Below are 72,089 nucleotides of genomic sequence, written 5' to 3'. Positions count from 1 at the left end.
AGAGTCCCACCACTCTAGGCTGGTACCATGGTCAGAGTCATGTATCTCCCAGTGGACCAAGAAGGTTTCAGGTGAAGAACTTAGATCTGTTGTGACTTCATCTTGGTTCTGCTTAAACCTGTACAATTCACAAATGACTTAAAGGGGGAAAAGAGGAGTGGATTTTATCCACAGTATATAAAAATCCCACTCCAGTTCTGTTGACAATATGCAGTTACAATATGCCTGCTACTTACACATCATGCTTTCTCACAAGAGCCTTCTAACATCCTTACTACCAACTAGACCAAGAGATAAAGCCAGACATTATTTGTATATATAAACATAGAATATCTACATATAAAATGCAGTGTCTTACTATCCCCTTTGTACCAACGTTGCCAATTCAATCCCCAAGTTAAAACTTGTGCTTTATCTATCAAATTCATACCCCAGAGCCTGGTGTGCAAGTCAAAAACCAAACATAGGAAGCATTGGACTCTTCAGAGCAAAATCACCCTGAAACAGGGAATGCCATCGATGAGGAGATTCTATTATATTATAGAGTGACTGACTTTTAGAAGTGAATAGTTTTCCCTTTAAAATGCTGGCCCTGTAGACACAATCTAGAGAATAAACTGAGTTAGCTTCTCTGTGTAACATACAATAGGTGTTTATCTATAGAGCTCTACTGTGGCCATGGCTTTAGACACACACCCCACATTTAGATTTCTGTGGCACAGTCATGGCTGAGTCACTATTTTCTGACAACAGAGCTTCACTAGCCCACGAAGGGCCCCGAGGCGAGCAGAAATGCAGTATGCTCAAATGATTCAAAGATGCTTACAAGTGAGTCAGCAATTAATAGCAACTTTCCCTCCCTAAGTCACAGCCTTCGTGTAAGCAATGCTAATTATGCTGTTTAGTTCTGTTTTTCTAAGGCAAGTGACAAGAAAAATGTATAACCAAGGGACTGTTTGACAGAAGTGAATAAATATGAGACAACTAAAACAGAGAATGAAAAATAATGAGAAAAATGATTAAAAGAACTAAATTCTGTGCCTTCCTCTACTGGCAATGAGCCTGAACTAAAGGAAAAAGTCACATGTGCTTACAGGACCTGCAAAAGAGAGGGGCGTGTAGTTGCCTCCGAATCTCTGCCTGGCTTTTGTTTCAGACCAGGGTAGGTGTGAGATGTGAAGCACTGTGTAGACACCATATTGGGGCCACCACAGGAGTGGTTCCACAGTATGATGCTCCATAGACAATCTTGCCATTTTGTTTTCTGCCATTGGATTGTACTCTGTGGGACTTGCCTAGAGCTTCACTCATTCATGCTCAATCCATCTTTCTACATCCATATATACATCCACTGCCCTGGCTCCTCCTCCAGACCTATTCAGCAAGAATGATATTTATCTGTCATATTTATTAATACTATTTTCTATTGGTTTTCTGGGCTGTGTAATGAATGATACTATGTGGAACATCTTCAAAGCAGCACAGATAATGTCACTCTTCTGAGCCCAGATATCTGAAGGGAAGATGTCAACTGAACATTTTGTTTTTTATAGCTCCAGCCTCTGGTAGCTCTGGCTTCTTTGGCTTGTGCCAATAGAACTCCAGTCTCTGCCCCCCATCTTCTTGTAGCTTCCTGCTCCCTTCCTGGCTCTTACAAAGACACTGGTCACTGGATTTAAGACTCACCAACATAGTGAGGGATGATCTCATCCTGAGACCATTAGTTTGATTACAGCCAAAGAGACCACTTTTTAAAACAAAGACACACTCACAAGTTCCAGTGGATGTGTGTTTAGAAGGATCTCAGCACCTACACGGTGGCTCAAAAGCAACTGTAGCTCCAGTTCTGATGCTCTCTTCTGTCCTAGGTGGACACCAGGCATGCGTGTGACACACATACATACAGGCAGGCAAAAAACTCATAAATATGCAAATAAATCAAAAAACAACTTTAAAATTATCTGAGAATAAATATCACCTGAGGTATGAATGTTTGCTTTTATCTTATGACTTGATTTGGGAAATGCCATCTACATAAGCAAGCAAAGAAAACATCCCCTAGAGTTAGTGACAATTAGAGGAGTATTTGAGTCTACTCCCTAAAATATCTAAATCCCAGGGACTCTGCTCAGTGGACAATAACCTGCTTTCCCCTCTTGTCTCTCCTCACACACTAAATATAGACCGGGATAAGAAAGTGGGCATGTTGCTCCTTGGTTTATGGGAACAGGATTATACTGACTTTCTTGCCTCCTGTATTGTCTAGGCCATCACCAAGGAGAGCCTGAAATCAGACCATCACTTTGTGAAGCAGCATGGCAGTTTGTTAAGAAGTTAAATATACCCACCTCCACGGGGATCCAGCAATTTCATTCAAAGGTATTTATCCAAGAGAAATAAAATTATATGTCCATAATGACAGTTCTATAGGAATATTCATAGCAAGACTCTTCATGCTAGCTCCAAATTAGATATACCCCAACCCTGTAATAGGCACCAAGAAGCATTTATTTCAGAACAGGCTGTGGCTCAGACCCTGTACCTAATACTTTGCAGACAGATGGCCTACCACTGAGCAGTGCCCTCCCATCATTAATTAAAAGCAAACATAGGTTCAGTCAAGCAGTCAATGGCTGGATTCTGTGACTGCTACCTTGAGACTTGTACCTGTTTCTCAATGTCTGGTCATTCTTGTGTGCACGTGCACATTTATCACTTGCTAATCAGACTCTTCTAGCATCTTCTGCTTCTCCTTCCTCAAACCCATTCTCCACAAGACAACCATTTGTACAGTGCTTCCATAACTGCCTTTCTCTAAAAGTCTAAAAAGCTCGGTGTGTACAGATCTCCTCTGAATCTGCTCTTCCCTGACTCTCCTGCTGCAGTGGTGGCCTGGTTCAGATCTCTGCTCCATCTCTGGGTTTCAGAGGGTGATCTATTTTACCACCCTTCCCACTGTAGAAGGTCACCTCCTTTCTCTGGCTCCTGACCCTTTTCTCTGTCTTCAATGTCAACCACAGATCAATTCTCTCCTCCAATGTCAGCTTCCTTGTCACTTCATCTCTGACTCTGAGTCGCTTGTCTCCCTCATATAAAAGGCCACTTGCGATTATACTGGGCGCACTGGATACTCCGATACTGGATACTCCGAGATATCTCAGTCTCAAGCTTTTTAATTAACACATCTGTGGAGCCAGATCACAGATTCACGTGCTCTGAGACCAGAATGTTGGTGTATGTTACCACACTGCCCTAACGTACCTTTCTTTGGCCAATTTTTCAACTCTGTGAAGGGTATGACATGTCTGTAATGACCACTGGTAGCTGAATACCTGAGAGACACTTTGTACATAAGTAATAATTAATTTGCTAGATAAAGTACTGGAATCGAGGCATGTATGTATAGATGACTTTGATTTTATAACATTTATTTTTTTTTTCATTTTCATTCCCAAATTGTAGGTTGGATCTCATTTTGCAACTGTCAACCATTAAGGATGCAGCACCCTCAAGACCCTGATTCTCCATTCCCAGGTCAGAATTACTCTAAGAAGCTACCTGACAAAGGATGGAGTTATTCATGAATTCTGTCTGCTGGGTTTTCCTGAGTTGAACTCTTTGTCTAATCCTCACACACCCAGCAGGAAACTCTCAGGAATGCTGTTCCCCTTCAAAGAGCTCTCACCTGGTTGACAGTTTATGTAATCAGTTCGCAGCCTCCAGGGAGGGAGGGTTTCCCCAGTGCTCCAGCAAGCCGGATTTCTTCAGATTCTTGGCCAACCTCAACACCACTGCTTCATTGGTAGCTCTATAATGCAGAACCTGATACTTACTTTATGATAGATAAATGATAGCATGACAAACAATGAAACAAAAACAATGCCACTCTGCTATACAAGAAACCTTTAGCCTTGGTTACTTTGAGAATGTTCCAGACTAGGAGATGGGAAGAAGTCATGAAAGGGGCATGTGCACACACATGTGTTTTTGAGAAACGCACAACCAAAACCCACCTCATACTTAATATATATTAAAGTGAAAACTTTCTTAAATATATGAATGGATTCTTACAATTAACTGAAGCACAAATATAGAAAAAGAAGCTCTACTCTTTACTATCATTTGTTCACAAAGAAAAAATGAATATCTGATTTTTAGAAGAAATTGGATTTGTGCTCCTATGCAGACACAGGTTCAGTGAGTATGTTTTCTCCATCTTGTAAATAAGATAAAATTAAGCAAACTAATTTAGGATACCTTAAACCTAATTCTGCTGCTCAACATCGTGCCTCATCTAGTCTGTCTGAAAATCTTGTCTTGGCTTGTTTCATAAGAGCTTTAGGAAGGCAAAGAAGAAAGTGGGTAAGAGATGAGAAAATGGGAAAATAAAACAGAAATTAAAAAATGAAGCCTACTGTCTCCGCTGTGCCTGGCCTGAACTCACAGCTCCTTGCTGAGAAGGGGAAGGCTGTGTGGAGCATCATTTGGAGAAGCCAAGTGAGTTGTAATTGCCCCAATGATATGCTCTTCTCTCTAGCTAGGAGCAAAGCTCTCCTCTACCACAATGCATATGCAAATCAGTTCCTTGCTTCTCTGTACTCAAAGAGACAACCATATCCCCCCCCCCCCCCTTCTACCAGGAGGATGTTCAGTTCTTTGCATTTTATCTCCGTGGCTGCTGATCCCCTAAGGAGGATCTCGGTGTACTTGAGCGTTTGTACAAACAGTTTGTCCGTGTTATTAAGAACCTTTCACCAATAAAGAATGGCTATGACTTAACTTCAATATTATGGTTTGGATCATTGATGCCCGGAAGAGATTCAAGTACTGAAAGCTCGGTCCCTAGGTGGTGGTGCTATTGAGACTTGACTGCATAATGACTCATGATCTGTGGATCAGCCCATGAATGAGTTCATAGCTAAATGGGCTCTTAGTGAGGCAGCTCCTTGGAGGAAGCAGGTCTGCAAGGACGCACAGTTGAAAGAGACTCACGCTTTCTTTTCCTTCCTTTATCTCTTTCCTCCACTCTTCTCTCTCCCTCATTCTTTTTATCCTTTCTTCTCTCTCCTTCCTTTCCTCCTTCCCTTCATGTAGTGTGTTGGCCCAATGCTGCTTGCCCTCTACTGCTAATTTGGGTCCCCCAAAACTGTTTGCCCCAAAGACAAGAGACTCCACACCTAAGACACTGAGGGACCCTGTCACCAGTTACTTGTGATTGGTGAAGAAAGATGCCAACAGCCAATAGCTGGACAGCAGAAAAATCGGTGGAGTTGAGTTTTTACGAGCCTAGAAGAGAAGACAGAGGGGAGGAAAGAAGAAGCTGCCATGGACTGAGAGAGAGCCACCATGGTATAGGAGTAAAGAAAATGTGGCCCTGAGGGCTGGCCAATTGGAATTAAGAGCAGGCCAGATGACGCATAGTAAGTAATAACTTGGAGTTATAGATAGGAAAGTAGATTCTAACAGTATGGAAAGTAGGCAGCTGCCCAGCTATTGTGCTGCCTAAGGCAGATTAAAAATGTATGCTTTTTATCCAGGACTCAATGATCTAAGGTGGGGAAGAAGCTCCAGGCTTGGGGTTTTTAATATTTTCTACTTCAGCCTTACCTCAAGCTCAAAGCAAAAAGGCCAAAGAACCACAAATGGAAACCTTTGGAGGAATCTGTCTTGCTTTGCGTTCCTGTCCTCAGGTGTTTTGTCACAGTAATGAAAAGCTAACTCACAGGGAGAAACAAAGGCATCCAGGAATCCAGATATAAAGTCGATAATTGAATTATAAATAATATAATAAATACTATTTAGTTGTTTTAAATGATGGAAAGCAACTAGAAATAAACTGAGGCCAAGAATATGAAATATAAGGAATCCCTCATTTTGAATATTAACACTTTTTGCGGTAGTCAAAATGAGAACTGTCTGTCCCTCAACTGGTTCAGATATCAGAACACTCGATCCCCAGTTAATGCTGTTTTCTGGGGACATTATGGAACTTTCAGGACATGAAGCCTAGCTGGAGGAAGTACACTGACTGGAAAGTTTATAGTCTCACCTTGTTCCAGTTCACTCTCTGCTTCCTATGTGTGGTTGAGATGTGACCTCTCAAATCCTGCTCCAGGGGCTGCCTAATCTTCTCCTAATTAGTGAGTCTCACCCTCTGGGACTGTAGGCCCAAATAAACTTTTCTGTTAGTCAACTTGGATTCTGATGTTTTAACACAGCAACAGAAAAGTAACCAACAAACCCATGTTTCTAAATACAAGTGTTTGATGAAGAGATGAATTTTCTTAAGGAAGGTTTTAATGCTGAACACAGTTAATGATATCTAACCTTAGGTCTGTAGATCCATTTCATCCTTTTAGCCTCTGCTAATCTGCATCTCTCTAGAGGCAGGTGAGGGCTGAAGATATCACAGGCACCAGTGATGCTATAAGCACCTGGCTAAGAGCTGCCCTTCCTTGCAGTCAATTTAGTACATCAAGAGAGGCTAACAGAAAGTGGAACACATTTGAAGTTTAGTCCTTCATACAGTAAATGACATCCAATAGTGTGCAAGGAAGCCTGCAGATGGAAACATTACAACCTGGCCGTCTTCTTGCTGACACAGGAGCTAAGGGAAGCACTTCTAACCACTAGCTGTGCTAGTGTATAGTCACTGCTATAATAGAATGTCACTAAGGAATCTCAAAAACATAACCTTAATCCTAATGCTATTCTGCTATTCTTGCAGACAGGAGCCTAGCATAATCATCCTCAGAGACGAGTCAACTAGCATGTGATAGGAGCAGATACAGAGACCCAAAGCCAAACATTAGGGAATCCTGCAGAAGATGGGGAGGAAGGATTATAGGAACCAGAGGCGTCAAGGGCACCACAAGAAAACCCACAGAATCAACAAATCAGGACTCATAGGATCTCATAGAGAACTGAGTCGATAATCAGAGTACCTGTGTTAGATCTGACCCAGGTCCTCTGTACATATGCTATGGTTGTGTGGCTTGATATTTTGTGGGACTCCTAACAGTGGGAGCAGTGGCTGGCTCTGACTCTTTTGCCTACTTTGGGAACCTTTTTCATTCTACTAGGTTGTCTCATCCAGCCTTAATATGAATGTTTGTACCTAGTCTTATTGCAACTTGATACGTCATATTTGGTTGATATCCCTGGGAGGCCTGCCATTTTCTGAAAGGAAACAGAGGAGAAGTGGATCTGGGGCAGGGGTTGGGGGTGGGTTGGTGGTGGGAGGGAAAGACTTCGAGGAAAAGTGGGAGGAGAAACTGCTGACAGGATATAGTATGTAAGAGAATAATAATTTAAAAAAAAACATAACCTTATCTTCTCACACAGTTCTGAAGTTCTAATGTCTAAATTGAGTCTTGGCTGGGCTTACTTTAAGATTTTAACAGAGGTATTTTCCTTCTCTAGGGGAACATATTTTTGTTTATTGGTTTGTATTTTTCAGCCTCTTGGTGTTGCCTTTGGTTCTTGGTTTCTGGGTCCACACCAGCCTATGAGTCCACCTTCACTGTCATGTGCTTTCCAAAGAACACTTAGTCTTGTAACAAAATGGCAATTCACACGGTCAATCCTCTGTCTTCTATGTACACGTCTCTGACATTCCTGCCTCCTCCTTTCTCTTAATAAGGAACATGGTGATTCTGCTGGATCCTCCCACTAGTCTACAATCACTTCAATATTTGGGTCAATCTGCAAAACTGCCTTTGCCCTAGAAGGTAAAGCATTCCCAGTTTTGTGGGCATCGTTCACAGGCATAGTCTTTTGTCTAGAATAATAACGTTTTCTGATTTCAAACTAAAAGCTTTTGGCAAGTCCTATACTTAAGCCTTCTTTTTCTGTTTCTTTCGACCTGATACCCAAATCTTCATTTACCCAAAGATTATTTGCAAGCTTCCCGTTTCTTTATGAATTAATAGCTCCTTAGAAAAACTAATACTGTGTTATTTCTGAAATAAGCAAATTTTGACACCAGATCCGATGCAACCATTGTGAGTATTTTGAGCACCATGCAGTGAAAAACAGTGAGTCTGGTGTACAGGAGATGGGTAATGGGCCCCGTGATATGCCATTGCCTAGATAGACTCTGCCTATGGTGCAGAAGGGAGTGATTGCAAGCAGAATGCAGTGGCCTCTGAGAGTGGGAAAAAGAAGGATATTTGCAGAGTTAGAGGTGATGAAAGAAGGAACAGAGATAGATGAACTGAGAGTTGCTTCCCCAGTCCTTCATAGTTTACTCTTCACTGCAGATGACTTTGGTACATGTTTGAATATGTATTATATAAGCCCAAACTCTCTGAAAAGACTAGAAAACTCATATCAAATGTTCCCAGCGAGCCAGGAATTCCTTTTTTCACTAACCAGTGGGAATCTCACCATTCATTGGACACTAGGGAGAACTTGTAGAAGGATTTGACCGAAGTGTTGAGAGTAAGTATCCTCTAGAAGAAAGCCTTCTTTGGTTCCTTGCAATGGTGATCAGAAGCAAGTTTAGACTGTAGCTCAAATACATTCTATTGTTATGCTCAAGACTATTTACAAGTATTCAACATTTACTCTCAAATATAAAATTCCTGGTGTCAAACATTATTCTGAACTTAACAGAATTAGCATTTGAAGCAAGAAAGTGTGACTTATAATGAGGGGAAAAATCAATCAACTGAAACTGAGGATACAGACAATAAAGTTCATAAACAAAGCTTTGAAAGCTTATTATAACAGCATCCATAAATTCAGAAACAAGAAGAAAGATAGCTCATGATGTTTGGAGGTAAGGACAACATTTAAAGACCCAATGGCCCTTCTAGCAGTGCAAACTACTGTCTTAGAGGGAGAGAGTATATTACATAATGGAAAAGAAAGATCTGTAATCTTGAATAGATCATAATAGAAGCTGCATAAAATGAAACCCAGAGAGAACTGCTTTTCAAAACTTGAGCAATCAAATGAGAAAAGCACTGGAGCTGAGGGACAACTTCAGACCTCAGACACACAAGTAATGCAAATAATGGGGAGGGGGTCCCCCCAAAGGAGGAGAGAGGGTTTCCAGTTATGGGCAATCTTGAATAAAACTACAATGAATAATCATATGTTTGCGTTGTCACGTGCTTTCAATTCCCTTGATATGCACTCAGAAGAGAAGTTGCTGGGTCCTAGGGATCATATATGCTTAAGTCTTCTTTCTTTTCTTTCTTTTTTTTTTTTTGGTTCATTTTTTCGGAGCTGGGGACCGAACCCAGGGTCTTGCGCTTCCTAGGTAAGCGCTCTACCACTGAGCTAAATCCCCAGCCCCCTTTCTTTTCTTTTCTCTCTCTCTCTCTCTCTCTCTCTCTCTCTCTCTCTCTCTCTCTCTCTCTTTTTGAGACAGGCTTTCTCTGTGTAGCCCTGGTTGTCCTGTGACTCACTCTGTAGACCAAGCTTAACTCAAACACAGAGATTTGCCTTCCTCTGCCTACCAATTGCTGGAATTGAAGGTATATATCACCACTGCACAGCTGTCCAAGATTTTATGCTATCATTATTATTTTTAAGTTCAGCAACTCTCTGTATGTCTATTAGTTTCAATTTATAATGTGATTTTTAGTTTATTTTTTTTTCTTTGTGGTAGGTACTTTTGAATGGCCTTATTGTGCATTTTATAGGTATATAATGGCTATATCTATAGATATCTATATATACAAACATGTGAATATTTAATTGTTATGGGGGTTTTCTCTCCTTATTAATAAGTTACAAATGATCTTTGTATAATTTAGAGATGAGTCAACTATACTTTATGCAAATATTTTCTGTTCTTCCGTCACTGTCATCGTTTTGTAATGACAGTGCTGATGAGCTACGTACCAGGTGGGTCTGTCTTCCCTTCCTAAACTTTAACAACTCTTCCTAAACTCTGACAACATTATCCTTCTTGGAAAAACAAGCTTTGCACTATAATAAAGTGAGAGAGTAGAGAGAGAGACTGTGTCTTAGAAACTGAATAGGACACTTGCTAGGGGAAGTCTATCTTATGAAAGTTTTCTTGTTCTATACTATTTCTCAGTCATGGGGAACTCTGGACACAGCAGTCAAGGACTCTGAACATTGTAAGGGGAGGACTTTAATAGCTTTTTTGAGATATAATCAACTTATAATGAACTGTGTACATTAATCTTCAAAATATAATTAGTCTTAAAATATGTGCACATTCATGAAACACTCAGTTCAAGCTGGCATCTCGATCACCACCCACAGTTTGCTGGTGCCCTCTGAATTCCTCCTCTTCTCCCACCTCATCCCCACACTCTGATAATCTGCGTTGTATCGCTATAAAATTACCTTGCATTTTCTGCCCTGTCATAGGAATGACATTATACAGGTTGTCCTCTTTCTGCTGGGCTTCTTCCGCCAGTGGAGTGACTTTCAGATGCATACACATCACCCATTTAACACTTCTTCCATTTCCAAGACTGAGCAGTTGGACACACATATAGCACAATGTATGTATTTACTCATCTGTGGATGAACATTTGGGTGGGCTCCAGGTCTGGTCATTCAAAACACAGCATCTATGAGCATGTGTGTATATAAAATCTTTGTATACACAGATGATTTCATTTCTGGCCAGGTTTTCAGCCTTCACCACAGAATGGAGAAAGTGAGGAGCAAAGTCAATGTAGGATAAAGGAGAATCTGGCAGATGGGCTGAGAACAATGAGGGAATGAAACAGCAGAAAACACACAGTATGTGATCTGAGTCTATGAGTACTACATCCTCAGAGTTAACCAACCTGGAATCAGAAATATAAAAATAAAAAAAATTGAGCCACACATGGTATTGTGTACCTAGCTTATACAAAACAGCCAACCAAGAAGAATTACATTTACATTGTACTAGATGTTATCAGTTATATCTGATATATTGTATGAAGGAGGATAAGCCCAGGTTATGTACAAATGCTATGACATTTTTATATAGGAACTTGAGAAACTTTGGATTTTGTTATTTATAGAAGTCCTGGAACTTTGCAGATACCATCTGTAAGGATTTAAGTGTAGATATATAGGTAAACATAGAGTAAAATTAAGACTTTTTTCTTCCAAAAGATAGTACTAGTTTCGTATAGTGGTACACACTTTTAATCCTGACATTCAAGAGCCCAAGGAAGGCAGACTTCCATGAGTTTGAGGACACCTTGGTCTACAGAGTGAGATCTAGGACAGCCAGGACCACATTGTGAGACCCTCTCTCCAAAAAGACGGTAAGCCGATGTAATTAAAGACTCAGCTCTGGAGAAGCCATTTGTAAATCATATATTGATAAAGCATATTTCCTTAGTATATAAAGAACTCAAAATCAACAACAAGAAAGAACAACAAAATAAGCAATAGCTTTGAACACGAAGAGCAGGTAGCACGATATGAAAACAACACTCAATTAATAAATGATTAATAATAATGAAAAATTACAAATATGTTTATATAAACATGAAAATAATGATAAATAATATGTGGTTATACATAAAATGATAACTAATAAATAGTTATAAGGGAAATTGAAGTTAAAACCTCAGCAGGCAGGACAACATATGTATAATTAATAAACATAAAATAAAAGGACTGAACACATCAAGTGTGGGTGAGGATTGGAGGAAGTAAGCTACTCACAAGCTGCTGTGTGGTATAAAATGCTACTACTTCTCTAGAAAATAGTCTGGCAGTTTCTCCAGAATCTAAGCTGACCAAATAAGTCAGTATCCCAGTCCTAAATGTTTACCAAAACACAAATTTTAACCTCCAACTTTGATTAACCCAACTATTGCATAGACTTCGTTTGTGACTTAAGTTCCCTCACAAGGAAATGTGGTCCAAGTGTTACTCAGAATCCCAACAATTGAGGGGTAGAAGCTCGAAGATCAGACGTTTAAGGCTAGCCTCAGCTACATAAAGAGTTTTGAGCAATCCTCAAACTGATATAAAAGCTATATCAGACTTTGTTTTAGAAAAAATTAGAGCAAAAACAAATATAAATTAGAAAATGTTATCTATATCAACTGTACATATTCTGGTTGGAGAACCATGTACAGACTGTAGGTTGGAATACCATTTCATATCTTCAAAAATCAAATCATTTAAAAAGCACCTTGCATTCATTCATCTTCTTAAAAACACCAATAATTATTAATAGTTCTTCTTCCATGTTTGCTTACATAAATACATAAATACGTACTTGCTTAAATAAACATTGCAACTAAATTTTTACTGATTAAAGCACTTCCAGACTCCCTTTAATATTATCATTATTCTCTCTGCTTGCAAAATGACTACTGGCAATATCAAAAAATCTTTCAACAACTTGACCCACCTCCACCCCCAACTTGGCTCAGTTTTTCTCAGATGATCTCTTATCTATATTTTTCCATACAGAAACCTTCAGCCCAAGAATTTCGGTTATCAGAACCTGACTGACTCTTCCCTAAGCTGTTCGTGAATTTCGAGCCGGTTCTTTGTGTGGTCCTCTGCACATGCGCAGCAGCTGGAGTTCCCAGACGATCAGGTGTGATATAAAAACCGGTATCACTGCATCGTGGAAAATCAGTTTGCTTCCCAATATAAACGGCAGCATGCTTTCAAATCTAGCAAGCACTGGTGTTTCCCCACGGTCTGTGAAACAGCTCAGACTCCTGACACTGTGACAGCCTTTGTCTCTGTTTATAGAACAGACAAGAGGACTGATGACTGGTTCCACGGAACAGGGACATCTACATGACCGTACAGTAAGAAAGGAGCTGATCCTTGTGAAACTCTCTGTTTTCCCTCTCTGGGTATTACAGCCATTTTTATCTGTAAATAATATTTTTAAAAGTTGTGATGAATTCTCAAAAATGTGCTGCATAATACAACTCCATACATTTCAGAAGCTGACAGCTGCCCTCTGAGGTATAGCCTGACAGCCTAAAATCCAGGAATCAATCATCGAGATTTAGTGATGCTATGCCGTGGCTCCCAGGATGTATTGCGGCACCCAGGAACCACTTATTTGAGATATGCCATCGTAACTCTGATAGATTAAAGCACCATAGCCAGGAAACAACTGTGTGTGTGTGGGTGGGTGGGTGTGTGGGGGTTTGGGGGTGGATGGGTGGGTGTGTGGGGGTTTGGGGGTGGGTGGGTGGGTGTGGGGGGTTGGGGGAGTGGGGGGTGGGTGTGGGGGGGTTGGGGGGTGGGTGTGGGGGGGTTGGGGGGTGGGTGTGGGGGGTTGGGGGAGTGGGTGTGGGGGGGTTGGGGGGTGGGTGTGGGGGGGTTGGGGTGGATGGGTGGGTGTGTGGGGGGTTGGGGGTGGGATGCTATCAGATCTGCCATGTTACAGCCCAGGACCCAGAAGACAACCCCAGCAAGTCTGTGCTGCATGGGAGCTCCCAGAAACCTGAGAAACAGCAGGATGACAATTCTGTTCTTCAACAGCCCATTATGAACTAATTAGCATACATGAATTGCAGATTTGAAGCATTAAAGTGATGTACAAATCATTAATTTTTTGTCAAATCTATGTCATCCTTGTGTATGCTCCTATTTTAATGTTGCATGACAGAGAAAGAGGTACAATCTTCTGTATATAAAGAGGAGAGATTTCGTGTAGCTGATATAATGAGATCTATTTAAGCACTATGCATTCTGCCGCTTTGAATCTAGAGGCTGGGGAAAAGGCTGCACTGGTCCCATTAGGGTTAATTGTGAAAGGATGTTAATATATTCAAAACCCTAGGGGTAGCTTCTACATGTTGTCTGAATGAAACCTGGGATGTTAGGGCAACTTCAGGCGTTTGAGCTTTCTCTTTTAAAAGTCCTCCTTTTGATTAATATAAAGCGTCATGAACTTCTTCTCTCTGACTGTGGGAGGTGGAACGGCTTACAACGCGAGCTGAGACCATAGGTGTGCAAGGCTCCAGTCAGCACACATAGGCTTCCTAACCCAGTGCCACACTTAACTTATAAAGATGTAGATTCTTGTTGCCACGGAAAAAGGAAAACAACATCAAAGCCAACTTTCAAACTGGAAAAGGCTCCTAAATATTGTCTTGTGGTTTTCTGTATTGTCTCAATGTATTTAATTACTAAAGCTTTTGGTGCTTAAACAACTGCTTGGTGTTTCATTTGAATTTTTTGTTTCTTACTACAGTGAAGTCACAACGCTTAATTTGTTAGTACTGTAATCGTTACTATAGCAACAACCCTAATGTTATATATAAATATGTATGCAGTGTGTATTATATGTATATACATAATAAATGTGCAGTAGAGATGATTATGACTGTATTCTAAGAGCACGCCTTGCAAAGACTCAGCTTTCAATGGAAATCCTAATTAAAAATGCAGACCTACTCTGTGAGGCTAAAGAGATGGCTGTGGACTGAGTGGGAGCTGTGAGAACAGTCGGCTCTCTCCTTGTTAGTTCATTTCTTCCTGGAGCAGAGTCACTCATGACAACTCCTCCCAGGAAGCTTTTGCAATCACATAAATTGTGAGTAAGACAAAATTTAGACCAAATTTAGGGAAAAGAGGTGTTGTTCAAAAGACCGTATACAAGAATCCTGGGGTTACACCCAAAATGAAGTTGGAAAGGGTGAGGTTATTTGCTCCGATTTCCTAAAGGAAATGTTTATACACACATCACAGGCCTTTCTATTTAAAGTCTACATTATAACTGCATGAAAGCTAAGGTTCGGAGTAGGGAGCAAACACCCAGCCTGGAAGGTAAGATTTGCTATGTCACCTAACAGTATAGAAGCCCTTAGGCTGAGATACCAGAGCCATTATCTCCAAGCCAAATATCAGCTAGGACCTATGTACAGTGGATGCTGGGGCATGACAACGGTGCGCCCTGTGCTGAACATGACTCCTCTAAAATTAACCTAATTGTAGGGGACATGGCCATCTATCACTGGGCATTTTCAGCTGCATGCAACAGTGATATGGTAACCATAGCGACTTACCTAAATAGGGCTTATTTTTCATGACTCATTGTAAGTACCAAGATAAAGCAGCTGAGGCCAGTGTGAGGGCTGCAGGATTCTAACAGTGACTCACTTTGACTGCCTTTCTACTGTTCCATGCCAAACGTGATGCCGTAACCTTCATTCTCATAGGACACTTGCTACCTACCCACCTACATATTACTTCCCCTTCCAGGCTGAGCTGGGAGAATGAAAGAGGCAAATGCTTGAGCTTTTTGACATCTTCCCGCCCCCGTCTTCCGTAGTGAAAACATCGTTTCCATCTTGGCTGCCACACGCTGCATTTGGATATAGCATTTTGTATTTGGGATTAATCAGCAAAGTGCTGAACAGCCTCCAGGAACTGCACAGAATATGGAGCACTGCATAAATTTATGTTCTTCCATGGGCGCCATACCAAATCTCTTCTAGATCATTCTAATTTTAGTACTCATGCTTCTTTTGAGCAACTAACTATCGCTTTGCAGGTAGCTCTGTGTTCGCTTACACACCCTTGGTCAGCTCTCTGGTTCATGGTCATGCTACACATCCAAGAGCTTGTGAAAGTGAGTTGTTACTGAGTCTAATGTTGTCATTAGCTAAATAAGGGTCCTATTAGTAAAGACAATGGGAGCATGGTCAGTCGATAGGCAGTAATCATTCTTCCTCTTCTCCAATAGGTACTTCTAGTGATTAAACCAGGACTATGAAGTGCTCTAAGGCACCGCTGCATCTGAGACACCACCGGAACCTGAAGGGACCGACTGGATAAACAGATTCTGTGTGTGTGTGTGGGGGGGACCTTGAACCTGAAACTCTCAGCCTCCAAAATGGAGAAAAATAAGTTTCTATTATTTGCAAATTACTCAGTCTGATACTTTTGTTATAATGGATGGAGACAGCTGCCATGTGGGTATTTGGCCATTGGCTTGCTCATTGTTGACGAGAATGCACACAGTTTGAGCAGGTGTTTTTTTTTTTTTTTTTTTACAAAAGCTGTGGATTAGAATAGTCAGGAGCTAAGGAGTCACATAGAATTAGGCTCATGCTTGAGGTTCATTTCTATAATTCATTTGATTTTAATGAGTTTCTTTGTTTACCCAAACTTCGGTTTTCTTGCCTGATAAGTGAAGACTATAAAAAAGGCCTTCCTCAGAAAGTTTCTGAACAGAACGAATCAATGAACATAAAGCACCTAGAAGAATGCCTAGCCCAAGGTGAGCATTTGGCCACTGCTGATCATGTTTATTATTATTAATCATTACTATTATATATTTTATCATTATTTTTATTAATGCTGTTAGTCAAACTTACTTGAATTCAAATCATGGATGTCATGAATGTCATTTTCTCTCTCCTTTTCTCTCTTCCTCTATCTCTTTCTCTCTCCCTTCTTCCCCTACTTTCTGTACCTTCCCTGCTCCCTCCTCTCTCTCACATATTTTCAGTATGTGTAGCAGAATGACCTAAATATATAATCTTCTTGCTTCAATCATTGAAGTTTCATTTGAGTATTAGAATTACAGGCATTCACCATGTACCACAATGTCTGACTGCTTTTTCTTAAACAAGTTATTAAAAGGCTTTAGTACTCAGTTTTATTATGTATATAGTTGTTACTGTACAAAGGCAGAGATCTTAGGCATGTAAGTTATCTGATAAAGAGATTATCATATACAGAGGTGGCAAATAATAATTATTGCTTGTCAATATCCATTTGCTTCTTGCTTAATGTCAGGACTCCATTTTGCTCGAGATGGTAAAACATCTGACTAAAACTACTCCTTCCTCATTACCTTCAAAGTAGATGCCAAAGTTCTGTCCAAAATAGGTGGATTTGTTTTTTAAATAGCATTCTTTCTTGAGTAAAAGGGTAAAACCTTACTTTACAACAGCTCTTTTCTCACTCTCCTTCCTCACCTGGAGCTACTGTAGCCATCTTGAAAGAATGAGGGATGAGATCCACTGAGAGATGGCAAAGAACAATTCAATAGTTCTTGACGATCTGATAGAATCATTGCGCTTTGGAATGCCTAGTTCTAGTTTATTAGATGAGGAAAAAGCCCTTATTGGCTTATGCCAATGTTCCTTTACTATTATTGGATATGATGTTCTGTTCAACCAAATAGAACCCAAGGTTTTTCCATGTGGAAATTTTATTCATCATCATCATTATCATAATCATTGATAATATACCCCAGCTGACTATATCTGTGTTTTATTCTTATGGGTCATTACAAATGGGTTGATTCTGACTCATGGAAAAAATTACAGGATGTACTTAAAAAATTATAGGATCTTCAGTTCCCCTGTAGGGACTGAAGAAGTTCTAACAGCCTCTGAACCCAGAAAAGAAAACTTATGCAATAGTCAGATCAAGGTATAAGGTTCTAATGTGACTGCTAGTGTAGGTAAGACATGTGAATGTTTTGAATCATACAAATTCACTCAGATCCTGTTATCTAGAAATCTATGCCTAGTGTCAGCTAACAATTAACAACAGGATCCATTAACAATATTTGGGATAGAATGAGGCTGAAAGGTAGCTCATCCATTAAGAACACTCTCTGCTCTTCCAGGAGACCTGAGTTCAATTATTGGCATTCAGAGTCTTACAATCATTTATCACTCTGGTTCTAGAAGATTTGTTGACATCTTCTGGCTTTTGTGGGCACCAGATATGCATGCACACAGTGCATATACATATATGCAGGCAAACATACCCATATACATTTTTAAGAAAAGAGTATGTGGAATGGGCAAGAGAGAGAGAGCCCATGGCCCTAGGCTTCTCCCCAAGCTGTTTAAGGATCTCATTCCTCCTATAGGCTGTTTGAATAGTCCCAATTCAGCTGTGAAGCAGTTCTGAAAGTTGAATCTTCACCCTCCTGTAAGGAGGAAGAGATCCTCAAGAGGGAAGTAAGATAGTAACCAGGATAATCATGGGACCAACAACATGGGTCTCCTGTCTTTAATAGAGGATAATGCCTGCCCTTTCTCTCCTTCCCTCAATCATTTATGGACTGTGCCTACCTCTTATCATTACAAGGAAAAACTCAAGAGGTACAAGATAATGTCAGAATACGCCCAAAGGCAAACTGGCCATTAATCTGTATTTTACATGGTAAAGTCACCTTAAACCCAGAGGAAGAGATTTTTCTATATTGCTCCAAGAAATCAATAAAATGCCTGCTCTTTTCCCTGTCATTGGGCAGCCTGAGTTTTCCAAAACAAGTTCTGTTTCTTTTTCCCTAGCCTGTCCCTTTCCAATTAAAATTTTCCTGTGAGAGTTCATAATATATATCTATGAATATATTTATTTATATGGGGTAAGGCTACATAGAGATTAAATACTGAATGAAGAGTAGTAATGAACTTTTTTCAAATAACAGTAATCACCAATAATTAGAGACGGGCAATGAGTGTCAACTCTCCCTATAACCTCTTTTGTTAGTTTATATTAAAATTAAATCCCCAAGCAAATCTGGCATCAGATAGAGGCAAATATTGAAAATTTAATAGGAACCAAGCACAATGCAGTGCATACAATCTATTCCACAAGTTTGATGATAGTCTAGCTCTGGGTATTTAGATATTCTAACAACTGGTACCTGCACTGACTTGAGGACCATGCAACCAAATCCTAGAGGCTGTGTTCAATTAACCTTAGAGGAGCCATCATGTCCCTACGGGACTGATGACTCAACCAATGACCAAACACAGCTCGGTCTAGAAAGCAGCCTCCAGACAACTTGCTGGAAGGTTCAAGGTAAAGGATGTTCTTCTACATGACTCTGTGAGAGCAGAGGAGGAGTCTGGACTGCGCGGCCAGCGCATTTTCACCTGGTAAGTTCCACGTGTAGCATCACTAATGCAACTTGGCAAGTCATTAATTTACCATTGAAAATCTATTTTAACATGAATTATGCTAATTCATAACCCTCTGATGTTCTTGGGAGATTGAGCTAGTCTAAGCACCTCTGGAGGGAGGAGTTTATAATTGGAAAGCCGACTGACGACACCTAGACTATGAATTTTTGGTCAAATGACTAGCCTTACGGTAGCTTAAGTAAACTAACATTTATGTAATTTTATACTCCCTATAAACTGAAGGGGAGGTTTAAATGGCAGACATCCTATTAAGTAGGCTATGAATAAATAAAATACAAAATGAGAAGTAGGCCTTTTATCTTATGACTTGCAAATTTGAAATTCTTACTATTATAGCATCCAATCTTGGCATTAATCCCCAAAACTGTCCTAGCTGTTGCTTAAAGAGGTGAGCACTTCTCAGCCTATTAATATCATCCAGTGTTCTCACTTGAGTAAAAACAGCAAATTTAGTTACTGATGTCTGTCTTGAACAGTATGTTAATCAAAAAAGGCAGGATTAAAAACAACATCAAATGGTGAAAGTTGGGATCCAGAGGAAGTAGAAGTAAAATAATAATTTTATTAGAAAACTAAGGTGGGAGGGCATAGCACTCCTGAGATGACCCCAGAGAGGCACAGGCTCTGGGCACCACTGAGATGATCAAGTAAGTGTTAGAGAGTTGGAAGAGAGAGAGAAGAATGGTGTGGGAACAGTGAAGAGAGATAGAACTGGAGACTTGAAGGTAGGGAGGAGCAGCCGGATGTGAGTAGCCTATGAAGCCGTCCGAGGCCATGGTGAGACCCTGGCCATGCTGCTGCTGAGTGCCATGTCTGGGTCAATGACCCTACAGCAGTGAGGGGGTGAGGGTGTCTTTTACTGCCAAACACCATATAGATGTCCCTGCTCTGGACTGCTGCTTGGGCTATGTTGATGTCTGAGAGTTCTACAGAGCTAGCCCCATCTCTCATCTGCTGTAGCACTCTGGAGTACTAACCCTCACCTTGCCCTATTAGCATACTAGATCTGGGGAGAACTGTCCCTGCCTCCTTACCTGGGCAGTGTGGGCAAGCTGGCCCCTAAGAATGAGTGAGTTGGCCCCATCCCTTGCCTAGGCAGTGCTAGACATCTGGGCCAAGTGATGTGTGCTAGAGAGCTGGTCCCAGTGGCATGAACATGAAGAGTGTTGGGCAGACCAATTCATCTATCACCCAGGCCTAGAGCCAGGGCTTTGGGTTGGCCCATCCTAACATCTACCCGCATATATGATCTGCTAGAACATGTAAAGGGGCTGCTCCTCCAGCACCAAAGCTGCTGGATCTCCATGACACAGGGCAACAACCGGATATCTGAGAAGGGTCCCAGTGAAGATCCAGTACTGATAGTGTAGCAGAAGCCAGAGTCCAGACCAGTCATCATTTGCAGGAAAAGCTGTTTGGACAAAGGGGTATATTGTGTTACACACCTTGACACACCATTGTGTGTCAATGAGATGACCCCAAAGACCCAGGGGATATCTTATTGACATTCCATGGTGAAATCCATTTGTTTTCCTGTTTGCTTTCTTTTGGGGGGAGGTTTCGAGGATGGAGGGTGGAGGATGGAGGAACAAAGAGCTGAGTGCAAATGGAGTGCACGATGTGAAATTTACAAAGTCAATAAAATGTTTAAAAAAAGAAAAATAAGAGGGAAACATAATAAATATGGGCTAAAAAGTTCACAGCAAGCCAAATCTTATCATCCCTCCTCTATTTTGAACCCACACTGACTATTTTGCAGTGATTTTGTAATTGGCTATGATTTCATAACCACTTATATGCTTCTCTTTGATAATTTTTTTTTATTAATCAGCATTCACTCCATGGCTTCTAATTTACAAAGGAAACAATGAGAAGGCAAAGAATTATCAAATGTGATAACTGGGTGGTAGTAACAATATTTACATTTTCATAGAAACTAAGGTCCTGACTAGCAGATTCAGTAGTCAGTATCTGAAGAATACTTTGCATGCATAGTCCCCACGCCTCTGTTTTAGCACTCTGAATTGGTTATTTTTTCTACATTATCTATGAGAACTTGGTGGAGGACAATTTTGAGGTTTTTTGTTTGTTTGTTTTGTTTTGCTGTTGTTGCTGTTGTTTGTTTGTTTTTAAGTTCATAATTTCACCAGGCTTTATCCATGGTCTCTTCCCCCATACAGAGTTCCCCATTCATGTCCTCTTGGGGCAAGCAGGTCATGGAGACTGAAATATATGGTAGACAAGAGATGTTCATGTCATGGCCAACCAAAAACCAGAGAGCCAGATAGGAAGGGGAAATGGATACTGTGTCACCAAGATCCACATTCAGTGGCCTGCCTACTTCCTCTAGCCCAATATCACTTCATAAAGTTTCCACAGACTCTCAAATTAAATACGCCCTGTTTGGAACCAATATTAAAAATAAGCTTATAGAAGAAGTTTTAGTTACAAAGCATGACATACACCATACTTCTTAGAGGTCAAGGCTGAGCCCCTGCATGGGCACATACGCCGATGGATCGTCCCTACTTTTTCTTTAGGGCTCTTTGCAAATATGGTTGGCGCATCTTGGCTGGACTTCTGATGGAAACTCATTCCTAACTGTCCTCTTGTGTTTGTTCAGTCATTGTAGAGGTGGAGCCTGAGTATTGTCAACCCAGCATATGTTACTCCACTTTCTGCCATTAGTAATTCAATGCCCTGTAGTAGGTCACTTACAAATAAAAGTGTTTGACTTTGACTTTTTTTTTGGTATTAATACGTTTCTTTTTTATTTTTTTCCTTTTTTTCGGAGCTGAGGACCGAACCCAGGGCCTTGCACTTGCTAGGCAAGTGCTCTACCACTGAGCTAAATCCCCAACCCATTAATACATTTCTTGACAGTGTGGAATGTGGGAACCAAGCAGACATCTGGTGACCAGGATTTCCCGAAAAACTCGAGGTCAGGGAGTTTCACAAGAATTTGCTGAGTAAACACCCTCAGGAAGTGTCCCAACCACAGTAAGGGTGGGATCCCCACCCCCACACCACCACCCCCTGTTCCTGCATACCAGAGATGTCTCCCCACCAAGGGCCTCCAATGAATTCAAAGGAAACTAGGTGGCCACCAATGAATTCAAAAGGTGGTAATAAGCCCTGCCAATGAGAAACAAACAACTCATGCTGTAACCTAAAGCCTATACCCTGAAAAAGTATAAAGAGTGTGTTCCTTTGTTCTTCGGGTTCGCCTCTGTCTCGATTACAGGGCCGCCCCAGTGCACTGGATCATTAAACCTCTTGCTATTTCATCGATCTCTGTCTCTGTGTTTCTCTGAGTGAAACATCACAGACGTAGGGCTCAGGGGGACTTCTTAAATCTTACAATGACATGCCTGTACCTGATCCCTGCTCTTCTTAGCCCCCCAAATGCAAGCACTTAAAGTCTTTCAGCTCTATCATAAGACAATTCTGAGCTATGCTTCAAAAATTACTGAACAGATTTGGTTGCCCTTAGCCCATCCAGCACAAGTCCAGGATGCTCTGAAATAAAAAAATTCCTTAAAATTGTGTCCATGTCCCATGGAAAATTACAAAGTGTTAGCCATCCCAGATATTCAACTAAAATCAGTGGCCAGTTTGTTCATCTCAACAGCCTGGTCGTTCTGGCAGCACTGACTCTCTTTAGTTCAGGACAGCAACTTAATTAGTTTCTACCAGGATCATGCCTGCTTTATACCTAGAAGAAAAAAAGTTCTTTTTTTTTTAAATTTAGAGAATACTTTATTAGTTTTTGTAATCAAACCCACGTAGATAAGACCTTACATATTTAATACAGTGTGTTACCCCTGTACAAATGGAAAAAACTTAAGTTCAACATTTCTAGACCAATATGGCTGTTAATTTCTGTACAGTGCCAACTCAACACAGTAAACGGGGATACTTTTTTCCAAAGTTGACAGCACAGTTAAAGTTTCAAAAAATTCAAATTATATATCTGTATATATATATATATATATATATATATTTATATTTATATAAAAAGACCAATAATAGCAGTGTGTTATGCATCAACAGCAGCAACAGCTTTTCCAGGTTCTGCAGTCATCTGAACAAAACTGTAGAGACATCCAGCACACTCGATTAAAAAAAAAAAAGTAAAAAAACAAAACCCGAGAAAACAGCACAGTTCTGTTACTCTTGTGGTACCTGGCACCATTTTTTTTAAATTAGCTTCTTAATCATCATCTGGAAAGAAAACATTCTGAGCAACATCATTAAAAACAGCTCTGATAAAGCACGGTCACTACTACGTGTCATAAAGCAGGTACAAGCTATTTTACATCCACAGAGGTATGATACAGTACTGTCCTACATCTATAATACTAGAGGATACAATTTAAAAGGCATTATTTGAGACTTGATTCTACTTTTCCAGCAGAGGGCCCAAAGGATGGTGTGACACAGCTTTGTAAAGAAACATACTCTAGACAGGATTTCCTTTCACTAGTGGCACAGTTCTAAGGATTCATTCTCTCCATGAATGTCAGCTAAAACCATTATTAAAAAAATGAAATATCCCTAGAACAAAACCGTATAGCCACTGGATTCACATGAAGATGACCTAGTGGAGACAAGCTGGACCTCACCTTACCAACAAGCTATCAAATCTGTTATGTTTAAACAGTGAGACCTCCAAGGAAGGAGATGCCAAGTAGTGCTTCAAAGCTTCGGACCACAATCAAACACAGCATCCTTTTCAACAGAAGCAGAAGCTCATCTGAATATGCTCAAGGATGCTGACATCAACATTTAATCATCTCCTCACTCATCCAGGAAGAAGGGGAGATCAGTTACTACTGTACTTTATTGTGTTCAACAAAATCACCATGTTACAAAAATAGCAAGCTGCCATAATAAAAAATAAGGCTCCTCTATCCAGCACCAGATAGCATCATTTTACTTTCAAGCCTAGAAATTGCACACTTGTATATAAACCAACAGAAGATGAGGATTGAGAGTTCATCTTGGTGGATTTTTCCTTTGATGAATATGAAGTGTCCTTCCTTATCTTTTTTGATGACTTTTAATTGAAAATTGATTTTATTTGATATTAGAATGGCTACTCCAGCTTGCTTCTTCCGACCATTTGCTTGGAAAGTTGTTTTCCAGCCTTTCACTCTGAGGTAGTGTCTGTCTTTGTCTCTGAGGTGTGTTTCCTGTAGGCAGCAGAATGCAGGGTCCTCATTGCATATCCAGTTTGTTAATCTATGTCTTTTTATTGGGGAGTTGAGGCCATTGATGTTGAGAGACATTAAGGAATAGTGATTATTGCTTCCTGTTATATTCATATTTGGATGTGAGGTTATGTTTGTGTGCTTTTCTTCTCTTTGTTTTGTTGCCAAGATGATTAGTTTCTTGCTTCTTCTAGGGTATAGCTTGCCTCCTTATGTTGGGCTTTACCATTTATTATCCTTTGTAGTGCTGGATTTGTAGAAAGATATTGTGTAAATTTGGTTTTGTCATGGAATATCTTGGTTTCTCCATCTATGTTAATTGAGAGTTTTGCAGGATACAGTAACCTGGGCTGGCATTTGTGTTCTCTTAGGGTCTGTATGAGATCTGTCCAGGATCTTCTGGCCTTCATAGTTTCTGGCGAAAAGTCTGGTGTGATTCTGATAGGTCTGCCTTTATATGTTACTTGACCTTTTTCCCTTACTGCTTTTAATATTCTTTCTTTATTTTGTGCGTTTGGTGTTTTGACAATTATGTGACGGGAGGTGTTTCTTTTCTGGTCCAATCTATTTGGAGTTCTGTAGGCTTCTTGTATGCCTATGGGTATCTCTTTTTTTAGGTTAGGGAAGTTTTCTTCTATGATTTTGTTGAAGATATTTACTGGTTCTTTGAGCTGGGAGTCTTCACTCTCTTCTATACCTATTATCCTTAGGTTTGATCTTCTCATTGAGTCCTGGATTTCCTGTATGTTTTGGACCAGTAGCTTTTTCTGCTTTACATTATCTTTGACAGTTGAGTCAATGATTTCTATGGAATCTTCTGCTCCCGAGATTCTCTCTTCCATCTCTTGTATTCTGTTGGTGAAGCTTGTATCTACAGCTCCTTGTCTTTTCTTTTGATTTTCTATGTCCAGGGTTGTTTCCATGTGTTCTTTCTTGATTGCTTCTATTTCCATTTTTAATTCCTTCAACTGTTTGTGTTTTCCTGGAATTCTTTCAGGGATTTTTGTGTCTCCTCTCTATGGGTTTCTACTTGTTTATTTATGTTTTCCTGGAATTCTTTCAGGCATTTTTGCGATTCCTCTCTGTAGGCTTCTACTTGTTCTCTAAGGGAGTTCTCCACGTCTTTCTTGAAGTCCTCCAGCATCATGATCAAATACGATTTTGAAACTAGATCTTGCTTTTCTGGTGTGTTTGGATATTCCATGTTTATTTTGGTGGGAGAATTGGGCTCCGATGATGCCATGTAGTCTTGGTTTCTGTTGCTTGGGTTCCTGCGCTTGCCTCTCGCCATCAGATTATCTCTAGTGTTACTTTGTTCTGCTATTTCTGACCGTGGCTAGACTGTCCTATAAGCCTGTGTGTCAGGAGTGCTGTAGACCTGTTTTCCTGTTTTCTTTCAGCCAGTTATGGGGACAGAGTGTTCTGCTTTCGGGCGTGTGGTTTTTCCTCTCTACAGGTCTTCAGCTGTTCCTGTGGGCCTGTGTCTTGAGTTCACCAGGCAGGTTTCTTGCAGGGGAAAAGTTGGTCCTACCTGTGGTTCCAAGGCTCAAGTTTGCTCGTGGGGTACTGCCTAAGTCCTCTCCGCGGCGGCAGCAACTGGGAAGATCTGCGCCGCTCTTTCCGGGAGCCTCCGTGCACCAGGGTTCCAGATGACGTTTGGTGTTTTCCTCTGGCGTCTGGATGTGCACAGAGTGCAGTCTCTTCTGGTTTCCCAGGCGTGTCTGCCTCTCTGAAGGTTTAGCTCTCCCTCCCACGGGATTTGGGTGCAGAGAACTGTTTATCCGGTCTGTTTCCTTCAGGTTCCGGCGGTGTCTCAGGCGCAGGGGTCCTGCCGCTCCTGGGCCCTCCCCTACGGGAACCCAGAGGCCTTATACAGTTGCCTCTTGGGCCAGGGATGTGGGCAGGGGTGGGCAGTGTTCGTGGTCTCCTCCGCTCTGCAGCCTCAGGAGTGCCCACCTGATCAGGCGGTGAGGTCTCTCCGACTTTGACTTTTGATCCTGGTCTAAGGCTGAAGGGTTATCTCTAATGACAGTCTCTGCCTGGCAGAGTCCTGAGGTAGTGGAAGGCATCATAGGACATGAATGGGGAACTCTTTGCAGACCTAGTCAAACTGTTTTTATGTAGCAGATTCTCTCTCAAGACAATCCATTAGCACATCAACCCATTGACTGTATACATGGATTGATCCATTCATGAGCACATCCCCCGAATCACCTATTAAGGATCATACCTGGTACTGCATCTTAGTATCTCGCATGGGAATTAAATTCCAATGTGAGTTTTGAGGGAAACAAACTATTCAAACGACTGTAGGAACTATCAAGATTTCTTTAATGCAGCATTTAACTCACTAAAAATGAATGCACTAAAGCCAAAGCTACACAAAAATTATTTAAGTTTTTGAAGGAGTGGTGAGAGATAGGTAGAATTAATTTTCTACCTATAGAAACTACCACTTTGCTGTATTCTCCCCTTCAAGAAAAAAGAGATGGCAATTTCATATTTGATTCCTTTCCCATCTGTAAAACAAAGATGATTTTTATTCTCCTTACTTTTTAAAAATAACAAATCTCCTGTACTCCTATAAAAGGCTTATTTAGATACTAAATATTAAGCCAGTCCTTAATGATAATCCACTGACGTCTTTAGGGTTTGATCTTCTGAGAATTAAAACCCACTAGACCCTCCTTGAAGCTCTCTGCTGGGAATAGCACACGGCTCTCAGAGTGGTAATTTAACTTCCTGGAAAGGCTGGGTGTGGGTGTGGGGGAGGACTGGGAGACTACAGACTTCTGGATGAATAGATTAAAAAAACAATAGCAGAAGCAATAATTAGCAGGTAGAGGGGTTAAATGGTTAAGTGGTGATCCATCTGTACAGTGGCTCTGTCTTTACTAAACCTCCTATCAAAGGATAAATGCTGTGATAAGGCACGCTAAAGAACCCTAAGCTTGCAACAGCTTTGGAAACCCCGAACTGTTTAACTGATATAATTATTGTGGACTCATTGAAGTCTGCACAGGCAAGTATTTAAAGCACTGTCGGGATGTATTAAATCTCCCTTCTGAGACCAAGACCGAAAGAGGTAGGACAGCTCATTTTTTACATTAAAGCCGGATTGAGCCTGATTAGTATTTGAAATATTTCTTTCCCAATTTTGGGCAGCATTAGATTTTGGCTAGTGAAATATAAATGAACATCAATTGTACATGACAACCGCTGATCCAAAGCACTTAAAATTCCCAGAATGTTCTTTGCTCTTAGACTGGCTGCCAGGGTCTCCTCATCAAAGCCAGCTACCAGAGGCAGCTCAGTGGAGAAGGTCCCCTGTAATCCAGAGGGGTTAGAGAGATAGCTGTTTGTTTTGTGAAGACATGAATCACTATCAGGGCCATTACAACCCTTCAAGCTAGGTCACAGCACTCCAAATCACTTTGCATTTTGCTCAGAAAAAGGAGCCAAGAGACCCGTTCCCACTTCTTTGTTTCACTGGAAATGATACCCTGTGAGCCACTCCTCCCTCTATTCCAGGCCGAGGCCAGAGAGCTTAAGAGGAAACACTAGCATCATATGTTCAAGTCACAATGGGAAATGTGGCCTATTTACATCGTAAAAATTTTTTTCCTCATGACTTAGAAATCGGGTGAAGACTGAAAAATGTTAATGGCCCTTCAGTTTGTCCTGGGAGAGAAGTAAAATCATAGTCAGTCTTTGGCATTCTAATGGGTCCCTTGCAGCAACCTCTTGGCCAAAATAAACAGTCATTAAATACAAACCAATTCAACAGATAACAGTGATTTCACTCTTCAGAATCAAAGCTGTTATCATTCCATTAGTCTAGGGTGGAAATATGGAAACCAGATTCACCTAAGACACCAACCCTCCTCCCCAAGTCTTGATTTCAAGATTGAAACTTTAAGATTCCCTTAGAACAAAGAAGCTGGTAATTAACCAGTGCTGTTGGGCTGGGCTGGGGGGTGGGCGTGGGAGGGGCATTTGCCTTCTTCTAGTCCTTATAGCTGCTGCTTCACAGATGTCATTAACAGTGAAAGTCTCTATCTACCTGTTAGAAGAGAGGAGACACCGCAACTCACCTTCCTGTGAACTCAGTAGTCTAACACTTTAGACCGGCTAGCCCAATGTGGGTCTTTGTAAGCGAACTCGAAGACGTGAGGAAGCACCTTTTGGGTATTTCAGGAGAACCTTTCTTTTTTATCAATCACCCATGCAAATGTTTTGTGTTTGGCTAAGGCTGCAGCTGACAGAACCAAATGTGTAGCAGATTTGGGATTGATTCCCCACAGCCCAGTCTGCTCTTTGCTATATGACTTGAGCACAGAGGTCACTGTGAATCAATTCTGGCCCCAGATTGAAAAAAAAATGTGAATAGAAGTTAGTCAGTCATGGAAGCTCCCTTTTGTGGGGAGGTTATTAAAGTTCACTGGAAAACAATTTCCCCAATCTCACATTTATAATTGAATACTGCTGTCGTGGAGTTTCAATGAGATGAAGTATGTGGAAAGGCCCCGTAAACGCTGCAAAATCAAAGTTTGAAGGAAGGCCTGCATAGCTATTAACTGTGCTGCATACTGAAGATCAGGGAGGTGAGAGAATTCACTGTCTTTTCTCGCTTTCATACATGAGTACTATATCTACATCATTTCCATCCCTCTAAATCCTGCATCCCCACGACTCCCTCTCAAATTATTGACATTCTTACCTGTGTGTGTATGTTATGCCTGGGTGTTGGAGCAGTGATGGCGGGTGAGTTTCTGGGGAGATTACCAGGCAAAGTCAGTTCATGTTTGAAGGAAGCATACCTTTTCTTGAAGTTGGAAATATTAAAACTACAATGATGTTTCACTTATAAAATAAGAAAAGTGTATAGGAATTTTTCCTTTTTCAATGAGTTTTTCATACACAAAAGATAGTTCTGGTCTGTAATCCCAGGATTCTGTGGTAAAATGGGTGGCAGAGACGCTACTGGCCAGCTGGCATGGGTCACGCAGCATACACGAAGACACACCATCTCAAGACAAGCAACAAAGAAACCACAACTGAAGCTGTGGCGCTCATATATCATAATGTGTGTGCCCAGACATACATGAAAACACACACACATACACACACACACACACACACACACACACACACACACACACACAAATAAATAAGTAAATAGTAAACAATTAATCTTTACTATTCTATTAGTCCTAGAGTGAGAATTATTTGGAAATTGAACATTGAGCCATTCTAAGCCCTAAAAGGCTTGTCCTTGCTTCAGAGTAAATAAGACGTGGACAAATACAAACACCCTGAGATATACTAGAGGCCTACATGTGAAGGAGAAAGCATCCTACTCCTAGCCCTTTGGTAAATCCTTACTCTGCTGCCCTATCGTTCTCTGGTGGTGACATCCAGGCAGCCAAGTCTCGTTTGTGCTGTGCAGACTTCATAGATTGGAGTTCAATTCTAGCTTTGCTCTTTTTGAGTTGCTTGAGGTGGGATCCATGCTTGAAGCTTATTGAGCCTCCTATGTTAAAGGCCTGTGAGAAGCAAATGAGATTGGCCACAGAATGCACCCAGCACGGCTCATTCATAGTCACAAACTATTGTAAAGTGGAAATATCATTTCATTTCCATATTATCTCATGGGGCAATATTCAGGCACTGGTGCCTCTGCTCCCAGGACCTTGTATCCCCTTGTCCACTTACTAAGCTGCCTGCTTATTTACTGAGTTAATGTAGTGCTAATTAAGTGAAGCTCTGTATTTATACTCCATGACAATGGAAAGGATCTTTTCTCGATTAGGTTTGGAAAGGGGAGAAGAACATGGCAGCAGATCAGTTGAGGCACAGATGCTGCCCTTCTAGAGAGAATTAGCCCCACCCTCTCTGCAGCTTCTCTCCCTTCCCAGCCCAAGCCTACCTGGTTATGGCTTTTATCCTGTCTGGTACCTTCACTAAGTTGTTAGACTCAGAGGCCCCTCCCCTCTAACATCATAAAAGGAAGGAATCCTCTTTGTCTGTAAGTGGCTTTGGGTATCCTATTTCAGCTTCTCTGTGGCTGGTCCTAAAGGATATTTCCCATAAAAGCCCATCTTAGCATATCTCTGTATGTATCAAATCTGAAAATAACTATTTTTTATTTAAAACATTGTCTTCCCTCAGTGCCTTTCCTGTGTGCTGCCGGAAACAGGTATGCCTTGTTTTCAAAGTCTCCATAAGACTCCTGTGCGGCATGTACAGCTGTAAGATTTCAAAAGAAGTTCTGGTGGTGGATTCATGCATCCGCTCATTAGGGAAGCGCTAGGGAGATAATAAGACCCAATCAGAATCTGAAACTATGATCAGGAAGTTCCAACCTAAGAGGAAATGCTGTCGTTTGCAATTTAATTGTATCATTTAATGTTTTGTTTCTCTTAATAATAGATAATCAGAATTATAAGAATGTGCTTACAACTCATGGCTAATAATGCTGTTAAAGAGGGGTAGAAAACAAAAAGGACTCCCTAAAAATTTCAAAAGTAAATCCAAGATAGAAAACCATGGTGAAATTCATACAGCAGTCCATTCAGATTCAACACAGATTGCTTCTCCTGGGTTCTGCTTATTCCGTTTTTCATTCTGAACTCTACCCAAGTAAATCAGAGACTTCGTGTTATTTCAGCCTTTAAGAATGATGGTGGAAAATGATCATTTTTCTTTAAGGAAGACCTTTCTTTCACTAACTCGAATTAATCGCTTACCCTAAGTAGTAAGTACATCATTGTAGAAGAGTTAAGTTAAAACATTTCCTCCAGCATTGTCAATTGTCAGAGTGAGGTATTACAAACAAGTTACTTCCCATGATGACCAAATGGGAGGGTATTGTGTGAGTGTGTGTGGTGTATGTGTATATGTGTCTGTGTATGTGTGTGTGTGTGTGTGTGTGTGTGTGTTATTTTGACCTTACTTTTATTGATTTGTCCTCCTTTAATAGAATATCATAATGGATTTATATTCATTTGGTTTTATGTTCTTAATGTTATATACAGTAGGTGTTGTCTATGCTTTGCCAAAATTACCTCAACATTCACCACTGCTGAATATGAAAGTATAAGTTCCGGTCACTCTTCACCATTTTAGTTCACCTTAGTCAGCACCAGTGAACTGACTCACTGGAACTGTAGCAAGACCAGTCTGAGTTGAACCCCACATGGTACCAGCATATTCTGCAGACTTGAGAACCAATTTCCCCTATGACAATATGTTTGCTTATACACTTCTAAAACAGTTATTATTATCGCCTTCCCACCTTTTCCTCTCTTCCTTTGCTACTCCCTTAACCATCTTCTCTCCTGGAATTATTGCCCAATATATATCACATGCAGTCCAATCTCTGTGTCAGGATCTGCTTCTGAGAGAATACACGGATCCAACAGTGACTGCAGGAAGCACACATTCAGAATTGGATGGCAACTAGTGCATATGGCAATGTTTACCACGGGTAGGGCTTGCATTACTTGATCTGTAGTTGATGAAGATGGAGAACATTTGGAAGATGTATTGGTTTAGACAGTAAACCCGATATTTGATTACAAGGGTAATTAAAGGCTTTAAGATTAATTGGCAATTGTTAATGTCCCCGGGAAGGAGGAACGTAAAAGTTAAATCAGTAACCTATCACTACAGGGAGTTGAGTAGTGATGGCTCTTATGTGGTGGCATTTAAAGAAACTTCATCTGCATCTAGAAAGATAAGATAAAAATCAGTCCCAAGATTCAATCTGAGTCTAATGGGAGGCTGAATTCTCAGCCCAGTAGCTCCTATACTGAAATCAGGACCCAGAGATCTAGGATGAGATTCTCTGGTTGGATACCCATGAACATTATCATGACCAAATATATTCCTGAGTCTTGTGGAACACAAACTTGGTCCTCTCACATTGACTACTGAAAAGTAAACTTTCATTTCTTAGAGACCATAAAATATCCAAGAGGATGACTGTTCTCCCTAAGATCTCTGTTCCTCAGTGTGTGTTTTCCTTGCTTCTGGGCTCATGTTGTTCAACCCAGAAGCTATTAGCCATGTGCAACTATAAATCAAACACAGTGAAATAGAATCAAAAGGCACTTTTCTCCGGCTTCAGTCATTGAATTTAAAGTAGTTAGGAAGTGCATTTGGCCAGTGGCTCCTATGTTAGATGGTGCAAATTGTGGAATGTCTCTATAGCTTTAGAAAGTTCTGTGGGACAGCACTGAGTTAGACTAGATTTTAGCAAACTCCTTTTGAAAGAGTCAATATGGTGAATACTTTAGAGTGTTTGCAGTAAATGCTACCTGTGGCTACTAATCAATTCTGCTACAGTCTTATGAAAGCTCTTATAAACCATACATAAACAAATGGATGTGGCTTGATTTTATAGCAGTTTTCAGTGGCCATATGATTTTATTTGTCAAGCCTTCATCTATACTCTTCTGTACTGAAAATTAGTACCAATCTCTAGCATAGTGGTAAATGTTAAGCATTCGCCATGCTATGGAAACAAAGACTATTTGCCAAGTGCTTTGTTTTTAAGTATATCCCAACATGTTTGAGGACAAAACGCCTGGAACTTGAGACGGCCATGAAAGTTGATTATAAGGTTACATACTAAAGAATATTGATATGAGTACAGGCACGATACAAAATCCTGGCAAGGACTTCTGGAGCCAAGCCTAATGTGCTGTAGGGGTAGCTCCTTAACTCCCAAGCCTACCATTTTCTGGAGGCCTACAGTAAATGAACTGGAGAAGCCAGAACCCTCTTAGCAGAGTATTAAGAAAAGGGCCAAAAGGATCAGCTATGTTTAAATGGATTTATGACATTATATTTAAAAGCTCGGCTCTGTTCCCTATAAGAACCCAGAGGACATCCCTTCACTAGCTGGTAAGAATGATGGAAACTAATGGTTGTTGTCATTTGCGGGCCAGGAGGTGTAATGGGAGGTTGTTATAGACCTTGGCTCTTTAGTATCAATGGCATGAAAAGCTTCTGGCATGCAGGAGGCCAGTGGGTGGCACTTAACCATCAGAAACAAGGTGAATTTAATTTCCATAATGGGCAGCACAGCTGAGATGACAATAAGAAACTCTTGACCTTCAGAAGTCTGTTAAGGCATCTAATAGACCATGGCATTGCTATGGCATTCTTGCAGTAAGGACTTGGGGCACTCCATGATGGTAGTGTTTTACTTAGACAACTAAAGAGAACCAATTAGAGGCAAGCAAAATGTTGGGGTCTAATGCTATATTAGAAAACCATGATCACACTGCATTTGGATTCAGAGCACATCAACTGAAGAGAAGGCTGTTTGCCTTTGAAGAACTCTACCGTGATACTACAGGAGTGAATGGACAGCATTCCCCCAGTTCACTACTAAAGGATGAAGGCCACTTGCTAGATAACTGTACTATAGTGGAGAAAGTGAATCCTTCAAGGGCTACTGAGTACTGGATTACAGGTGACACTGGTAAACAAAGGAAGCCAAAATGCAAATGTGAAAACCAGGTGAGAAAAGGTATCTCATCCTACAGTCCATCTCAATGAGTAATAGTGGATCTCTAGCCCTACCCACTTGGGGAATTTTTTCCCAGTACATAAATCGTATTAGTGGAATAGCTTTACTTAGAAGATGGCAGAACACTTACTCATGACCTGATTTTGCAGATTTGTAGTGTTTCAATAAGTTAACAGAAGTGTGGCAGGCAGAGTAAGAGCACCTTAAAATGTTTCCTGTTCTACTTCCAAGAATGTGAGGTTACTTTCAAACAGGAAGCTAACATCCTAGGTAGAACTGACCAGCAGCCCATAAGATGGAGGTTATTTTAGATTACTTACTTGGCTCAGTGGAGACACAGAGGTCCTTACAAATGGAAGAGGAACGCAGAAATGGAAGTCTGCAGGAGAGATTTGAGGATTTGATGCTGCTGGATTGGAAGGTGAGTGGAAAGGCCATGAGCTACGTTAAACTTTAGGGAGTGGAATTCCCAGGTTCCCTCTCTGTACCAGATGTATAAGGTGTCTTTGCCAAAACAGAGGAAAACAGTCTTCCGTACTTGGAACACAGGTGACCTGGTAGATACATTCTTTTCTGTCCCTGTCATGAGGGAGGATAAAAGGAGTTCCAGTTCACCAGGACATGACAACACTGGCACTGTGTCCCAGGGCTGTGCTACTGTATTCTAAAGAACATCACATTAGCCAAACATATTCCCACTATCTCGGTAAGAAGACATAATGGGCAAGAAATAACTAGTGTTCCAAACACCCTGAAACACACAAGCACAGAGTGAGAGAGGAATCTTAATAAAACCTCAAGATCTTCCCTCATGGGTAATGTTTACATGGATGCTCTTGTCTGGAGTGTGCCAGGATATTCCCCCAATATAAAAGACAGTTATTTCACCTTAAGCATTCTATCACCAAGAAATAGATGGGATGGGTTTCTTAGAATTCTTTATTTGTTCAAATTTGCATATATTAAAAATATAAATCTTAAGTGTATAACTTGATGGGGGTATGTCTAACTGAATTCATTTTTAATTGTTACATGAAGTGAAAAATGTAAATATTTATGGGGTATAAAATAACTGCTTGGGGAACCTCTGCCAACCACACACTTCACACCACAGCCTTGGGATCAGAGCTTGATTTCATCCAAAGCTTAAGCATGTCGGTATTCCTGTGGATATGCAACAGCTTCTCAGTGTGGCATTACTTTTCAGTTCCCGAAAGACTCCTGCTGCCGGGTGCCTTTTCATATATATTATTTTCTACGTGGATCTCTTATCTCATGAAATGTCTATTAAAATGCTTGTCTATTGTCTTATTATGATTTTTGTCCTTTCCTTATTGGTTTGTAGCTCATTATATACTCAGGATATTAATCCTTTGTCAGATATATGTATTGCAAATATTATCTCTTAGCCTAAGGCTTCTATTTTTACTTTCTTAAACATGTCTTTTTGATGAGAAGTTTTAAATTTTGATGAAGTCCAATTATAATTTTTTGTGGTTAGTGCCTTTCGCATTCTCCCCATGAAATCTTTCTTCACCTCAAGGTCACTGATACTTTCTCTAGAAACTTTATGAGAGATAATACTTCCCTGTATGCCCATGATCCATCCCGAGCTAATTTATATGTATGAGTTAGTGGTCAAGGTTTACGTTGCCCCTACAGAGCACATTGTGTTGCTTCAGCATTGCTTATGGTGAAGACCTTCCTTCCCTCAAGGAAATGCTTTGGGTCTTTGCTGAAAAGTAAGCGAGGGTCTATTTTTAAACCTTCCCTTGGATTCCATATCCTGTTTGAATTTTGTAGTTTCAGGGGCAAGGTCTTAAAAATTGACAGTGCAAATACTAATATCTTCATCTGTGAGATTGTCTTGGCCGTTCTAAATCCTCTACGCTTCCATATAAAATATAAAATCGTGTTGTCAATTTGCATAAGTAAATCTTGCTGGGATTTTGGTATAGATTATATTAATCTATAGGTAAATTTGATGATTTGAATAGATTGTTTTGATAGATCATGGGTTCCTCTTGACTATGTACACAATTATATCATATGCAAACACGGAGAGTCCTACATCTTCTGGTCTACATCCAGTTATGACCTGTTCCATGTTTTAGCACTGGCTAGGACTGTGACTATAAGGCTGAAAGTCAGGAGAGGCAGTGAGCTCCATTGCTCAGTGCACAGTTTAATTAGATTTAGCAACCCATGAAGGGATTGCATTCCCTAACTTTGTGGGGAAAGTGCTGGGTGTGTTCAAAACTATCAACTCTCTGAATCATCTAGCAAATCGCTTAGAGCAGTAGTCCCAGTTATGACATACGCTATCTAGGTTTCTACCTCCAGTCAGGGTGGGGACCTTGGCAGTGCATTGTTTCCAGGGTGAAAATGAAAAAAAATAACTTTAGTGAAGTCAGATTTTAGTAGATTTATTTTTTAGAGATTTTTAGGACCTCAGTAAAATTGAACAAAAGGTTCAGTCAGTTTTCACATATTCTGAATTTCTGAGCACACACACAGTCAACATGTATACCAAAGAGGTATTGTTATGATTTGGTCTTAAATGTTCGTCAAAGCCCCTATGCTGAAGAGTTGGTCTAAGGAGGAATAGCCTGGAGGAAGAGAGCGTAGTCATTAGCATGTGCCCTTGGACTCTGATCCCTTCCCCTCTTCCTGCTTCTTAGCCTTCCTGCTCTCCTCGCTACCATGCACTATCTGACCCCACCACAAATTCAGCAGTATTAAAGCATCCATGAGCCAAAGCTTTTAAAAACAAAAGCCAAAATAAATCTTGGTAATTTGTTTTTATTTAAGTTAATTTTATTATTAATGGATTTTCTTGGAAATTTTGTCACAATGACAGAAAACTGTCTAATATGGGTACATTTCTTATAATTCACACACCTCTATTAAACCATTATTGTCCATCAAATCCTGTCATTCACTTTGGTATTGAGTGTTGTTTTTTTTTTTCTTTCAGACTAACTTTGTTCCCTTAGCCATATACATTTTTATCTCTTCTTGGTTATGTTATGACTTGATATCTCATTTATTTGGGCATTAAATACAAATTGTTGTTTGGACTTACCACAGTATATTTGCCTATTGACATAAGAACGATACCCAATGACATGTTCTTGGTTCAGTACAGTACTGTCACTGTAATAACTAGAAAGTTACAGTACAGTATTGTCACTGTAATAACTAGAAAAAATCAATAAGTGAAACTATTATAAACATTGATGTACCAATTTCATACAGAGATACGTTTCCAACTGATTCAGGCTGAGAGCCCAAGGATTGCTTCTTTCAAAGGCTACTGGATTGCACTCTAAAGGTATGTTAAGTTTTTGTCAGAAACTACCAAACTGTCCTTCTATCTGCATTCACACAGCAGTGAGAGAGCTCTCCTGTTGCTCCATGTCCTCCCCACACTTGAGTGCTTTTGTACATGGGGGGGGCACTATCTCACTGTATCAATTTGCAAATTTCTAATGATATATACTGTTGATCATGGTTTCCATGCTTACCATGTATGTGCCTTCTTTGATGAGATGTCTTTTTAGTCCAAGTGTGCATTTTAAATCAAATTGTTCATTTTCTTATTGCTATAGACTAAATGTTTGTGATCTCCTAAAATTCATTGGTGGAAGCCAGTTCCTATCATGGTGGCATTTGGAGGTGGAACCTATGGAAGGTGATTGGGCCATGAGTGTGAACCCATGATATTGTGAGTGGTGATATTGCTTTTATGAAACACCCCCAAAACCTCCTATGCATATTTTTTTGGGGAAAAAAATCACTCTGAGTTTGTGTGAGTCTGTCACTCCCCTTACAGTGTTGCCATGGATCACAAGTTTTAGCTTTAACAAGACTCAGATTATTCGCTGTTTCATGGGTTCTTTCTACAGTGTTATGTTTAAAAAGACAACTCCTGGCTAGCTTGATGGCTCAATTGATTAAAGCATCTGCCACCGAGCCTGACTACCTGGTTCAAATCCTAAGATCAGCATAGTAAGGAAAGAGTCAATTCCCACAGGATTTCCTCTGACCAGCCGTACACACAGGGCATTCAAACATACACACACACACACACACACACACACACACACACACACACACACTGCACACACAGGAGTACATGAACATGCACACACACATACACACACACTCGCACAAAGTGATTAAAATTTTAAAAGAAGTCAACCCCGTAATCTATCCTATAGATCTTCTCACTTGTTATCTTCTTGGATTTTATAGTTTTGCTTTTACATTTTAGTCTGTGAGTTAAATCTTGTGAAGGATATAGGATCTGGCACACGTTTTTTCCTCCAATATGCCAATTTAATCATATATTATAAGTAAACATTCTATCACCCAAGTGCCATCCCTCTCCTTTTGTAAAAGAATGTGGTGGTCTAGCTGTCCTAGCACAATCTGTTGAAATGATGATCTTTTCTCCAAGGTCATGTATTTGAAAGCATACTAAAGCAAAGAAACATCCAGAAGTGAATTCCAGAGAGGGCCTGTCTGATGGGCAGAGACCAGAGACCTTTCATATCAGCTCTGTGAAGTAGCGATTGTTATTAAATTACTTGTTCAAGGTCACACAGCTCAATTCCCACTAATGCAGAGTAAATTAGGAAAAAAAAATTACCAGTGACCCCCTAGTTACCAGAATCAATGGAGTACTTAACTCTTACCTCACCAGTAACACTTTTATAGTGTGAACTGAGGTCCGGTCAATCATCTACCCTGACTCCCAGACGCTGGCTTTCCCTCTTCACTTTCTGGCTTCCCATACATTTCTTCCACCTCTTTGGTTATTGGAGTTCTTCAAATTTTCAACCTTAGCCTTCTTATCCTTAGTCTTCCTTGGGTGGTGACATTTCTGCATCATCCCTTGGTCCTAAGTGCTGCTGATGACTAAAATTTTACTTAAGGACATAGCGCCACCTCCACCTGAAATTTGTCACAGCTCCAACCTCATTGCCCAAGACTGGCCCTACGTGTCATACCATCTTGTTCCCAGAACTACAGGACCCTGAAAGACTCTCGGGCATCAGCACTGGGCTCTCACATAGTCTGTCTTAATTCCGACATTCTTTTTATTCATTTCTTTCTACGTAGTCCCCATTTCTTACCAGTTTATTGGCAGATCCCCTAACTTCTCTCATGTCTCCAGCGCAATTCCTCTCCCGTCCCTCATCTGCCATGTTAGAAAGACTGCTTTAAAAGCCACATCATTCATGCGCCTCTCCTATTTAAAACCCTAAAAGGCATCCTACTGGCATTGGGGAAGAGAAAATGCATCTTTTTATGTGGTATCTATCTCTTTTAAAAGGTGGACCCCAGTTCGTCTCTCATGTTATTTCTTATGGCTCATTTGCATTTTCGGGAGAGAGCCCCATGCCTTCTACCTGAGAACCTTCTTATGTGCTGTGTTTTGGGGTGTGTGTGTGTGTGTGTGTGTGTGTGTGTGTGTGTGTGTGTGTTATGGTTCTTTTTATGCCACTATAAGCTCATTCTGTGCTCTTTGTTGTGCTTTGCTGAAATTAGGCGTTGTCCTTCCCAATGACAAGATGACCTTTAGGGGCAAGCACAAGGTAGCTTTAGCCTCCCCAGCCTCTATGGTCGGATTTTTGCCTATTTTGTTATTGATTTAAGCTGGAAATATCTTTTTCTTTTCATCAATTAATTAACTTTACATCCTGATCACAGCCCCTCCCTCTTCCCAGCCTCCCCTCACTTATCCCCCATGCATTCTTCCCCTTCTCCTCTATGAAAGGGAATTTCCCCCCTTTCCCTGCTGGGTACCAACTCACCCTGGCACTCAGGTAACTGCAGGACTAGGCATATCCTCTCCCACTGAGGCCAGACAAGGAAACCCAGTTAGGGGAATAAGATCCACAGGCAGGCAACAGAGTCAGGGATAGCCTTCACTTCAGTTGTTGGGGGGCCTACATGAAGACCAAACTGTTGCACATGAGGGGAGGATGGGGAGGGGAGGTTAGGTCCATGGTCATTACCTATTTGACGGCTGAGTAAACAGGGATATCTCTTGACTGCTAAGTGCTATGCCCAAGTCGCAGGGACCCCAAAGACCACCGAAGAGCTAATTCCGATGCAAACACACAAGGGTCTTCTTTTAAGAGCTCTCGAGCAAGGACTCTCACTGTCACAGCAGGTCAGAAGTGAGAGCATCAAGTCTAGGAGTACTGTGGTTACAGCAAGCTTGGGGAATTTCCATACAGGTCAGCAAGTTAATATTTTTAAAATTGCAATTCTGGTATAATCTGCAGGAACCAAACATGGAGACAAAACAACCTGACAAACAGGATGTCTTGGTTATCTTCCTGGTATTGGAGTTTAGTCCCTGGTCATGCCTCACACAAAATGAAACTTTTTTCTCAAAAATGGAGTTGATTGGGCTTTTACACTGAGCTATGATGGCTGCTACTGGTTCTTTTACTTTTATTTCCTGCTTATTTCTGCCCTAATGTAACATCCTAATTCCTCACTGCTTTGTGGCTTGATTTCACCACAGGTAAACATTCATCCTGTTATTTCTACATATGATGTTTATGATCACCCCACCCCTCGTCATGAGACTTCCTGTCTTTGAGGAGGTAGGCACTAGACTGTAGACTGGCTCTCTTTGTGGTTGGTATTCCTTCCCCCATTACCTTAGACCCAATTTATTTCAGAGTGAAATCCCACTCGTTGCATGCTGAAAATGGGAGACGGCTTCTGCCTTGGGAGCTAACCTCTGCTCACATCCTGGCCCTTCTTGCCATCTTAATCATAATTGACTTTTGGAGTCTCAGCTGCCTAGAAATAAAAATGACCCATCATTATGATCAATACCTAAGGGTTTTGAATAGCCAGGTAGTCACTGATGTATCATTTAAAATTATAACCGAAGTTGACTATCTGAGGAGAAATCCTCGGCATAAGTAACAACAACAAAACAAAGTAGCTGTCAAACCAGCAAATGGAAGAACTGAATATCCTCTCTCCCCCGCCCAGACATGTACCATATGCCTTTCTATAAGGAAGGAGAGAGCCAAGAATGAAAACTCTATAGAAACAGCAGCTCAGAAACAGAAGAACCAAGAAACAGGGTTGCAGCCTAGGATAGTGCTAGAAATAGCTTTTGAGAGTCCACAAAAAAACTTCTAATTTATAGTGAGAAGCTCAGAGCCCTCTGCTGATGGAAGGTGAGGGAGCCAGGATCCCAGTGACGGAAGGCAGCAGAACATAGGGGTGATAGGTAGGACTCAGGGCCAAGACTGTGCTGAGTGGTGCTGTAGCTAGAGGTTTTGAAAGTGCTCATGGCCAAACTGGAATGTTTTAATGATTCTACCATTATCTGGAGAAAAAAAAAATCTTACACCTTCATGCCTGTCATGCCTCCACTTTCTCACAGGCTTTGTGGGCTCACCATGGTGTACCAGATGGCGTAAGGATGGTATGATATGAGATACTTAGCCACAGACTTCAGTACATGTCCCGTATGTGCCAACACTTTAATACTGAGTTGGCTCAAAGAAAATTGGTGGGGACTTGAAGGTACCTGCTTTAAATCTCAGGTTGGGGTGGCTTGTCAATCCATGCTACTGAGTCTTGCCATCCCATGCCAACTTACTTGCTTTTATATCCATCCCGGCTCGTTCTTGTTCAGCTCTGTACAGCAGGCTGACTTTCTAGGCTCCCTTGTCTACTCTCTTCTGATTCATTAGGTGAGAGATTCAGGAAGCTGTGAGAACAAAGCTAGCAAGCTAGCACGAGTCTTCCCCCTCCCTGGCTGACTGGGAAGTGTCTCTTTTCCAGCTCCAGATCTTCCTGCAAGAACCCAATGTGTTTCAACCTCCACTGTGCCCTTTCTCTTTCTCTTTCCTTCTATCTAAGGCGCTACTGGATTTCTGACCTACCTAAGCCCTGAGTTCTGTTTGTCCACTAATTTATATTGAGTTCTTCTATTACTTGTGCAAAGAACTCAATATTAACTTGCCTCATTTTAAAATATATATTTTTAAAATTGTGTGTGTGTGTGTGTGTGTGTGTGTGTGTGTGCAGGCACACGCATGTGCCTTATCAAAGTGTATGCACATGTGACTGTAGGAACCCACGGAATCTGGAAGAGGATGTTGAAACCCATGGAACTAAAGTTGCTGAGAATTGAACTCAGCAAGTACAATATGAGCTCTTAACCACTGAGCGCTCTCTCCAGCCTCCCAAACCATTTTCTTTTGAAGCAGAGGACGATTTCCAGTTTGGATTCTGACCAGTGCCTTCTTCTTCCTGTCCCCAGCCATCCGGTCACTGTCTGGAGTGAAGGGACACTGCCTGGTGTAGGAGCAGTATGAAGCAGATGCTGCCTGACTTGCCTGCCTCTCCTGGAAACTCTCAGACCCAGGGCTGGGAAGTTGCTTGTTAACAAAGGGCTGTAGGCAAGCATCCCTGCCTAGCCTGAGCTATGTTTGATTCCCCAACAGCCCCAAACATTGCTGCTATCTATATGACAGCAAAGAAATGTTTTGGCAGAAGCCAGTCTGGGCATCAGAATGCTGAAGCCCATATGTTTCTGCTAACTTTCTGCCAAAATGTTGCTGTTTGAGTTATGGAGATTCTAACTTTTTAATTCAGAATGAAAAAGAAACTCTAACCCAGGGATATGTTTTAAGCCAAAAACAACAAAGCAAAGAGAAATGAGTTGAAGATATAATGAAGATGACAAATGGGAAAGGGTAATTGAGATGGAAGGATGAAGAAAATGTATAAAAGGTTAGCAACTCTACTCATTTCTGTATCCCAGGCTTTCAACCCTAGGCTTCTTATAAGGAAACTGAAGAAGACAGCATTTCTATGTGAGAGCATCTTCCCACGCACACTAAACAACCCTTGTTACTCTGGATGTTTGGTTTCTGGGTGCTTTGTGGAGAAGATTCCTTCCTCCCCAGTAGCATTTGTGACTCGGGAGTCCTCCTGTCTGTCTGTCTATCTGTTTGTCAGGCTTAGATTGTTGTTCTGCTTTCAACCCTGCTTCCACCTTGAGTAGAGCCACCTGTTTGGCCTCAAAAAAGTCCCTTGCTTTTCTTAAGGCCTGCTGGGTCTTTTCATACCCTCCTATCAAATAAGGAGAATTTTCTATTTTAAAAATATAGCCTAACACATGGTCCAGGCCTGGGCTCCAGATTCTTGAGAGCAGAAGGAAAAGAATTGCAAGTTTAAGGTCAGTCCAAACTACAGAATGGGTTCAGTGTCAGTTTGGGCAACGTAGTCAGACCCTGTCGCAAGATAAAGAGTAAAAGGAAGACTGTGATGTAACTCAGTAGTCAAGTTCTACTCTAACATGCAACTAGGTTCAACTCTCAGCCCTACCAACAATATCATGAATAATACATATATATCTGGATATGTCTCAAGAAGTAAATGTACTGTAGCACCTAGTACATAGAGACACCAAACAAACAGCTTGGGGGTTAGAGAAAGTCCCAATAAACAGTGCTTTCCCTCCTTGTGAGAAACTAAAATCTGGGGATTTATGAATCTTTAAGAGCTGTTGATAACAAAAAGGAGGTGACAATAAAGAAGCATTAATACAGGGCCTCAGGGACTCAAAGACTCCAAAGGGAATTTTTTTAACATGGGCGCCATACTGTTGACTGCACCCCTATCTCCACTCCCCCGCAGAGCTCCCCTTTAGATAGCCGCCCCCCAGCTCTTCAAATGGGACCATATTTCTATTGCCTCGTCTCTGGTACACCTTTCTGTGTATGAAGCCAGACAAACGTGTTGGAGGACGAAGACCATGAAAGATTCTTCACTATTTGACGACAGATGTTTCTGGATACATACTCAAGTTTTTCAAGCCCGTACGGAATAATTATAAAATGTCCCCATCACCATGTCCTAAAAGTTGCCAGGCAACTTCCAGCTGCCCACAGTGATAAATTAGTTATTACCCCATCTTTTGTTTCCTCGCCTTTCTCTCTTGCCTCAGTTCCCCACTTCTTTATTATATTTCTGGGCTCCCTTCCAAAATCAGTTACATGCAATGAAATCCCTGTCCCAGTTGCTTCTTTAGTAGAGAACCAAATCAAGCCATGTGTGCTTTCTGTTAACGCTTTCAGTTGAGACTACTTGCAAGAGATCTTGGAGATCACGCCTGCGGGCTGCTCCTCATAGGAAGAGCAGGTAGAGAGGGTTTGTTAGAGAATCATGATGACTGTTAAGCTCAGTGGGTAAGGATTGCTCTGTTTTTAAGCTTGACACAAACTACAGTGATTTGGGCATAGGGAATTTCAGTTGAGTAATAGCCTCCCCGGATTGGCCTATGTGAAACTTTCTTGAATAATGATTGATGTGGGAGGGCCCAGCCCACTGTGTGTGGCACTATCCCTTTGGCAGATGGTATTGAGTTGAACAAGAATGCATGCTGAGTAAGCAAACCATGGAGAGCAAGCCAATAATCAGACTTCCTCCATGGCCTCTGCTTCAGTGTCTGTCTCCAGGTTTCAGCCTTAAGTTCTATCTGCATTGACTTCCCTTGATGATGAACTTTGAGCCTATTAGTCAAATAAACCCGTTCCTCCCCCACCTTGTTTTGACCAGTGTTTTGTCACAGCACCACAGAAGCAAACTGATACCACTCTACAGCAAATACCTACCATTTCCTATTATGATAAATAAGGCTCATTTCATAATTGAGAAAATGGAGAGTTGACGATAAAGTAAATCACACAAAAGTTTAGATTTTTTTTTGTGGATATTCTAAAATTTGTTATGCTTAGAATACATGTTGCAGAAACTGCATATTCCGACCCTGCATCTCTGCTCTATGATGTTTCCCAACTTCTCATACAGTTAGGGTGGAGCTATCTTACAGAGTTTGAACCAAGAGAAATGAGAAAACTAAGCCATTTACTGACTATGCCTAAAATGTCCAGTGTGATTCTCTCGTCCTTATGCCCCCAACCTCAGCAGTCTTGGGAGTCAACGATACAAGACAGCACAGCCATCAGGGAGACACAGCAACTGGTGTGTACTTCGTGCTGGATGTGTGGAAATAAGCGTAAAGTCACTGTAGGTTGGGAGGTTGACTGCTCCCAAGAAACGTTTTTGGTTTTGTTTTTTATTATATTCCTGAAAATCAGGGGACTAATCTATAACACTGGATTAGCGAGCAACCAAGTGAAGGGGACAGATCAGGTCTACTCTCAATTACGCCGTGTTGCAGAGAATAGCAGCTTCAGCCTGCGTTTAGCTTCGAATTATTCCATTTTGTAAAGCAAACATTTTGACCCGAGTTACTCTCTTTTGAGTGCCTGTCAAGAAAGAATGACTACATCTTGTTTACATAAGTAAACAACACAATCTTACCAGGGGCGCAAACTAATAAATAATGTATTTGTGTCAACAACGACACTTCTGTATAGATCAAATCATATAAGAAACATCAGGCATGTACGCTTATGACCACGTAAGGCACAGTCCCCAAATCTGTGACTATAAGGAAAGAGCACCCCAAGACTGAGACACACTGGGCATGCTGGCCCATCACTCTGGCGCCTGTCAAGAGTTTCAGTTAGGAAAATTGCCACAGAGAAGGACTTTTACTCTCATCCCTGGGATCTAGTTTGTGTGCTGCTTCTCATCATGCTCAGATTATTCAAACTGGCCTGCAGAATGTGCCATCTAGACTTGGTACTTGGCGACACAGCGTCCAGGTAGCTTTGTACCTGAGGTCTGTGAGACTTCTTACCTTATGCCTCACAGACATTTTGTGAGGCGCTCTGTCTTCAGGACAGCTTTTCTCATTCTCCAGCCTCTTTATCACTTTCCAGGCCATGTGTAGCACACACACACACACATATAAATTATCATTCAAAGTATAATGCACGGTCTGAGAGTCACTGTTGGTAATTAGGGTTGAAATAAAAGAACGCATGACTGCCAATAGCCGCGCCATCAAGGGGGATTACTTGGTAGCTTACAGCCAATTAACCTGCTATGAGGTATGAATTTACTGTTTGTGGTGGTTTCTGTAAAAATAATGTCACCTACAAGCTCAGATGTCTGATGCGTGGGCCCCAGTTGGTGATGATGTTTGGATATGTATAGGAAATGTGGCTTTATTGGAGGACCTATGTCACTGGGTGTGAGCTTTGAGGGTTCAAGTACATTCGATTCCCTGGTGCCTGTTTTTAGTTACAGATATGAGCTCTTGGTTCTTCCCAGCCTTTGCCTGCCTGCTGCCATATTTCCCTGCTATAATGGTGAAGGACTCTGTTCCTCTGGAACTGTAAGCTCAATACACTGGTCCTTCTATGACTTGCCTTGGTCATGGTATGTTATCACAGTGATAAAAATGTAACCAATATGCTTCTATTCAATGAATCTCTGACATTGTACAAACACATCTATGTCCACCTTATCTTTCTGACATAGGGTGCTGAAGAGACTACTAGTAGAGGATGGAAAGTTTTTGGTTTATGTCATGCAGGGGTGAAATATTTAGAAAAACTTCCACCTTCTATAATCTGTGAAACGGGGTATATGCTTATTAGGCTGGGGCTGCTATGAGAAAAGGTTAGTCACTATTGTTGGTATTCTGTCTAAGCTCCACCCCCACAGCTACCTGGGAATAGCCAGGTATGCTCCACCCACAGTTGCCTAGTAACAGCCGGCTGTACCTGACTATGTAAGGGGCTGCTTGTCCCTCCTCCTCCTCCTCTTACTCTCTCTTACTCCCCTCTTACTCCCTTTGTTCTTCGATACTCTTTCTCCCTTCCCCATACCCTCCTTCCACGTGCCCATGGCCAGTCGCTTTTCTCTCTTCTACTCTTCTCTCATTAAACCTTTCCACATGGAACCATGTTGTCTGGGTGTGTTCTGTCTGGTCACCGGCCAAGATTCACAACCCTAATGACTATTATATAACATATATATATATATATATATATATATATATATATATAATATTATGTGGTGTGTGGGTGTGTGTGTGTTGGCTCCTATTAGTATGTTTGTTAAGATACATAGAAGATTTTGTTGGGGTGACTTTTCTTACATTGTATTAATGTGTGTTTCTCTATTTTTTTTTCCAGAGCTGAGGACCAAACCCAGGGCCTTGTGCTTGCTAGGCAAGCGCTCTACCACTGATCTAAATCCCCAATCCTGTGTTTCTCTATTTTCAATTGTTAATTCTATACTGACAGCTAAATGCTGGCAGGATTTTCTTTTCTTTCTTTCTTTTTTTTTTTAAGGATTTATTCATTTATTATATATAAGTACACTGTAGCTGTCTTCAGATACACCAGAAGAGGGCATCAGATCCCATTACAGATGGTTGTGAGCCACCATGTGGTTGCTGGGAATTGAACTCAGGACCTCTGGAAGAGTAGTCGGGTGCTCTTAACCGCTGAGCCATCTCTCCAGCCCATGGATTTTCGTATTGTCATTTTATATGCTCCATTGAAACTTAAGGGTTCTTTGGAGAGTCAGTTGTATTGGATGGTGTTTTGCTGGGGCAAACACATGAAGGAGTATTTTCCTGAAGTAGACACAGGTGGAAGACTAAGGGAGATTCATGAAGGAAAGTTTCACTAAAGCAGGCATAGAAGAGAGGATGTTCTGCTAAAGCAAGCACATGAAAGGACATGTGATGAAAGATTCTTTGCTAACAACATGCATGTATTGGTCTGCCTTACATGGCTTAGTTGAGTTGAATTTGTTGAGATGCAAATGAGAGAGAAACACACCAGCACCAGAACACTTCCGGTGGTGTACTTCAGTTTCTTACTGCTTTTATGGACTCTGGCTGATTGGATGTACATGCTGAGGCAAGACCTATGCAGAGGCAAGGCACATAGAAGACACATGATGTTTGGACAGTGTACATAGGTCTTAAGGAGTGACAGAGGGCTTGGCTTGCTGGTGCAGCTAGCTGTGCAACTGTGGATCTTGAGACTTCGCTGATCTTTACTTCCCTGAGAGAGGCACAGTCGAGAATTTCTGGTGTCCCTGCTGGTCCCTTCTGTTGACTTGAGCTGAGGCTGAGGCCTGGCCATCTCTGCTAGGTCATGTCACTGCTGATACTAACCTGACTCTACTGAACTGGACTGCTAGTGTATCAGTGAAGTGTTTGTAAGTGGATCGAGCTGCCATTGCTAAGCTGTGAACTGAGCTGCTGATTTCTAGACAGATGGGAGCTGCTCCAAAGAACCTTTCTAAACAAGTCCACTCCCCCAACCCCATATTCTTTCTTTTCTACTACCTCAGGTGGGTGGTGGGCTACAAGGAAGATTAAAGCATTTAAGAACCATCATTAAGAATAAGATTTGAAAAAATTAAAGTTACAGTCTATCACTAGGCTTTCAATTGATAAATGTTGGGTCTTCGATACCTACCCAAAACATGAAGGTCAGGAAGCCCATATTGCCTGAAGGCAACCAAAGAGATGTTCTGGCATTGTCTTACTGCTGATTGGTTATAATGCAGAGCTGACAGCCAATAGCTGGGGCGGGAAGTATGGAGATGGAACTTCTGGGAAGCAGAAAAGAGGAAAGACAAAGTCAGAAGGGAGATTAGGAGACAGAGACACAGAGTGAAGCAGAAAGCAGATCTTCCTTTCCAACTTAACTATCAATGTAGCTATGATGGAGTTGAAAATAAACTGATATAGAGGTGACTAAGCAAGGAAATTGAGTAAATTGGGAATTTTACCCAGAAGATTGATTTAGATCAAATAGATCAAATATATCAAATAGATCAGTGGATCGAACAGTCTCTGGATGTTTGAAGAGATGGCATTCCCCTCTACACCTATGAACCTAGAGATGGTTGGAGGTGCAGCAACCTTTGCTTCCCAATCATCCTAAGCAGAAGTAGGCAGCGAGACTGAGCAGCCTACAGGAGGTAATTTCTCACACCACTTCCGACATGGCAGAAGCTCATGATGAGACCTTCTTACTGAATGGAATCAGGACTGATCAAGAATTTTTCCTAGCTCAAGTTCAAGACATCTCATGAATATGTCAGGTAGGATTTTGCATCTCCTTTCCTTCTCTGGTCTGAATGGAGCTCTGGCTGTGATGTAATGTAATGGCTCTACACTTCTTTCTGTAATATACATTCAATGGGACACACAGTTAACCTATCTTGTTCCTGGACCAAATTCAGATCTGATAGTTACAGTGGTTTAAATGAGAATGACACCCATAGGCTCATGTATTTGAATGCTTAGTCCTCAGGGAGTGGCACTGTTTAAGGATTAGAACTTGTGGACTTGTTGGAAATGTGTCACTTGGGTGGGCTTTGAGGATTCAAAAAGCCCAAGTCAGCTGAGATCAGGATGTAGCTCTCAACAACTTCACAGGAAGTATGCATGCCATGCCTGCTACTGTTTCCTGCCTTGATGAAAATAGACTAAACCTCTAAAAACTGTAAGTAAGCCCCCAATTAAATTTTTTTTTCTTGTAATAGTTGTAGTGTCATGGTGTCTCTTCACCACAGCAAGAGGACAGTGACTTCATTAATAGTCACTAACTAATGCATAGCACCCAGAAAACCCCGGAATTAAAACTGAAAGCAGGGATTGGCTGTCTTGGTGAAAGGGGGAAGGCTGAAGATATATATTAAACTCAGGAAATGTATGTACAAACAATGAAGCACCAATCAAGGCAGACTATACACTCTCTATGCATGAGTTCAGCCCTTTTAGTAATTAAATGGGGTCATGTGACTAGGTTGGAATTATTGCCATTACATATAGACACAGAATCACTCCATCTAATTTTTAACATTTTCTTTTCTGTCACAATGACCTTGGAGCCTCATCTTCCCCATTCTATGTTAATGAGATGGTTTCATATATGTTGGAAGTCATGTGCCAGAAACAGTCGGGAAGTTAAACCATTGAGATTTTGAATCACACCATAATTTACCTTATCTTTACCAAGGCCTTCTCCTCAGCAATATGATGCATTTTTAGTTAATTGTCAGAGCTAAGGAAATAAATAAATGGTTTTGAAGCATTTCTGCTCTACAAGAGGTTGGAGTGACAGTCAGTGTCCCGCGCACGACCGCTCGCCAGCAAGAAAACACGCGGGGACATATGGATCCTTGCTACAGCCAAACTTTTATTGAAATCTTAAGGAAGCCCCACGCACCCACATGGCGCGGCTTATATACACCCTAGCGCAGCGCATCCACACCTGATTGGTCGCTTACCCATGATCTCATTAGGCACACTCTGGAGTGGGCAAAGACCTGCCACGAAGGCACTCTTGCACATGCGCACACAGTTAACTTCCTGAAAGGAAGTCGGCTGGTGCGGCAGAGGCCAGCGCCATCTAGTAATGGCAGAAGCTATCCTGGCCTTCCACATGGGGTGCAGTGGAAGCCAGCGCCATCTTGTGGTGGTGAATCTTAAAGCGGCCCTCTACAAGTCAGGTGACCCTAAACAAATTGGAGGTGAAGACAGCAGATTTGTTTCCTTCTGCAGTAGAAATTATCTATAAAATATAAGATTTAATTTTTTTACATGACATTTTATATAGACTGAACATTAAACTCAAAGGTCTGTTTCTAGACAATCCTTGGAGGGAAGTTATTCTGTAAAGGATTAGCTAGGGCCATTGTTGAGGTATTGGTTTCGTCACCCCATGAGGCTTCTTCTTACTCCTCCCCACAGTTTGTTTTCATGCTTGTAGTTGTCTCTCCTCTGATGCACAAATCCAGGAATTCTCTCAAGAAAAAAAAATGTCAGCAATGTTTTTTTCAGCATCTTGGTCAGGAAAAAGACTTAATTATGCTCAGCAAAAAGCAAACCATGTAGGATTCATTAAACTGTAAATATCTTCCAAATCTTTGACCCAGCTGGAGACCAACACTTGTATCTGGAAGGTTGAGCATTCTCTTATGAAATGATGTAGAATAGTAAACGTGTGTTTGTGAGGACATGTAGTAGAACCCAGCTTGTGTGGACATGTGGTAGAACCCAACATCCCTCATCGACCTATATTACTGTTTTGGGTAGCACGTGAGTGGGTATTTCTTGACTGGAAAGCAGAGGAAGAAAGACTAATTATTAGAAGGATGCTACAGTGTCATCATACCAGAAAGTCGGAAACAATGGCTGTGTATCTGTTGCACTGTTGTCATCCATATGTTCCGAACCCAGCATTTGCCAGCTTACTAATCTTGAGCGTCAGACACAGCTATGCCTCTGTTTGCCAGTTTGTTTTAATAAGGCTTGAGATGTTCAGATTGGATTACATGCCCCATTACTCTATACCATGATCCTGTGGCCAGTGTTATAAGGATCAGAAAAAGTGCCCTTAATCACTGGGTCAATGAGTGGTTTTATTGTAATGAAACCCAAGTGTAAATCAGAAGTTATCTGTTTTATCCTTTGGCCTGACATCCACTTTCTAATCACCAAGAAGAGAAGAAAAAACTAAGTTCCTGTTTTCTCCAAACGCAGTGGTGCCTTGCGCTCTTTCCCAGTTTCTGTCACTGTTATCACTTCCATATGGAAACCTTTTCCTCCAAGAATCCACCTCGTGTTCTTCCTAAGAATGAATTTCTAACGCTGACACTTTTGGCCACCCACCAAACTTTCTTTTTCTTTTCAGCTATGCAACCATCCACCCAAATGCAGGTTTTCCCTCTTTATTGGGGTTTCTATTTTAATTGCCAATGCTGCCAGGTATGGACCTATACATTCAACCTCCAAGAACTCATCCACCCTGACTGTGGAAATACTGTTTTTCGTGGCCTGTTTTAGGGAAAAAAAATCATTGTCTGGCCCCTTCCCTGGCTGATCTTTGCATGCTGTTTCCTTCCTGGAAATCCATTGCTTCCATGATCTTTCAAGCCTATTCAATGGGCATATTCTTGGGAAGACCATGACTGCCTGACTACCCTACTTACAATCTCAGTTATTCACACTATGCTTTGAGGCCTGTGTTTTCCTTCTTTCACAGATCTAATGCTGTTTGTTTTATAATCACTTATTTGTTGTCTGTTTCTCACACTTAAATGCAATCTTCATGGAGGCGCAGTGTTTCTCTGATTATTCACTGTGATACATCTTGTGCTTACAGTTGTGCTTGGCATATGTAATTTGGTTTGTAGACTAAGTGGAAATATAAGCTGAGCTCTGTTTCTGTCGTCTCAGGAGGGGCTCTGAGGGGTTGGGTGTTTGTGAGATCCGTTTCGAAGGATGTAAAGGCAATTCCACAACAAGCTTATATGGGAGCTGATGCAAAAGAGGCCAGCAAAACTCATCTTACTTTTATTGAGCATTCATGGCTTTTAAAAATATTTATGTATTTCTAGTGGGAAGTGGCATGTCGCTGAGCACAGGCAGATGTCAGAGAACAAGTTTTGGAAATTGATGATTCAAATCGCCAGGTTTATACAGCAAATGCTTTTACCCTTTGAACCACCTATTTACTTTAAATATAAATATATGTGTATTTATGTATAGGTATTTGTATATGGTGTATATGTATATGGTAATATGTATATGGTGTATATGTGTGGCTATGTATGTGTATATCTGCATGTATATTTATATACATATAAGTATATACACATATTTTATGATACATAAATGTTAGAAAAACATATTTTTTAAGACCCAAACATGTGGATGTCCTCTCCATCCTCAGAGCAGATACCACAGGACAGTTACGTGAATGACTTATTTACACAGTATGTCTCATATTTTTCAGGGTTACTGGCCTGCAGACCTTGGCTCACAATCTGAAAGGTTGGCTTCTTCAGTCAGAACCTGTCCTATTCACTTTGGAATGCCTGGTGACATCAGAGAGCTGGCACATAGTAGGTGCTTGCAATGGTTTCACTGAATTGAGGATGGAACAGTTGCAGAGTAGTTAGTCTCTCACCGCAGGAAAGCACAGTGGCATGAGGGGCTGACCAATCACATTACACCGACAGTCCTAAGCCTAGTTACTATTCTTTATTTTGATTTACTATAGATTTTTGCAAATTTCTGAAGTACTGCCATTAAGAAATTGCTGTGCATTTCTTTGTTCGCTTGTTTGTTTTCTCTCTTAAATTCTATACCTAAAGAAAGTTCTTCCCTCTGTTTAGCCCTGGGAGAATGACTTAGGACCCTGAAATCAAACACTAAGTATGTGCTGAGAGATCTCCTGAGAGATCCTGGGCGCCCTGCCATATCTCCCCAGAAGATGTTCTGGGGATGGTTCTAACCACATAGTGTGTAAAGAAGACAGATTTCCTAAGTGCGGTCTTTAAGAGGAAATCTGAGCACAAAGCCAAAGGAAGGCATTTGTGACAAGCCATTAGAGCAGATGATGTTAATGATGATGGTGTTGACAATCAGGGTATTTAAAGTGTCATGGTGTCTAATGAAGGAATTAAAATATTAAGCCCGAGCTTGAGGTGAAAGTGATGTTTCATCAAAATTTTCCTTAATATCTTAGAAATTCATGCTGGAAGCGAAACGAATGAAACCTCAAATGAAAATGCAACAGAGAATCAAACCCGCAGCTTTTCATAAGCTGAACATATCGAGTTTTTCTTACGCTAAAGGAGATTGATGTTTCTTCATGTGCGTGCCAGATGAACTAGCTGGCTTCTATTTAAAGGACATGGTGTATAGCAAGCACATACTTTATAGCTCTCCTGGGGCTTGGGAGATGCTCATAGTATGAAAGGCATGTGGGAGCTGAGGCTGACCAAGGCACCCCCAAATTCATGGCACTTTCCCATGCTCATGCTAACTCATGCAGTCATTTACTGGTACAGTTATCTCTCTTCTGCTCTCCTGATCTGTTGGAGACATATACTGGGCTGATTCACCCATGTTAATAGTGTTTAAGTATACTCTCTTGGGTACTTACTATGCACACGTATATGTGAGTGGTATATAAGATCATTTCCAAACTAGTTGTCTACAACATTTTTGGGGGATGGGGGGAGGGAGAAGAACACCAAAGATCAGAAGTCCATTTTCCAAAGGTTGAAAACAAATCCTAGAAAGGAAAATCAAGTGAATTCAAAGGCTTGACTCTTTACCACTCGAAAGTATTTTCGACTCTTACCTTAAGTCTCTTTAGTCTAAAGAATAAGAAGACTCATCCATGATCATGCCACATACTACTTACTCTTAACCTATGTTTTTCCTACATAGCGTGTAGCAAGGACACAGCCTGGAAAGTGACTGACAGAATTTTGTTTTTTGCCTTTTGTTTTGTTTTATTTTCTTAGCTTTGCCACTGGCTTTCATATGATTTCAGATGAGTCCCTTTGCTTCTCAAGGACAAAGTTGATTGCAAAATTAAGGTTTTTAGAATATATTCTCTTGCACATTGCTTTCATAGCTTAAGACTTACATTATACTTTTTCACAATTTAATGCACCTGTAGTTCCCACAAACCTCTTAATTGAAAACAAGTCTGGTGGTGACATTTTATTGAACAGTTTCTACTTTCAAGTCATTGCTCCAAAGCCAATATAGAATTGAGAAGTGAGATAGGAAACAATTATAGATTAAAGAGAGAATCAGCAAAGAGGATGGTATCAACCTCAAAGATAGCCTTTGCAGGTATATGTTCCAAAGAATGTCATACCAGTCTGGTACAAAAGTGGAGGATATTTTGAGAGAAGAAAGCTCCTTTACAAATACATAGCTCTGTTGGGATCCCACTGCTCCTGTGTTGCAAGGCTGTGTATGAAAACAGCTGTGAATAAGCTGCTATTGTCGGAGTAACAGAAGTAACATTATTGAACTCTATACCCTCCAAGAAGAAAGGTAAGCTTCAGAGTTGACTGTTACTCAGGTGTAGTAACTAAAAAAGCATTTGAAATCAACATCAAAGTGTCGATTCCGGGACAGTGTCTTCAAGAATGGGAGCTGGGTTGGAAGCAGAGAGCCAACCATAGTTAAATTATGGCCTAATACCAACACCTAAGCCATGACCTTCGCCAACATATCGTTAAGGGATGATGGGTAGTAAGCGATGAACCACACTTGATCCCACTGATATTACACTGGGTGTGTTGTGTTCACACTTACCTGTGGGGGCTGTGTGTAATTTACTTAAGAGGCTAAACAGTATTTTTCAAGTAATTTAAAAATTGTCCTTAGGGCTGGAGAAGCATCTCAGAAGTTAAGAGTATGTTCTGCTGTTGTAGAGAACCCGAATTTGGTTCTCAGCACCCAAGTCAGGAAGTTCACAATAGTCTATAAATACAGTTCTAGAAGCCCAGACCCAGTGGCATATGCACTCATGGCATTCACATGCACACACAAATACATACATACACACACATACACACACACACACACACACACACACACACAGATGTACACACACACCAAATTATTAGATATATGGAAAAAAACACGTTACTTGTCTTCTTTCCTTCTGCTTTTGCTCCATCCTTTTCATTGTTATCACACATGTTTGCTGGCTGTTGTTAGATGTTGTGTGTACACTGGTCAACAACAATAACAACAGCAACAGCAACAACAACAACAACAACAAAACTGATGTTTGTCCCATCTCAGTTTGTGAGCTTTTAACCCAATGCAAAACCTCTTCTCTTTAGAAAAAGAATAAGTGAACAGAAGGGGTGAGGGGAGATAACATTTTCATTTACTATTGAGGGTCTCAGTACCAGAAAGAACTCACTGCTCATGCATAAATGTCCTGGCTGAACAACAGTTTTAAGGTCCTTTCCACGATGTGACATCTGCTTAACCTTCTAGGGAAGCAGAGACAATATAGTTAAATGCACGTAAACAAAATGACCTTATAGTTTCAGTTCATTTCTTTCTACATTTATCAACATATCCATGGTCAGACTATGACAGCATCTGGCACAGATCAATAATTGGGCAGCTAGACATGCAAAGATGACAGATGTGGTTCCTGTCTTCACATGATTCCCATATATGCCTCATTATAAGAAAGCACCCCACCCAAAAAAGTACCAGCCTAGACAGGAAGCCATCTAAGAAAACTCTTAAAAATTGTGACATGTATGAAGTGTAGTTCTCTGCAGTTGATGGCTTCTGGCAGAGTGTTGGTGGGGAAGGACTCAAGTTTTTCTGTTGTTGTTTTGTTTTTAAGGTACTGGACAGTGGGGATTGGACCATACTCAGTGAATATATGGGTAACACAAATTGAACTTGTGTTTCCTAATATTTTTTTCTTTTCTTTTTTTCTTTCTGCTTTATTTGGTGGGGGGTAGGGGGTATAACAAGAGTGGAGAACAGACCTGGGAGGACTGGAAGTGAGTGTGATTGGGGTGTATTATGTGAGATTCCCAAATAATCAATAAAAGTATTATGTTGGAAAAACAAGGTCAGCAGAGACAGTGAGATGCAAATATTTATAACGTGTGGGAACTGAGCGGAGAAACAAGAGAATAGCACCATTCAGGACAGAAAAAAAAAAAATCCAGGCAAGGGCTGTTCAGAAGAATACTCTTGAAGCTGATTTAAGAAATGGACAGACTATTTTCAGATCCAGCCGTGGGAGTCTAAGGTGGAGTGGGGGAAGAGGTAGAGAGGGTGAAGGCCTTCCACACAGAAGAAAGGACTTGGAAACAGCATGTATGTCTGTGGTAGGAAAGGCCGTAGAATGTGACTCTGGATTAGCTGGAGGATGAGGATGAGCCTGAGGGTGTGGTCCTGATCCTAGTGTCTCCACTCACAGCTAGCCTTTTCATCTTGTAGCCTAGGTAACATGAGAGCTACTGCTAAGTGAATTGAATGTAGGAGACTTACAGTGTTCTGCTTCCTCTTCCCAGGCGTTCTGGGACTACACCAGGCAAGGTCTTTTGCATAGGACCATGTAGACCACAGTCACCTGTCCTCTCCCACATTGGTCCATTATGGGCTGTGGTCCAGAGGCCACTACTTGCATATGCCCACCCTCAGAGGAAGTCCTGCTTCCTGCTATCATCCTCTGGAAATCTGAAGCTGGCAGATGATGCAATCCTTAAGGCCAAGGCTGAGTCAGGGCATCCCATTCTCATTAAATCCCCATGAAAAGAAAATTGGGTTCCAAGAGCGAAGACTCTGCTTCCTCTTGGGGTAACTCTGCATGCATCATCTGTTGGGTACCATCTGGTGAGTTGAAAGTAATAAAATAAACTAAACCTATCTCAATAAGTAAGACTAAAAATGTTCAATATGTTATTTAAGGATGCAATGGTAGCACAAGTAAAACAAGTACAGTGACCTGATATCACAGAAGTGATCACTCACTAACTGGGAAATGGAGCCGTTAGCCATGAGGGGAATTCCCTTATTTCATTTTTATCGGAGTTCGTGCCTTCTGTATTATTACTAGTTTTTCTTTATAGACAAAGTTTCTTGGCACCCCAGTTCATGCAAATGTCTGCAAAAGCATTAGCTTTCAATTCCCTCTGTTACAGATTAATATTGAAAGACTGCTTAGGTGCCGTTTGCAAGCCTCTCACATGGGTATACGACTTCATACCTATGAACAACTTCATATCAGGTACAAGAGTTGGTCTCAAAGTAAGGGAATTAGTTGAGAGTTAAGCATAAATGCTGTAAGTATATCCTATGAACATATACAAAATCATATTGGCTACCATACATACTGAGTTACTGTCTTAGTTAGGGTCTTATTGCTGTGAACAGACATCATGACCAATGTAAGTCTTATAAAGGACAACATTTAATTGGGGCTGGCTTACAGGTTCAGAGGTTCAACCCATTATCATCAAGGTGGGGGCACGGTAGCATCCAGGCAGGCATGGTGCAGGAGAAGCTGATTTCTACATCTTCACCGGAAGGAAGCCAGGAGCAGACTGCACATCCCCAGGCAGCTAGGAGGAGGGTCTCCAAGCCTACCCCACAGTGACACACTTCCTCCAACCAGGCCACACCTTCTAGTAGTGCCACTCCCTGGGCCAAGCATATGCAAACCATCAGAGGTACTCACATGTTTGTGTTATCTCTAGCCCCCCTCACACACACACCATACTATCCACATAATCCCAGTAGTAATAGTAGGAGGAGGAGGAGGAAGAGGAAGAGGAGGAGGAGGAAGAGGAGGAAGAAGAGGAAGAGGAGGAGGAGTAGTAGTAATAGTAGTAGTAGTAGAAGAAGCAGTAGTAATAGTTAAGTTAAAACTGAACTACTTAAACTTCTATAGTCAAGAATAGTAAGTAAAATTTCATTATTACAGCCGTTTTATTTCCCACAACTGATTTTGTAACTTTTAAAAATGTTTTCTATCCTTACACTTCTTTGAAGATGAAGAAGATTGTATAGATTGTATGAGATATAGTACGCATTTCCACATTTTTAGTGGCTTGCAGCAGGAAATCAACTAAATTCAGAACACATTTCACACTGCCAAGGCTATGCTTGTGGGAGGTCTTACTAAACCTTAGCTGCTGTTGGCTAACTATCTTGGGTTCAGAGAGTTAACTATTTACAAAAGTCAAATCCTCCCTCAGATGATAACCAGTACACTTGACAATAGTCAATGGAAGATGCTACGGGTTTTAGTAGCAACTACTACACTACCAAAGTGTTATAGTGACACAGAACTAAGAATATGCACCACTATTGAAAACAAAAGAATTAAAAGACAAAAGAATACTTTCGCCTCAAAAGTGCCTACTTTCAATTCCCTGATATCTAAAAGGCTAGATTACATATACAAGATCTGCCCTGTTTGTTCTTAGAGGATTAACAGTGTTAGTGCATTGTTGTTGTAATTAATGATTATTAACCATATAGTCGTTAATTTTGAAATGACTATGTAGGTTTTAAACATTTATGTAATGTTTCTTAGCCTTTGGCGAACCTCTCCCAGACTAACTGGAAACAAGGGGTTAAGAAAACATACACTGATCCCAAAGTGTACATGAATTCCCATGAAGATGGGAAAGAAAGGGAATAGACAATTTGAGTAATGTCATTTCAGCCTTCTGCATAATTTAGGGCTCTCTGCAGGCTGATTAGGTTTAGATCAGTGGTCCTTCACATAGCTACATTCATATATCCTTACATTATAAATCTACTTATTAATTTTTGCAGGAAACTATTCTGGAGGCAATTTCTACGCAGAATTCTTCACGCGGGTGATGATGGCAGACGTGCCATCTAAATTCTTCTGAGTTTTCTAACAACTCATTTCTTCCAATCACGAATTTAGAAATCCCTCAAGCAAACGGGGCAAAGCAATATTTTTAAATGGACAAAACAAAATCTTCATCCTATATGTATTTCCATTAGGGAGGAAAAAATATGCAAATCTCTTCCTGGAGTGCAGCTGAGGGATACATAGGCAGCTGATGACAAGACATTCATTTGAAATACAATTTCTCTGCCGTTGTTGGATCCCCCTGCTCACCCTCTCCCAGCTGTCTGGACTAGACAGGGGAGAGGTTACTGAGCTATGAATGTATTTCCCATATTGGAGAGGAAGCAGGGATGGAACTAATGTACTGTGTATTCAAATGAGACTCTTTAAAGCAGAGTTGAATTGAACTCAGATGCAAATCACAGTGGCGGGAGCACTCTCGGCTGCCCTTTGAACTTTCCGTCTGTGTCCTTAAGCACACAGTCAAGGACTCCCAGCAGAGATGTTTAGCCTTCTGAGAAAGTAAACAATCTTGCTCTCCCTCCCTTAATACAGACGTCCTCCTGATGTGCCCGGCCTGCTGAAATGTGTCAGGCAGGGCATTCTCTGAGGTGGGATGTGGTGGGGGAAGGGCTCCGGAAGGGGAGGGACTCCGGAAACACTGACCAGAAAGTGAAGAGAAAAGCAAGCCAGCCAGCAGGCCAGCTAGCCAGCCTTGGGCGGCGATGCAGAAAGCCCCGAAGGGACAGAGAGTTGATAAGGGAAGGGGTGGGAATGAGAAAGAAAGGGGCCTGGATAAGAACGAAATGGTGCACGGTGTCCGTAACTCTCCAGGATTGGTTCCCTGCACTGTAACCAAAGGCCACGCTGAAAAGCAGACCTCACACCTGAGGGAGAAAGGCCCTTTCCCACCTTAAGAGCTCAGACAAGCAAATCAAGCAAGTTTAAGAAATTTACCTTTCTCCCTTCCCCTACAAAGATGCTATGTTTTAAGTTAAATCCAGCACCGAGTTTGAAACTGGATAGTAAGGGCAAAATGCTGCTTCGAGTGGCCCCTCTCTCAGGATGCCTCCACCCACAATACTACCCAGAAAGTCTCCTCTGTCATGCATAGCACTCACAGGTCCGGGCTCCTCAAACTATCACCCACTTTCTATCAAAGCCAGGCCAATGAAACCGCTACATTCCACAGTGTGTTCCCTTGACCCCTTAATCCTTCAACCGCCCCATCCCCGCCCTCTCTTTTCCTTCCAATAAGTTTAAAATTTGCTGGGAAAATGATGCGTCTGCATTGAGAGAACGCTATCTGGATCATTTGGCCGGCAATGGAGCCCAAGCAGTCTCTTAAGGAGACACCAGAGTTATGGTGGGTTGGGGGCTGTCTATACTGTATAGCTTAACTAATGCACAAATAAAATAGCTGGCGATCTCTTTTAAAAAAACGCTGAATAAAATTCAGCAGGCCAATTTAAATATATGGGCTAATTATCTGTTGCAAGTGAATTAAAAATATGGAAAATTTCGCAAAGCATACTGATTATTTTTAAAAAATAATTTTGCTTCTGCTACTTCTGCTCTCTAAATGTCAGCTCCACTGGCAGAATCATATCATAGTCTTTTAGTTTCCAGGCTTCTGCTTATTACTCATAAGGAAGAAAAGATCCCCATTTCACAATACTGAAATGAGAAACGCCCTGCCTCAAGTGGACATAAGATGGTGGGGAAGGGTGCTGGGTCTGCTCCCTCAGATGCTTCAGCCTGCTGTTATGCTGAGAGCTGTGCTGGTACCACACAGGATATTCTGGGCTAGTCCAGCCGGTGTAGAGTCTTATGCTGGATCTGCACGAGAAACGGTTGCTGTAGAATTTGACTCACAGCAAACAAGACCCCAGTTTCCGAACCCTGGGATGAATCTGGGTCATGGCACGCAATCCCAGCAAGCAACATCATCACTGCTACAGAATGTGATCTTGGAAGGCAAATGCAGAAGGCAGAGTGACCTGTCTTGCACTGCTCTCTCTGGTGGTCTGTTTATCCCCAGTGCTCAGGGAGTTCTGATCACTGGAATAAGACACCTTACTTCCTATAAGGTTTTTTTTTTCTTTCTTTCTTGTAAAGGAAATTATCAACCTTCCCTCACACCAGTTGTAACATCAAAGGAAAACTAGGCAAGCATCCAGTGTACAGTATTCTAAAATAGAGGGAGCAGAGCCAATCAAACATTTTTCTAAATAAATGCAGGCAAAGGGTGGAGGCCGTGTTTTGTAAGACAAGCCCCCAATGCTGGATGGGAAACGGCTGGCACCACCTCCAGAATACCAGTTAGAGATAATTTATGCCATTAGCGCCAGGCAAGAAGCCTGACCAGACATCTCAGCCTAGGGCAGTAGGAGCTGCTGGCCATGTGTGCCTTTGTCTTAGGAAGCCAAGAGCAAAAGTGATGAAAGAGAAAGGTGGGTTTTAGCATGCAGCACATGGGTGGGAAAAAGGATTTGCTAGCTGCCTTTTCCCATTGGAGGCTCCCTGCTGAGTCACAAGACACGGAAGACTCTCCCTGGCTCATGTACTTGGAAGGGAAATTGCAAGGCACTGGAGAACTTGAGTCTGAATGCAGGGTAGTTATTCCCCCAGTTTTTCAGCTAATCACTTCTTCCTGGAATTTTCCTTGATGGTCACAAATCTACCCACTCATTTTGTAGGACTGCCAGGAGGTCAGAAAAAAAAATGCTAAAAAATAGCTAACCGGCTGACAAGCTATGAGATGGTTCTCGTCGGGAAGAGTTCATTGCAGCAGTGCAGAAGGACAAGCAGGGGTTGGGGGAGAGAGTGGGTTTATGGGAAGCAAAACTAACGTCGGTTCTATTTGCCCTTTCAGCCTTTGAATGAAGTTTCTTTTGACCTAACCCTCGCTCTCCCTGTTCAGTTCCCCCAGTGAGTAGTGGTAAACTGTTTCTTCAGGAATAAACAGTATTTACTGCATACACAATTAACCATCTTTAGAGTTGTTTTCATTCACAGCCTGCTTGTTTAGAGGATCTGGAGAATACACAAATCAGCCAACTCAGCAAAACCGACTCTACCCTCATCCCAGAAATCTTCGAGCTTGCTCTTTTAAAAGCCTTCAAGATGCCAAAGATGCCCTGAGCCTCTACAAACAAGGAAAGCTAAGGGTCAAATAACTGACCACCTATCCGACTTCCTGAGGGTTATCTCTTCAGCTTGGATGCTTAATACACCAGAGTTCAGGCCTCAGGGACAAAGGATGCATACGTTCATACTTGACCTTTCTGATGTTTCTGTTCTTTGAAGGTCACCCCATGGCTAAGAAATGGGGCAAGGCCTAACTGGAGCCGTCTTTGGCTTGAGTTTAACTTTCAACCATGTACACAATCTCTCAGGTGCCTTTGTCCAAGAAGCTCTGACCAATCAAAAGTACAAGTATGTGTGTATATGTTTTCCAGATAATTAAAAAGTTGAATAGTTAGAAAGGTCACAATATTTTAGCTGGAGGAAAAATAAGATGTAGGGCTCACTAATAAGGATAGCAAGAACAAAGGCACTCCAATAGCATTTAGTGTTATTTTAACACTCTTTGAAGCTTCACTTGTACTCAATTACTATCTCTTTACAATGACCCTGCAAGGGAAGTAATAGAGCCATTTCCACCTTATAATGGTAACTCAGAGAGTTCAGGAAAGTTACCTTCTGTGGCCTGGGAATGGTAAAAACCAACTTGAACCCAGATGGGATGGTCTTAGAGTTCATGGTCTTAGCCATGAGCTTTCTCTAACACAGTGGTGTGTGCACTAATCTATATTGAAAGGGATTTCCTACCTTATCTACGATTACCTTGTAGCTTTTATGGCTTGCTGACTAGAGACTACAGTTTTGGCATTTTCCTTGACACATTCTGAATACTCAATGACAGGAACACACTATCAAATACATCATTAAAAGACGGGTTTTAGAAATCCTCAATGGAACTCCTAGCTCTCTGGGTGCTAGCTCCCATGGCTCTTATTATTCTAAGTAAGCATATAGTGGTGGCAAGCTTACATATTTCAGTTTGCTTTCAAAGACGAAATATACTCTGTAATGTACATTTGTAGCAGCCGGTTCTTTGTCAAAGACGTCTTTACAGTTGCCATGAAGTAGTTGTTCTTTTATTTGTTCAGTGTCTGCCTCCCTTGCTGGGCTCTCTACTGTATTTCTGGGCATGTCCCATGTCTGGCACATGAGAAATATTTGTGGGGCAAATGAACGAGGACGTGGGTGAATGCATAAAGCCTGGCTGCATCTTCCTTGTTCACCAAAATCCAATTTTCCCACTAGTGGTTTATGACCCCATGGAAACTTGGGCAACATGTGGGATGTTTACCCTGTGCCCTGGCTTGGCAATTTATCAAGGAATTTCCCCGTTCACCGGCAGATTCGCATGCTTGCTTTGTTTAAGAGGGATTTGAGTATTTTGCACAGGGAATTTTTCCCCCTCGATTATTCTAACCTGATCCTGCTGCTGTGACGTGGTCATGTTTGGCTCAGAGCTCATGTGGCACAGGACTAGGGCATCCTCACTGTATGAAGTGACAAGGACGTGATGCTGTGGCCGTTAAGTGGGGAATTGTGGATCACTTTACAAAGGCAGCAGCTGCAGCTACCCTAGCAGTTATGTCATAATTTGGTGTGGGTGACACCTCTGCAAGGCGCACGCAACAAAAACATTTGTTCTTTTCATCTGTCTATAGATTTGTGCCTCTCATCTCTCCCTCTTTCTCTTTTGTACTTCTCTTCACAAGTGGCGAAATGTATCCCAACTCCCAAACAATTGGTATCTCTGTGGAAATATTCTCAAGGCAGCTGCTTCCTTACAGTGCATTTTTGAATGATTATATACATTTCTTTCTTAATAAGAAACAGGTTTATTGAAATGCGGGGACAGTTTCAAGGCACAGAATGATATTCAATTAGCTAAATATAGGCTCCACCATGTGGGTTAGCACACTCATCTGGCTCTTGAGGAAACTGAGGCTTTCATGGGATTATCTGGTCTAAAAGATGTTGAATCCTTAAAACGGGCCAGAGGAGGGCACTTATCATAATGTTCTCATTTTACCTCTGCCCACAGATGATACTGGATCTGAGACAGTGAGTGATAATCCCCCAATTAGGTGCCGAAGGACACTGAGCTGCAATGGTTTATCTGAAGTCACACAGTTAATCAACACAAGAGCAGGATTAAGCTCAGGGCTGCTGGATCACAGCCATGTGTATGTTATACTTCCTTAAAGTCGTTAGTCTGCGAGTGAACTTGACTATCATTCGTGTGACCAGGGTTGAAACATAGGGCTTAGGTGTGTGAGTCAGGCATGGCATGAGAGCATGGGAAAGGCACCGGTGATCTATGGGAATTAAGTTTTCCCAGTTGTTCCATTTCCTCCTTGAGAATGAGGCACCCTGGCATGGCAGCCAGTATCTCTCCCTGTACATAGAGAGTCACGAAGTATTCCTAGTTTCCCCAGAACCTGGCCCACAGGCTTTTCCTGATATAAGTATATCCATTTTTCAGAGCGTGGGCAGTTTCGGATAGCATTGTACTTTTAGCTAAACTGAAGGATCTGATCAGTGACCATAAGGAAGAAGTAATGGGCTAGACAGGTCAGATGAAGCCAGTAAGGAGGTGAAAGAGAAGATGGAAAAGAAAAAAAAAGTTCTTACTTAGATTCTGCCATGGGCCATGGATGTGAGAGCTATTAGTCTCAGTTCATTGAGAAGACAATAAGATTTTGCATACCACATCTACTTTCTACTAACATGCAAGGCTTTATCTGACGCCAAGATTCTGGACCAGGCCACTGTTGAGGGCCATGACCATTGTGTCCCAGTGTAAATGTTGTGGGCAGGCAGAGCCAATGAAGATCAAATCCAGCCAGGACTCTGTCTCCTCACCACTTCCCTCATCCTGGAGACAGGCACGCTTTGTAGCAGCCGCTTCTCTGAGTCTTTGCCTTTCTGCCCTTCCCTCTCCTAGCCTGAAAAGCCAGACATGTGCATACCCACTCTATAGTCAAGGATGTAGACTGTCCAGGAGCCTAGACACAGAGTTCCTGAGAGGGTTTTTCACTGGCTGCCTCTCTTATTGAATGCTTGTTTCCATGGTGGCCCAGGACTATAGCCCTAGTAGAAAGAGATAGTTACCTTAATTTCACAGGCAACACTTTTGCTGAGTTTTCTGTGGCTTTCACTTTTAACTCAGAACCACTGCAAGTTAGGAACTGAATGAGCTCAGGCAGACCTGGCTGCCCTCTCTTTCTTACTTTGCAGATAGCTAAGTGAGACCAATCAACCTTATAATTCTGGGATGAGTAGGAACCATCTAGTACAGTTGAAAAATGAATAGATTCATCTCAGGGTAATCAAGACAAATCATCTTTAATATGTATATGCATATAAGACACATTTAATATGTAATTATAATTTGTTTCCAGGGTCTAAATCAGACTCTAAAGTTACTTCAAAACTATAACAAGGACCAGCAAGATTGCTCAGTGGGTAAAGCCTGACAACCTGAATCCAGTCTCCAGGTCCGGTAAGATGGTAGGAGAATGGTTTTCAGCGGTGTCCTCTGACTTCCACTTGTGCGTCATGGCATGTTTGCACCCACACTTGCATGCCCCAGAACAAATAAATGTAATAAATTAATTAAGGAATATAAAATTTTCAACCACACTAGGTTAAACCAAGGGGCATTTGTTATCTTATGCAGAAGGAAATTCAATTATCTCAAGCAACAGGGAAAGCTTCAGGGATGATTGATTCTACAATGCAGACATTTTCAGGGCTGGGCTCTGTCTTCTTTCAACCTTGTTTCATCCTAAAGCTATTTCCTCACACTGTCACACAATAGGTACCAGGAGGAACTGATATGACACAAGTTTTGACTTATTGGGAGTGTCATACAGAAACCCCTTATTTTCTTTTTTTTTTTTTTCCCAGCATATTTTTTTTTTTTTATTAACTTGAGTATTTCTTATATACATTTCAAGTGTTATTCCCTTTCCCGGTTTCCGGGCAAAATCCCCCTCCCCCCTCCCCTTCCTTATGGGTGTTCCCCTCCCAACCCTCCCCCCATTGCCGCCCTCCCCCCATAGTCTAGTTCACTGGGGGTTCAGTCTTAGCAGGACCCAGGGCTTCCCCTTCCACTGGTGCTCTTACTAGGATATTCATTGCTACCTATGGGGTCAGAGTCCAGGGTCAGTCCATATATAGTCTTTAGGTAGTGGCTTAGTCCCTGGAAGCTCTGGTTGCTTGACATTGTTGTACTTTTGGGGTCTCGAGCCCCTTCAAGCTCTTCCAGTTCTTTCTCTGATTCCTTCAACGGGGGACCTATTCTCAGCTCAGTGGTTTGCTGCTGGCATTCGCCTCTGTATTTGCTGTATTCTGGCTGTGTCTCTCAGGAGCGATCTACATCCGGCTCCTGTCGGTCTGCACTTCTTTGCTTCATCCATCTTGTCCAATTGGGTGGCTGTATATGTATGGGCCACCTGTGGGGCAGGCTCTGAATGGGTGTTCCTTCAGTCTCTGTTTTAATCTTTGCCTCTCCCTTCCCAGCAAAGGGTATTCTTTTTCCTCATTTAAAGAAGGAGTGAAGCATTCACATTTTGATCATCCGTCTTGAGTTTCGTTTGTTCTAGGGATCTAGGGTAATTCAAGCATTTGGGCTAATAGCCACTTATCAATGAGTGCATACCATGTATGTCTTTCTGTGATTGGGTTAGCTCACTCAGGATGATATTTTCCAGTTCCAACCATTTGCCTACGAATTTCATAGACTCGTTGTTTTTGATAGCTGAGTAATATTCCATTGTGTAGATGTACCACATTTTCTGTATCCATTCCTCTGTTGAAGGGCATCTGGGTTCTTTCCATTTTCTGGCTATTATAAATAAGGCTGCGATGAACATAGTGGAGCACGTGTCTCTTTTATATGTTGAGGCATCTTTTGGGTATATGCCCAAGAGAGGTATAGCTGGATCCTCAGGCAGTTCAATGTCCAATTTTCTGAGGAACCTCCAGACTGATTTCCAGAATGGTTTTACCAGTCTGCAATCCCACCAACAATGGAGGAGTGTTCCTCTTTCTCCACATCCTCGCCAGCATCTGCTGTCACCTGAGTTTTTGATCTTAGCCATTCTCACTGGTGTGAGGTGAAATCTCAGGGTTGTTTTGATTTGCATTTCCCTTATGACTAAAGATGTTGAACATTTCTTTAGGTGTTTCTCAGCCATTCGGCATTCCTCAGCTGTGAATTCTTTGTTTAGCTCTGAACCCCATTTTTTAATAGGGTTATTTGTTTCCCTGCGGTCTAACTTCTTGAGTTCTTTGTATATTTTGGATATAAGGCCTCTATCTGTTGTAGGATTGGTAAAGATCTTTTCCCAATCTGTTGGTTGCCGTTTTGTCCTAACCACCGTGTCCTTTGCCTTACAGAAGCTTTGCAGTTTTATGAGATCCCATTTGTCGATTCTTGATCTTAGAGCATAAGCCATTGGTGTTTTGTTCAGGAAATTTTTTCCAGTGCCCATGTGTTCCAGATGCTTCCCTAGTTTTTCTTCTATTAGTTTGAGTGTGTCTGGTTTGATGTGGAGGTCCTTGATCCACTTGGACTTAAGCTTTGTACAGGGTGATAAGCATGGATCGATCTGCATTCTTCTACATGTTGCCCTCCAGTTGAACCAGCACCATTTGCTGAAAATGCTATCTTTTTTCCATTGGATGGTTTTGGCTCCTTTGTCAAAAATCAAGTGACCATAGGTGTGTGGGTTCATTTCTGGGTCTTCAATTCTATTCCATTGGTCTATCTGTCTGTCTCTGTACCAATACCATGCAGTTTTTATCACTATTGCTCTGTAATACTGCTTGAGTTCAGGGATAGTGATTCCCCCTGAAGTCCTTTTATTGTTGAGGATAGCTTTAGCTATCCTGGGTTTTTTGTTATTCCAGATGAATTTGCAAATTGTTCTGTCTAACTCTTTGAAGAATTGGATTGGTATTTTGATGGGGATTGCATTGAATCTGTAGATTGCTTTTGGTAAAATGGCCATTTTTACTATATTAATCCTGCCAATCCATGAGCATGGGAGATCTTTCCATCTTCTGAGGTCTTCTTCAATTTCTTTCCTCAGTGTCTTGAAGTTCTTATTGTACAGATCTTTTACTTGCTTGGTTAAAGTCACACCGAGGTACTTTATATTATTTGGGTCTATTATGAAGGGTGTCGTTTCCCTAATTTCTTTCTCGGCTTGTTTCTCTTTTGTATAGAGGAAGGCAACTGATTTATTTGAGTTAATTTTATACCCAGCCACTTTGCTGAAGTTGTTTATCAGCTTTAGTAGTTCTCTGGTGGAACTTTTGGGATCACTTAAATATACTATCATGTCATCTGCAAATAGTGATATTTTGACTTCTTCTTTTCCGATCTGTATCCCCTTGATCTCCTTTTGTTGTCTGATTGCTCTGGCTAGAACTTCAAGAACTATATTGAATAAGTAGGGAGAGAGTGGGCAGCCTTGTCTAGTCCCTGATTTTAGTGGGATTGCTTCGAGTTTCTCTCCATTTAGTTTAATGTTAGCAACTGGTTTGCTGTATATGGCTTTTACTATGTTTAGGTATGGGCCTTGAGTTCCTATTCTTTCCAGGACTTTTATCATGAAGGGGTGTTGAATTTTGTCAAATGCTTTCTCAGCATCTAATGAAATGATCATGTGGTTTTGTTCTTTCAGTTTGTTTATATGATGGATCACGTTGATGGTTTTCCGTATATTAAACCATCCCTGCATGCCTGGGATGAAGCCTACTTGATCATGGTGGATGATTGTTTTGATGTGCTCTTGAATTCGGTTTGCCAGAATTTTATTGAGTATTTTTGCGTCGATATTCATAAGGGAAATTGGTCTGAAGTTCTCTTTCTTTGTTGTGTCTTTGTGTGGTTTAGGTATAAGAGTAATTGTGGCTTCGTAGAAGGAATTCGGTAGTGCTCCATCTGTTTCAATTTTGTGGAATAGTTTGGATAATATTGGTATGAGGTCTTCTATGAAGGTTTGATAGAATTCTGCACTAAACCCGTCTGGACCTGGGCTCTTTTTGGTTGGAAGACCTTTAATGACTGCTTCTATTTCCTTAGGAGTTATGGGGTTGTTTAACTGGTTTATCTGTTCCTGATTTAACTTCGATACCTGGTATCTGTCTAGGAAATTGTCCATTTCCTGAAGATTTTCAAATTTTGTTGAATATAGGTTTTTATAGTAAGATCTGATGATTTTTTGAATTTCCTCTGAATCTGTAGTTATGTCTCCCTTTTCATTTCTAATTTTGTTAATTTGGACGCACTCTCTGTGTCCTCTCGTTAGTCTGGCTAAGGGTTTATCTATCTTGTTGATTTTCTCAAAGAACCAACTTTTGGTTCTGTTGATTCTTTCTATGGTCCTTTTTGTTTCTACTTGGTTGATTTCAGCTCTGAGTTTGATTATTTCCTGCCTTCTACTCCTCCTGGGTGTATTTGCTTCTTTTTGTTCTAGAGCTTTTAGGTGTGCTGTCAAGCTGCTGACATATGCTCTTTCCTGTTTCTTTCTGCAGGCACTCAGCGCTATGAGTTTTCCTCTTAGCACAGCTTTCATTGTGTCCCATAAGTTTGGGTATGTTGTATCTTCATTTTCATTAAATTCTAAAAAGTTTTTAATTTCTTTCTTTATTTCTTCCTTGACCAGGTTATCATTGAGTAGAGCATTGTTCAATTTCCACGTATATGTGGGCATTCTTCCCTTATTGTTATTGAAGACCAGTTTTAGGCCGTGGTGGTCCGATAGCATGCATGGGATTATCTCTATCTTTCTGTACCTGTTGAGTCCCGTTTTTTGACCAATTATATGGTCAATTTTGGAGAAAGTACCATGAGGAGCTGAGAAGAAGGTATATCCTTTTGCTTTAGGATAGAATGTTCTATAAATATCCGTTAAGTCCATTTGGCTCATGACTTCTCTTAGTCTGTCGACATCACTGTTTAATTTCTGTTTCCATGATCTGTCCATTGATGAGAGTGGGGTGTTGAAGTCTCCCACTATTATTGTGTGAGGTGCAATGTGTGTTTTGAGCTTTAGTAAGGTTTCTTTTACGTATGTAGGTGCCCTTGTATTTGGGGCATAGATATTTAGGATTGAGAGTTCATCTTGGTGGATTTTTCCTTTGATGAATATGAAGTGTCCTTCCTTATCTTTTTTGATGACTTTTAGTTGGAAATTGATTTTATTTGATATTAGAATGGCTACTCCAGCTTGCTTCTTCTGACCATTTGCTTGGAAAGTTGTTTTCCAGCCTTTCACTCTGAGGTAGTGTCTGTCTTTGTCTCTGAGGTGTGTTTCCTGTAGGCAGCAGAATGCAGGGTCCTCGTTGCGTATCCAGTTTGTTAATCTATGTCTTTTTATTGGGGAGTTGAGGCCATTGATATTGAGAGATATTAAGGAATAGTGATTATTGCTTCCCTTTATATTCATATTTGGATGTGAGGTTATGTTTGTGTGCTTTCATTCTCTTTGTTTTGTTGCCAAGACGATTAGTTTCTTGCTTCTTCTAGGGTATAGCTTGCCTCCTTATGTTGGGCTTTACCATTTATTATCCTTTGTAGTGCTGGATTTGTAGAAAGATATTGTGTAAATTTGGTTTTGTCATGGAATATCTTGGTTTCTCCATCAATGTTAATTGAGAGTTTTGCTGGATACAGTAACCTGGGCTGGCATTTGTGTTCTCTTAGGGTCTGTATGACATCAGTCCAGGATCTTCTGGGTTTCATAGTTTCTGGCGAGAAGTCTGGTGTGATTCTGATAGGTCTGCCTTTATATGTTACTTGACCTTTTTCCCTTACTGCTTTTAATATTCTTTCTTTATTTTGTGCGTTTGGTGTTTTGACAATTATGTGACGGGAGGTGTTTCTTTTCTGGTCCAATCTATTTGGAGTTCTGTAGGCTTCTTGTATGTCTATGGGTATCTCTTTTTTTAGGTTAGGGAAGTTTTCTTCTATGATTTTGTTGAAGATATTTACTGGTCCTTTGAGCTGGGAGTCTTCACTCTCTTCTATACCTATTATCCTTAGGTTTGATCTTCTCATTGAGTCCTGGATTTCCTGTATGTTTTGGACCAGTAGCTTTTTCCGCTTTACATTATCTTTGACAGTTGAGTCAATGATTTCTATGGAATCTTCTGCTCCTGAGATTCTCTCTTCCATCTCTTGAATTCTGTTGGTGAGGCTTGTATCTACAGCTCCTTGTCTCTTCTTTTGGTTTTCTATATCCAGGGTTGTTTCCATGTGTTCTTTCTTGATTGCTTCTATTTCCATTTTTAATTCCTTCAACTGTTTGATTGTGTTTTCCTGGAATTCTTTCAGGGATTTTTGCGATTCCTCTCTGTAGGCTTTTACTTGTTTATTAATGTTTTCCTGTGCTTCCCTAAGTGTGTTCATGTCTTTCTTGAAGTCCTCCAGCATCATGATCAAATATGATTTTGTAACTAGATCTTGCTTTTCTGGTGTGTTTGGATATTCCATGTTTGTTTTGGTGGGAGAATTGGGCTCCGATGATGGCATGTAGTCTTGGTTTCTGTTGCTTGGGTTCCTGCGCTTGCCTCTCGCCATCAGATTATCTCTAGTGTTACTTTGTTCTGCTATTTCTGACAGTGGCTAGACTGTCCTATAAGCCTGTGTGACAGGAGTGCTGTAGACCTGTTTTCCTCTCTTTCAGTCAGTTATGGGGACAGAGTGTTCTGCTTTCTGGCGTGTAGTTTTTCCTCTCTACAGGTCTTCAGCTGTTCCTGTGGGCCTGTGTCTTGAGTTCACCAGGCAGCTTTCTTGCAGCAGAAAATTTGGTCTTACCTGTGGTCCCGAGGCTCAGGTTCGCTCGTGGGGTGCTGCCCACGGGCTCTCTGCAGCGGCAGCAACCAGGAAGACCTGTGCTGCCCCTTCCGGGAACTTCAGTGCACCAGGGTTCCAGATGGTCTTTGGCTTTTTCCTCTGGCGTCCGAGATGTGTGTGCAGGGAGCAGTCACTTCTGGTTTCCCAGGCTTGTCTGCCTCTCTGAAGGTTTAGCTCTCCCTCCCACGGGATTTGGGTGCAGAGAACTGTTTATCCGGTCTGTTTCTTTCAGGTTCCGGCGGTGTCTCAGGCACAGGGGTCCTGCCGCTCCTGGGCCCTTCCCCACGGGAGCCCAGAGGCCTTATACAGTTTCCTCTTGGGCCAGGGATGTGGGCAGGGGTGAGCAGAGTTGGTGATCTCTTCCGCTCTGCA

This window comes from Rattus norvegicus, chromosome 9, assembly GCF_036323735.1.
Source record: "Rattus norvegicus strain BN/NHsdMcwi chromosome 9, GRCr8, whole genome shotgun sequence".
NCBI classification, from domain to species: domain Eukaryota; kingdom Metazoa; phylum Chordata; class Mammalia; order Rodentia; family Muridae; genus Rattus; species Rattus norvegicus.
Note: the sequence above shows the minus strand (reverse complement) of the source record.